The sequence below is a fragment of the Mercenaria mercenaria genome, unplaced genomic scaffold (genome assembly GCF_021730395.1).
Source record: "Mercenaria mercenaria strain notata unplaced genomic scaffold, MADL_Memer_1 contig_4794, whole genome shotgun sequence".
Taxonomy (NCBI): Eukaryota; Metazoa; Mollusca; class Bivalvia; order Venerida; family Veneridae; genus Mercenaria; species Mercenaria mercenaria.
In genome coordinates, this window is record NW_026463050.1 from 12604 (window position 1) to 84692 (window position 72089).

Here is a 72089-nt window from a genome sequence, read left to right on the forward strand (position 1 = left end):
ATGTTCCTTCAGTCATTTTATAACAAAGAGCGACCAGACATTCAAGTGGCATTAAGATTCCTAAAACATCCTACTTTTTTAGGTCTCTCAGACTCCTGAAAAATTCACTCAGAAAAGGCCAAATTTTCAAGAAAAGCCCTTATTTTTAAAAATTGTCCCTAATTATTTGTAATTTCTGTCTGAACTTAAAGAAAAAAAAAATGCACAAAATCATGAATATAATGAACCAGTCCAATTTGTTGAAGTGAATATTCTTTCAGATTCATTTACAGAGGATAATTCTATCGCTTTCCATGAGTTCCTGTTAAATTAAAGCCTCATAATAGCTGGGCAGATTACTGTAACAATACTGCATTTGGTGATGCAAGCATAAAATTTGGCATGTGTACTCGTCAGAGCCTACCTTTTTCTAAAAGCCCGTTAGCCACTTGGAAATTCATAATGGCGGCCATTTTTCAAGATGGCCGCCACAGGATGTTGAGTTTTGACTTGAACAGACCTAATCCGAGTTGTTGTTTTTTTCTTGTCAATTTTGAGGAAACGATATCTTTTAAGATGTTTTGCGTGTGCGAAACATATTTTTGATACACAAAAGACTGGTTTCAAAATCCAATATGGCGTCTTTTCCCAAGATGGCCGCCGATTCATGTAAAACGTACTTATTTGCTATTAATACTGACGTTCATAGTTAAATTAATTTTAATGTTATGGACAAATAACATATATTGAGTGTTGAAAGAAAGTGTTTGTCTCGCCTGCGACTTTTAGAACTGAAGGCAGACCAAGGCGTAGCTTTTTCGACGGCGACGGTGATGATGACGGCGGCGGTGGAATCAACATTAAAGTTATTTGTTAAATCTTTTTCTCCGAAACTACTTTGTTTATTGGATTGAAACTTCACACATGACTTTGTAATAGTTTGGCGCTGTACCAAGACAAGTTCCATAACTCTGACCTACATTTTAACAAAATTATCTTCCTTTTTAACTTAGAATTTTCAACGTAATGTCTTCGTATTAACTCTTTTTCTCAGAAACTTCTAAGTTGTTTTGGTTTGAAACTTAACACATGCCTTTATGGTCATAAGGCACTGTACAAAAGTCAAGTTCAATAACTCTGACACTTTTAAAATTAGAACTTTCAACGTTCAGTTTTCGTGTCTCTACATGAAATGTTTCTCGATTATGTCCCTTTATGGCCGTCACTGCTTGATTAGAACTTGTGGTCAAACTTTATTTAAGGTAGACATTTTTTGAATTAAAGTGTATACAGCAATCATCGTAGACACACCAATTTTGATAAACAAAAGACCTGTTTTGTGTTATAGGTGAAACAATACAGATCTACTGTACTTGTCTTTTCTGGAAGGCATGTCTGAAGTCTTTATATTTTGGGCCATTAGTTGTCACATTTGCAGCTGTATAGATCTGTACACTGGTGTCTAAAGCGATTGCATTTACACCTATCACAACATTCTGTTTTACATGCATTTGGTCAGTACTTTACAGCTATTTGCAACCGGTGGAATGTTGTCCAGTGAATCTGCCAAAGGTTACCATGTTTTCCCCTATCCCAATTCAGCAGAATTATAGACTTCCATTTGGCAAAACAGTGCCTGTCCCCATATGCAATCAGCTTGGTATGCAGCACGCTTTGTGTGTTCGGCAAGGGCTGCTTGAGTTGTTTGAAAAGCATCATATGGCCTCTGTTTTGGGCAAACATGTCAAGTCTGACACCATAAACATCTGTTATAGAACTTGACCTGTCATACATAAAGATGACAAACTTTTCAAGAACCTTCTTGTCCTCATTAGTTATCACTTGCCGATATACACCTAGGTTCTTAAAGACATCTGTCACTTCCAGGCTAACATTCCAAGTTTAACAAAGAGCCTTTTTACCCTTCCCCGGAAATCTGACACTACCAATTGACATGGCCGATTGATTGAATGACATCATGTATGGAAATCCATCTCAAGTTTGTTCCCTGTCCGAAGGCTACCCACAGATGTTCAAGACCAAGATCTTTTAGCTCAGAAAATTCAGCGTAGCTTTTCCGGCGGCGACGACAATGACGACGGCGGTGGTGGCGTCAACGTTTTGTTTATATGTCAAGTCTTTTTCTCAGAAACTACTCTGTTTATTTGATTGAAACTTCGCACATACCTTTGTGGTCATTAGGCGCTGTACCAGGCCAAGTTTTGTAACTCTGACTTACATTTTAACAAAATTATCTCCCTTTTTAACTTAAAATTTTCAACGTTAATTCTTCGTATAAAGTCTTTTTCTCAGAAACTACTAGATTTAATTGGTTGAAAATTCACACATGCCTTTATGGTCAGTAGGCACCGTACAAAGCCAAGTTCCTCTGACATGAATGTTAACAAAATTATCGCCCTTTTAAAATTAGAAATTGTAACCTTCAGGTTTTGTGTCTCTACATGGAATATTATTTAATTATGTTGCTTTATGGCCGTTACTGCTTGATTATAACTTGTGGTCAAACTTTATATAATTCGGACATTTTTTAAATTAAAGTGTATATAGCAATCCATGTAGACACATCAATTTTGATAAAAAAAGACCTGCTTTGTGTCATAGGTGAAACAATGCAGATCTACTGTACTTGTTTCCTCTGAAAGGCATGTCTCAAGACTTTATATTTTAGTCAATTAGTTGTCACATTTGCCGCTGTATAGATCTGTACACTGGAGTCCAAATAACATTTACACCTACCACAACATTCTGTTTTACATGCACATTTGGTCAGTTTTTTACAGCTATCTGCAACTGGTGGAATCGTTGTCCAGTGTATCTGCTAAAGGTCACCTTGTTCCGCCTATCTCCATTCAGCAGGGTTCTTGGCTTCCGTTTGGCAAAACAATGCATGTCCCCATATGCAATCAGCTTGGTATGCCTCATGCTTTGTGTGTTCGGCAAGGGCTGCTTGATTTGTGGGAATATCATCATATGACCTCTGTTTTCGGGCAAACATGTCCAGTCTGACGCCATAAATAGAGAGTTTGAGATTTCAACCTTCGCCTTCCCCTTCAACGTCTCTTGCGAAGTAAACGTATGAAGTTGAAGTTCGATTAAAATTCCTTGATATTTTTCAAACTTTAAAATGAACCTTACTTCTTTTAATCAGCCCATTCAAGTTATCCGTAATTATGATCGTTTTTATTTTTTTCGTGCATTTTGATATCAATTGTCCGAAAGGGCAGGACTTTTACAAGAGGTTTTAAAAATGAAAATTGAATAAAAACATTTCAATTAATATAATCATCGAATTAGCGCGATTACGATAAAAAAAGAAAAAAGAAAAAAGGAACAATGTGAACAATGTAAAAACTCGTTGGTGTTGCTCCGAACATTTAGGTTTTATATAACCCATTAAAGCTACAGACACAGATTTAGTTGCCATCGCTGTTCATGGCTATTCATGTATTGTCTGAGCTGAAAGATATTGGCCTTGAACAACTGTGGGTAGCCTTCGGACATGGAACAAATTTGAGATGGATACCCATTCATGATGTCATTTAATCATGAGAAAGCAAAAGGTATTGGTTTCTTTCATACGTTTACAGGCTGTGATGTTGTGTTAGATTTCTGGGGAAAACGTAAAAAGACAGCTTGGCAAACTTGGAATGTTTGTCCGGAAGTGAAAGATGTCTTTAAGAACCTAGATATATATCGGCCAGTGATATCTAACGAGGACAAGGGAGTTCGGGAAAAGTTTGTCATCTTTATGTATGATAGGTCAAGTTCTATAGCAGATATTAGAGAGTTTGAGATTTCAGCCTTCGCCTTCCCCTTCAACGTCTCTCATATATATTTGGGGTAAAACGTCTCCGATATGCGTGTATTTTATATATATCAGACGTTACTACTGAAGTTTTCCATGTCATATCAAGTAAGCCTAATACTTCTCTTTATTACTATGTGAAATAAAAAGCTTAGTTTCAGGATTTTTGCTTATTAAGTTATTTTATTATCCATATGTATAATTAGACTAAATTTGATGCGAAACACTATCAATAAGTTTAAGAATAATGAAATTTTGTATGGCTAATAATTTTAACTAAATACATCGAATTTAACCTGGAAGTATGAAGTTATCAACTGATTTTGAGAAACTTTGAGATTTTGTTCAAACTTTAACTTCTACGGCATATTTGTGTCCCCAGGCGGTATCGATTATACCAGATGGGCCTCTTTGTCGTATGAAGTGAAGTTTTGAACGTCCGATGATGTGATAACACGGAAGTCAAAACTTCAGTCTTTTTACATCTACTATGTTCTAATACTCGGCATCAAAGACTGAAATCTGGATGGAGGCACATGGCATGACAGTCATTTTATTTAAAAAATGAATAATAACGGGCGATTATCATTTGGTGGAACATTTTGTTCTCACTTCCAGATAAAATCAATCCGTTTCTGTCGGACACTTAATACGACAATTGCGTTTTAATTATAAACATAAAATGGTACTAGTAAGAAAATTCTTCTAAGTATAAGACAATTTCAGATCTATGATATCATGATGCGAGAAGTTTCCTGTTAGCCGTATGGGATAACTCCATTCTTTACATGCACGGACCCAGAGCCTGGCAGAGGGGCGTTGCGGGTCAATCCCCCCTTTTGACTCTTACAAAGAAAATCGGTCTTGAAACTCGGTGTGACCCCGAAATGGGTGACCCCTCTTTAAAGTTGGTGTCCCTCTAACCAAAATTCCTTGATCTGCACATGCTTTACTTATGAAATAGTATATTCAAACAAATGCGTGTATATGGCCACATGTTATTTTGTGCGACAATTTTCGTCTCCACCTAACATTTCTTGACTGTTTCGCTAGACAACTGGTGACTTTGCACGATTACATTGTGCTGCCTGATAATTTGGAATGATACAGAGTCATACAGAGTGTCATGGTATCTTGAGAGTATCGTACATTTGTTTCAAATCGCCTGTTAAATGTATTCATAAATTGTGTATATTGGCTCATGCTATCAACATATCTTTTAAATGGTAAGATTTTCATCAGTTACATTGTTTATGAGAGTCTACAAGTAAAACGAGTCTTTTAAGGAGTTCGATGTACAAAGTACCAATTCAAAGTAAAAAAAAAACTTTAAGAAAAACTATGACATACTAGTCAACAGCATGACGGATGAATGTGTCTTTTATATTTAATGGTCATACCTTTTGTATCTGCTTTATCGCATATATTTAACTTAACTTCAAAGTATATCGAGAAATGCATTTGTAATAGTTGGTGTCTCATGTTTTGTTTAAAAAATATTAACTGTATTATCTTTCAAAAACACGTTGATATGATTATCATTTTTATTTCCTCTCATGTATGATTTACAATCGTGCATTGTATACTGACATCATTCTATATAAAACCTAAATGTTCGGAGCAACACCAACGAGTTTTTACATTGTTCACATTGTTCCTTTTTTCTTTTTTCTTTTTTCATCGTAATCGCGCTAATTCGATGATTATATTAATTGAAATGTTTTTATTCAATTTTCATTTTTAAAACCTCTTGTAAAAGTCCTGCCCTTTCGGACAATTGATATCAAAATGCACGAAAAAAATAAAAACGATCATAATTACGAATAACTTGAATGGGCTGATTAAAAGAAGTAAGGTTCATTTTAAAGTTTGAAAAATATCAAGGAATTTTAATCGAACTTCAACTTCATACGTTTACTTCGCAAGAGACGTTGAAGGGGAAGGCGAAGGTTGAAATCTCAAACTCTCTATTTATGGCGTCAGACTGGACATGTTTGCCCGAAAACAGAGGTCATATGATGATATTCCCACAAATCAAGCAGCCCTTGCCGAACACACAAAGCATAAGGCATACCAAGCTGATTGCATATGGGGACATGCATTGTTTTGCCAAACGGAAGCCAAGAACCCTGCTGAATGGAGATAGGCGGAACAAGGTGACCTTTAGCAGATACACTGGACAACGATTCCACCAGTTGCAGATAGCTGTAAAAAACTGACCAAATGTGCATGTAAAACAGAATGTTGTGGTAGGTGTAAATGTTATTTGGACTCCAGTGTACAGATCTATACAGCGGCAAATGTGACAACTAATTGACTAAAATATAAAGTCTTGAGACATGCCTTTCAGAGGAAACAAGTACAGTAGATCTGCATTGTTTCACCTATGACACAAAGCAGGTCTTTTTTTATCAAAATTGATGTGTCTACATGGATTGCTATATACACTTTAATTTAAAAAATGTCCGAATTATATAAAGTTTGACCACAAGTTATAATCAAGCAGTAACGGCCATAAAGCAACATAATTAAATAATATTCCATGTAGAGACACAAAACCTGAAGGTTACAATTTCTAATTTTAAAAGGGCGATAATTTTGTTAACATTCATGTCAGAGGAACTTGGCTTTGTACGGTGCCTACTGACCATAAAGGCATGTGTGAATTTTCAACCAATTAAATCTAGTAGTTTCTGAGAAAAAGACTTTATACGAAGAATTAACGTTGAAAATTTTAAGTTAAAAAGGGAGATAATTTTGTTAAAATGTAAGTCAGAGTTACAAAACTTGGCCTGGTACAGCGCCTAATGACCACAAAGGTATGTGCGAAGTTTCAATCAAATAAACAGAGTAGTTTCTGAGAAAAAGACTTGACATATAAACAAAACGTTGACGCCACCACCGCCGTCGTCATTGTCGTCGCCGCCGGAAAAGCTACGCCTTAGTCCGCCGTCAGTTCCTAAAGTCGCAGGCGAGACAAAAACTGTCCTTCAACTCACTAAATATGTTTTTCGTCTATAACATTAAAATTAATTTAACCAGGAATGTCAGTATTAATTGCAAATTAGTTCTTTTACATGAATCAGCGGCCATCTTGAAAAAAGACGCCATATTGGATTCTGAAACCAGTATTTTGTGTATCAAAAATAGGTTTTGCACACTTAAAACATCTTAAATGATATCGTTTCCTCAAAATTGACAAACAAAAATAATAACTCTATTTAGGTCTGTTCATGTCAAAACTCAACTTCCTGTGGCGGTCATCTTGAAAAATGGCCGACATTTTAAATTTTCAAGTGGCTAACGGGCTTTTTGAAAGAAGGAGGCTCAGATGAGTACACATGCCAAATTTCATGCTTGCATCACCAAATGTAGTATTTTCCCGAATAAATGACTTAATCTGCCTAGCTATAAAACATAAACTTTATGCTCATATTTCACTTAAACGAGCATAAACTATTTATAAATTTCAAGCATACACCTTTAAACAAACAACAAAATATATTTAGGCCACTCGGGAGCCATTATTTTCGGCAAAATAGCCCTAGTGTTCACCCTATTTTTTGCCAAATAGTGCTTTAAAGCCTGAGATTGTCTTATTTTAAAGCATAACAGTCGGAACATACAATGTATATAGGAAGTAGGTATGATTTGCGATAAATTTGCTGTAAATGCCAGTAATGATATATGAAGTATCATTGCAAGGTTCTTGTATGAAATGAAGTGATCCTTCTTCTATTTTCATATTACGTATGATACACTGTTATCCATATAAGATATATTTTGTTTGACTTAGGGCTATTGAACGATTTGCATGTATATATTTGTAAAGTTTACATATTCTCGTCATAATGACTAGAATCATCATCTGCATTACTGAGTAGTTCATCTATAAAACCTAGTTTCCAATCTGACCACTCGATAGTTATAATGAAATTAAAATTAAATGACTTGAAACCAAGAAAAGGGCCCATGAAGCATAATAATTCAATTCTAAATGATAAAATCAACATTAATAAAATCAATAGAAAGATCAACGAAGTGAAAGAACAATATATCTTGCCTGTATATAGTTTCAAAAATATAGCGAATTTAAATTTAATATAAATAAACAATTACTATCATAAATTTTGTAAATGGATAACAGATATGTGTGATTGATTTTGAGAGATATTGTGATGTCTCGCTTTACGTAGCAGTAATGGGGACTTACAATTTTTGTCTCTAGTGATGATTATGTTAGCTGTGATAGAAATTGATTTAAATTCAATTTCTTTGTAGGCTGCAAGTTACACACGTTTTGATAAAGATAATACAAAAAAAAAGATAATTCAGCAAAATGATATTTTAGAGGTCAGACTAATAGGAGTGTCCAAGTTGAACCGGCTCCAGTACAGGTGTTTGAATAGCAAATATTATATATTGCTAAATAAACATTTATTTAAACTTAAGTGAAATAGAGATTTGAATAAAATATATTAGAAAATGCTTGTTGTGATCTGAGTTACGTCATTTAATTACAATTACTTGAAATGCTGCACTTGATTTTCAAACCGCTGTAGATAAGAAACCAGTAACGATAAAGATAGAGTTGTGTGATACGCTTCTTTGAGTCCTATCATTAAAATTCGTTTCAATAGCCTACCAAGTGACAGTTCCTGAGAATCGATCTAGCTTAATAAGATAACGGGTCTGGTAACAAATTCTGTTGAAATAAATCTTATCTCGTCGAACGTTTCCAGTTTTAGAATCAAATAACAGTAAAAGTTCAGACTATTGTTAATTTATTTTTCAAGCAAGTCTGACAAGACCATTCTTTATTTTCAATTCTAAATGAATGTCGCTGTTGAATATGTTGAACAAATTTACAATTTCTCATAAGGTAATAAACATGAAAATACATTGTATATTCTTTCTTAGTAAATATTTCTTTCATTACATACTTTCACGAAATTTATTTCATTATACGTACGCAGCAGAGCTTACAGTATTTGAAGGTTGCATGCAAAACTAGATAATTATCAAAAGAGTTTACTGAAAATGATAAGGAAATGTATTTGTTTACAAAAACTTGAAGACTCCCTACGCTGGTAAATTTATAAGGAAATGAATTATACAGTTAATGCATGCACCATTTCGCATCTGACTGTTAGTCTTTACTATTGCAATATTTTTTCTTCTTGTTGAAATTTGTTCACTCCCGATGGTTAAGGAGAACACAGTATTTTTAGAACACGGTATGCGAGTCAGCGTTATTCTAAATTGGGTTAGTGTGATTCTTAACCCCCAAAAACTGACCAGATTCAACATTGGTTTGCAAAATGGCATACTCGTATTGCGCGATTTGAGACATTTTAATTTCTGAGCAAGGATGGAAAGGCGTAAGTTTGTGAATCTAGTCAAATAGCTAAAGCTAACAGGAAGAGACAGGAAGAAGCGAGAAGAGAATGAAAAAGTACGTCCTGTAAATCAACTTGCATACATTAATACTCGTATAATGTTACAATATATTATTTTGATTGCAATGCAGAAGCTTAATTGTCTTAACTTCAGGGTATATGACTTGTTGGGTTATAATTTTCGTAACTCCTGTTCGTAGATTGTGTCGCATCAAAACACTTGCAATAATGAAATTACAGATAAAAGACAAAATTTCAACATTAATCCTAAAATACTCAGATTTCACAAATATATTGATCTCCTTTGGGACAAAATTTGAATGGAACTTTCACGAAGAATGATTTTGAAATCATTTCTACGCTTGAATTCAGGGTTATTTATACTATATTCATTGCCACTTAAAGAAACCTTTTCCCTCTGTATTTAAGTTATGAATTTTATTTTACAAGTGTAAAAGTGTAAAAAAATGACAGCAAAATCTTTCAGAACGGAAGAAAATATAAATGCCAGCATATTAATTTAGCATAAAATTTGTTAAAACGGTTTTAGTAAGTGCATAAATAGTGTCTAAAAGCTGGGCTATCCATTAGAAGAACCTGATTTTCTCAGAAAAATGTTATAATAAAAAAAACAACATTTTTTACATTTAAATCCTATTTTCGAAATAATTTAGGATTGGTACTTGAATGTTGTATGTAAACCAAATGAAGCTAACTTGATTTTAACGTTCCCAATTGTTACTTGAATATTTTCTTCTGTATGCCAATCTAAATACAATCTTTACAAACGAAGAAAATATGTAGCATCTAGTACCAAAAATGTTTCATGTGATAAACCAGTGATAACCTTGGTACTAAGCGAGTTCAAATCATTTATCTGACAGATTTATCAAATAAACGAATCATATGAAAGGAAGAACATCAATGCTAATATGTTAATTCTAAATAAAATTCAGTTTCAAAATTTCGTTTCATTTTGCCTGCCGTAGTTATCAAAACTATGTCAAAACTATGTCGTCAGATTTAAGATAATGATAGAAAAGGCCATTTTCACTGAGTAGCCCAAATATTTGAGATTAAAATAGATGCAGTTCCTTATCAGGATATATCGTATCTTAGAACGAAGAATAGGTGAATGTGTATGGCAATCTCAACTTCTGAAGAGTCATAGTGTTTATTTGTTACAAGCTCCACTTTTTCTGTTACCGAATTACATAATTACAATAATTACATGACTATATGACTTAACTAAAAAGTACAATTGTTATCGTACAATATGCAATAAAGGAGCGACGAAACAGCACACATGTTTATTTTTATACACAGTCGTAATCAACGAAATTAAACTTCATAAACATGTTACAATGTAAACACACATATGAACGATATAATTAATAAATGAAATTAATATATGAATAAGAAGTCGCAAATAATACCATACCAAGATCGATTTTAAATATATTATTCAATGAAGGTAAATGTCTTTTTATGTTTTTGTGAAGCACGCGCGGTTGTCTTTAAAAAAATCATACCAAATATCAAGTTGATATAATAATACAAGGCTAATAATACAAGGCTATCTTAAGCACAGTGCAGAAATTTATTAAGACAGATACTACAGAGGGTGATATTGAAGCGTAGGCAAATGATCGTTAGGACAAATATTGCGGAAGAATAGGCAGTAATTCAAATATTGCAGACATAGACGCTATTTGTTTGTTTCACTGTAAGGTTGAAATATCTTTCATGTAAGAACACCAAGTACAATATTTTCATGAGTGGTATAGTCACGAATGAAAATGTAAGATATTGTGTTCATGAGTGAAAAATATTGATACCCCCACTAAACGAAGTTTTGGAGTGTGGGTGGATATGTAGGAGTAAGCTTGTCTGTCGGTCAGTCGGTCGGTCTGTCGATCGGTTCGTTTTCATTGTTTCCGGACAATAACTCATGAAAGGCTTGACATAATTAAAATATTTTAGTACAAAGGTGTAACATTATAAAATACAGGTCAAGTTCGACTTTGGGGTCAGTAGGTCATGGGTAAAGGTCACAATGACCCGGAACATTTAAACGGTTTCCGGGTGATAACTTGATAACGCTTGGGCCTAAAACCATGAAAGTTGAAAGGGAGGTTGGTCATGACCAGCAGATGAACCCCATTGATTTTGAGGTCAGTAGGTCAAAGGTCAAGGGCACAGTGTCCCGGAACAGTTAAACACGAAACTTAATAGAGAGGTTGATAATGACCAGCAGATGACCCCTATACACTTTTGGTTTCGACTTTGACATTGGCTTACTTCTGTGACAAGGCCGTATAATACGTCATTCATGTGACAGCTCTAGTTTGATCTTACGTGTAAAGCAAATAAATTGTCCTTTTATTTCATGTTTTGACTAAATTTTCTAATTTATAGTATATATATTTGATATTTAAATGTGAAAATATATCAGCTATATTTCACAAAATATTACAATAATTCACTGAAAAACAGGTAATAAAGTTGGTAATTACAACGAAATTATAGAAAGATAGTCATTGAGATGAAAAAGAGCGGAAGAGTATTCTGTATAGAAGAAACTACTCGTAACTGGACTCTTAAAAGAATGCACGAGACCCGAAGGGTCAGGTGTATCATTTTCCTCGAATCCGCAGTTACGAGTAGTTTCTGTGACTAAAGCCATTTATGAAATTCTGATTTGCTTCATAATTAAAAGTAACTTTAATAAAACAACATGAATATATTTTAAGGACTAAACTGAATCACCCATTCATATCATAAACACAGTCTATGGAATTTAATAACCACTAATTAATATTGAATTTGTAATATGTAATTCGGTCTTTCACGTGCAAAGGTGGTGTTACATCTATGTGGTATGAGTTTGATATTGAACTTATTTTACCGTGATGAGGCGATTTGCGAAGTCGGTAAGGAGGTTGTCTCATGAAAGCGACTACTACATGCGGCGTCTATATTTATCGATTTTTTCTTACACATTTCCGGTATATTTTACTTATTTGATACTGTTCATTTGTGATAAATTATTTTTGTATATTCTGTATGCCGCTGCTTTCAATACACAACAGGTTACATTCATAGTAAATGTAATGAAGGAATAATGAAACAGTAATAATTTTAATATCAAGACAAATTAATTAGAAAAGTAAGAACTATTTAGATGGCGATTACAAGCCCAGAGTACGTTCGATCGCGAAATTTTACTATATCTAAAATTGTTTGTTACATTATCAAGTTCACTTAAACGTCATTTTAACGTTTCATTTGTTAAATATTGCGAACGATATCAAACTATCCGTGGTAACAGATCAAAAATATTCAGCAGGTAAAAAAACTGTAAAGTCGGTCTATATATATAAAACAAGAGGGCCATGATGGCCCTATATCGCTCACCTGTTATCATTGCACTTAAGGACAAGTCTTCAAGGTCAAAAGATTATAATAGAAATCAATCAAAAGAATTATGAGAAAATATAGTTGAAATTTTCTTTAAGTAACTTTAGAAACAAGATTTGAAAACTTTTTGTAGAGGTCCACTAGGCAATGCTACATGTCAAATATGTAAGCTCTTCTGGTTTATTTTTAGAAAATTTTGAAGATTTTTCTATGTTCAATCAAGTAACCCCATGGGGCAGGGTCAATTTGACCCCAGGGGTCATGATTTGAATAAATTTTGTAAAAGTCTAATAGGCAATGCTACAGGTCAAATATCTAAGATCTAGGCCTTCTGGTTTATTTTTAGATTTTCTTTCTAAGATTTTCCTATGTAAAATCAAGTGACTCCTAGGGCGGAGTCAATTTTGACCCCGGGGGACAAGGTTTGAACAAATTTTGTAGAGGTCCACTAGGCAATGCCACATGTCAAATATCTAGTCTCTAGGCCTTCTAGTTTATTTTTAGAAAATTTTTGAAGATTTTCCTATGTAAAATCAAATGACCCCTGGGGCGGGGTCAATTTTGACCCAGGGGGTCATGATATGAACAAATTTTGTAGAGGTCCACAAGGTAATGCTACATGTGAAATATCTAAGCTCTAGGCCTTCTGGTTTATTTTTAGAAAACTTTTGAAGATTTTCCTATGTAAAATCAAGTGACTCCTAGGGCGGAGTCAATTTTGACCCCGGGGGACAAGGTTTGAACAAATTTTGTAGAGGTCCACTAGGCAATGCTACATGTCAAATATCTAAGCTCTAGGGCTTCTGGTTTTTGAGAAGAAGATTTTTTAAATATTTTCCTATGTAAAATCAAGTGACCCCTGGGGCGGGGTCAATTTTGACCCAGGGGGCCATGATTTGAACAAATTTTGTAGAGGTCCATTAGGCAATGCTACATGTGAAATATCTAAGCTCTAGACCTTCTGGTTTATTTTTAGAAATTTTTTGAAGATTTTCCTATGTAAAATCAAGTGACCCCTGGGGCGGGGTCAACTTTGACCCCGGGGTCATGATTTGAATAATTTTAGTAGAGGTCCACTAGGCAATGCTACATGTCAAATATCTAAGCTCTAAGGCTTCTGGTTTTTGAGAAGAAGATTTTTTAAGATTTTCTTATGTAAAATCAAGTGACCCCTGGGGCGGGGTCAATTTTGACCCCGGGGGCCATGATTTTGAACAAATTTTGTAGAGATCTATTAGGCAATGCTACATGTGAAATATCTAAGCTCTAGGCCTTCTGGTTTATTTTTAGAATTTTTTTGAAGATTTTCCTATGTAAAATAAAGTGACCCCTGGGGCGGGGTCAACTTTGACCCCGGGGTCATGATTTGAATAATTTTAGTTAAGGTCCACTAGGCAATGCCACATGTCAAATATCTAAGCTCTAAGGCTTCTGGTTTTTGAGAAGAAGATTTTTTAAGATTTCCTTATGTAAAATCAAGTGACCCCTGGGGCGGGGTCAATTTTGACCCTGGGGGCCATGATTTGAACAAATTTTGTAGAGGTCCATTAGGCAATGCTACATGTGAAATATCTAAGCTCTAGGCCTTCTGATTTATTTTTAGAAATTTTTTGAAGATTTTCCTATGTAAAATCAAGTGACCCCTGGGGCGGGGTCAACTTTGACCCCGGGGTCATGATTTGAACAATTTTAGTAGAGGTCCACTAGGCAATGCTACGTGTCAAATATCTAAGCTCTAAGGCTTCTGGTTTTTGAGAAGAAGATTTTTTAAGATTTTCTTATGTAAAATCAAGTGACCCCTGGGGCGGGGTCAGTTTTGACCTCGGGGTCATGATTTGAACAAACTTGGTAGAGGTCCACTAGGCAATGCTTTACACCAAATATCTAAGCTCTAGGGCTTCTGGTTTTTGAGAAGAAGATTTTTAAAGTTTTTCCTTTCGGTTGCCATGGAAACCAGTGTTCTGCATGGAATTCAATTCTTTGAACTATTTTGAAAGGGGGCCATCCAAGAAATATCCCTGTGAAGTTTCATCAAAATTGGCCTGTTGGTTTAGGAGGAGATGTTGTTTAAAGGAAAGTGTGGACGGACGTACAACGGACGGACGGACGGACGCCGGACGGTGAGCGATCACAATACCTCACCCTGAGCACTTTGTGCTCAGGTGAGCTAAAAAGCAAATGAAAAACAGAGATGCCCGGTTACAAGTAAGAAGACGGGAAAGTAATGAAAATGCAATATATGGTTGGTACTGTTAATATTTAGCAAGATTTATGTATGTAAATGATAATTCATATATATACTTTTAATATATGTGAGGAAATCATTAAATATTCAAGTCCTGCAGAAATAGGCAAAAGGGAAATATTTGTTAGAATTTAGTTATCTTTTGTAAAAATGTGTCTAAATCCGTGTATTTTCTCTGAATAACTCCGAAAAAAGCATGGATATCCATGGGTTTTATGTGTTCGTTTCCTTGTATATGAGGACAGCCACTCACACTGTGCATGTATAGATAAACACAGCATAACTGTATACAACCACTATAAGAACTGGCTGTTTTAAACAATCAGCTGTTACTGTATGACATCTAGTTATGTATGTATCTCTGTATGCAAACTAATTAATATATTTAGTCAAGTTAAATACATTTGATGAGGGTTTTATAGATTTGAAGGAAATATCTTAAGATAAGATATTTTAGTGAAAGATGACCATTACCTATCTTTTAAACTTTCAAGTTTATTTCATCTCATTATATTTATATACTAGCTTAGATTTTAGTTTAAAACAGTTATTTGGTTGATAAAAGTAACATTTTGTAATCGTCTTGGGTTGTTTTTGCCCATTTTTTAAAAATAAATTTAATTGTTTTATATATGCCCCCTTAAGGTTAATCTTCCATTACACATATTGACTTATAAATGCAATTTCATATGATTTTGAATCTTGGTTATATGTTTTCGCTTTAATTGATCTTTGGAGATAAAAAGACATTTTTGTAAAATCTGGCGGTACACCATTTATTAGCAATTGCAATCACTAGAACAAGAACTACACATGCTTTGTTGAATAATTATAACACTATTATATATTTCAAGGCTCGAAACCAAATAAAATAAAGCTAAGTTAAACACAAGTTCAAACTGAGGTAAACATATTTTAAATTGATAATGTTAAGACAAAACAGACAGGCAGCTTAATTTACAATAATAATAATTGTTGTAATAATTATTATTTTAAGGAAGTCAACTGAGATTAAAAAATATGTAAAATAACAAGTTACGTTTTACGATAACCAAACAAATCGTCTCACCATTGAACATCGCCAATTATATGTATACAAACCGCATTAGAAAATTATATATATTATGAACTATTTTTATACGTTTTATAGAGGTGAGCTATTGAGGTAGAGGACGTCGGATTTTAAGGATATTATAGAACACTATGTAACAGAATGGGAGTTGTGTTATTTTGCTTTACATTTTTATCATTTCAACAATGAAAACAATACCAAATATTTCGAATTATTATTCTTTAATTTTTGTATGTGTCGTTATGATGACAGTACACCGTATTGAAGCGCATCTTACTGAACGAGTTGACAGGTTTTATGACTATGTTTTAAACAAAGGAATACCCATACAGCATATATATGGAAAGGTATATCGTGTATCGTACTTGAAGTGGTCATGTATAATAGACACATCAATTGCAAAAAAATTTAGAAAGGCAAACATTTCATGGAAGGACATGTTTGAAACGGATATAGATGTATTGAGCAAAAAAACTGTGTTATCACCCGATATATTACGTAAAAAAATTGGTACTTTGCCAGAAGACGGAACACCTGTTACCTTAGTTGCCAGACAGGGCAATGTTAGCATACCAAAAGAAAACGTAATTATCCGTCTAAACAACCACGGAACATTAGATGCAAGAACGACGATGGTTATGACATGGCCTAATCATGTGAAGACTATTGCCATGTCTGCACAAAAACAGCCAACTAACGAAATAATTAACTGGACGCATTATAATGCGGCTGGTAAAAAAATGGATTATGGATTATGGAATACATCACAACCATTGGTAATACCACAAAAAATTTGGGGTTTTAAAAAATTAATATATTACAGAGGTCCGTTTTTTTTCATGAAAGGAAGTTATATTTTTGGACAATTGGCCAATTGCACACCAAAAGATGGCATTGGTTTGGGTGCATTAAATCGAGTTGTCGATTTGAAAGGATATATTTCAACACTTGGATTCAGTACAGGTTTAGATAAATACAATACAAAATTCTTCAATAGATTTACATTACTAGCACACAAGCTGGCTTGGTCGTATTATGTTGTACCTGAGTTAACGGACACAGGTGTATTTTTTCAAGATATTGTGAACCTATCCCAATCCCATAAAGTTTGGAATTTCAGTGGCATTTTACCTAAATTCGAATCTGTTTTTGTTTATTTAAATCTGATGATAGTAGTCATGTTTATATTAAAATGGGCAGTTAGATGTAGAAAAAGAGCTAGGACGAATAACTTGTTGCTGAAGTAAAATGTTAAAACTAAACGTGATATTTGAATGTTTCGAAGGTTCAAGGTAAATCAACAATTAGAAAAATGCTTGAATATGACCAATAATATGCTAAAAATGTCCAGGTTGTCATCTTATTTTACAAATGAAAAATCTATTGTACCTAGGAGGGAATTCATATTTTATAACGTATTATAAGTTTCATGTTATTTGATGAGACAAAAAGCTCGTTGACTTAAAATTGACACACAATATATTATCTCTGACTTTCTGCGATTGATTTTTTTAAGTTTGCTTGAAATGCTTTTTTTAAATTCATAATATATCTAATAATTATTACTACAATCAAATTACAAATACTATTATAATTACTTTTATAAAATGATATATGGGACTCATTTTCAAGACATTTATTTTTCTATTCCGCCCGACAATAAAAAAAACAAAAAAAAAACAGAGTAACGTACCACCCTCATATTCGTGGACCAGTCACAATTGAGCGCCATTACTTAACTTGACATGTATCTATGTATCGAAATAGCTGGTAATTATGGTGGCTTATTTCTGCCAACCATATATAAACATATTTACCATGAATATTTTTCGTTAAAATATCACTTATTCAGTTATTATCTGCCAAGTGACAAAACTGCCTGTTTGCCACTTAAGTATCTTAACAGTACAAAACTGCCTGTTAGTTTCCACATATTCACTTACGTTAACTAGGTATCACGATTTTTGTCAATTAGTCAGCTATCTAAAAATAAACGCTATTGGGTCCTCCTCTACATCAGAACACTCAAAACACTGATGGTGGCTGCGATTGATTCTTCGATGAATAAAAGAAGAAACATTTCTGAACATGACATTTTTATAGTTTTTTAACAAACTTACTGAAATGGCAACTATGTATTTTATCGTTAAACGCTACACACGTTACACAAGACACCAAAAAGGAGAAGAAAAATAATGGTTAAAAATGGTGATAATTTCTGCCGTGTATTTATGTTAAATATCACTGCCATGCTTAATTGATCTCAATTGCCTTTCAATCCTTCTGCAAAGAAATAAAGTGCTGCAGAAAACAGAAAAAATATGTTAAATGTATAAAATCCAAATCAAATATATTTAACTTGACTAAATATATAAGTAAAGAGTGCATACAGAGCTACTTTTATACTTAACGTAGTTCGGTACATTTTGTGCACATGCGCGAATGATCACGGTTTACTTAAAATCGAAACATTTAAGTGTGTCGAATTTTCCTTTTTTCTTGCTTGCTTTCCAAGAGAATCTTCAGTAATCGGCGTCTTAATGGAAAAGCTAAAAGGAACCTATTCGTTAATGCTTTAAATCTAAGTTTATGATTTTTAACAACATTCACCGGTTTCGTAAAGCGGTCGTTTATTTTGGCGCAATGCGGAAGTGTCGTCTTGATGCAGTCTTTTGGCTGAAAAATTGACGAATTTTTCGTCTCACTACGCCTGTCATTTGTTTTACGTTTGCCATCAGTTTTAGGCAGTAACTGTTAGCTGTGGAGAGTACTGGAACAGACTATGAAGTATTTCTATAGATCTAAATATGGTTCGTAAAAAAGAACAGTTTGTCTGGCATTCGGAATTCCTACGCTAGTGATCCACGAGGACTTTGTCCAGTTTCCAGAATGGCAGGATGGAAGGACTTATTGAATGAAACCACTTGTCAAGGCAGCTTAAACGTTGCAATAAATGTAATCAGCAGCTGCATCTTTAGTCTAACTAATCCGACGTATACAGTTTGTTTTATATTGTGACGGTCAAACTGTGGCTGTAAAAGTCAGAACTTTAAAAGCAGCCACTCAGCGACAGTAAGCTTGTCTACATTTTCCATAAAATTTCCAAAAAAAATACTGGAAAAAAAAACATGGTTATACATACGACATCAACACAAAATAGCACAGCACCAGAATGAGTGCGGAAGTTGTCCAGAGTGGTGTGGCATTGTTCCTGTTCATTTATGGTATTAAGTTTCCAAAAGTCTGGTGAGTCATTTAAAATATATTGTATTGTCATTTGATAGTACATCATACTGTACTATAATTGTTTATTAATTATTTTAGTTTGTTCTAAAGCCCTCAACAGACGGTAGGTTTCTGTTGGACAACACCAATTAAATTTAAGATGTACAGCCAAATGTTATCGTGTGTACGATGCTATACCTTGCTTTCGTAAATTTTTCTTGACCTACAGGTTAGGACATGTTCTATTTCGTAAGTTTTGCCTTACGTACCACCCAATTTGACAAGCAACAAATGAGTATAATTAGTTGATAAGAGGCAAGTGAATGAAATTCCAGAAACAATTGCTCAAAAAATAAACACAAATCTGAATATAAAATAGCTTCCAATACATGGAAAAAGGATGACACTGATTTGAGCCGCGTCATGAGAAAACCAACATAGTGCCTTTCCGACCAGCATCTGCGCAGTCTTGTCCATGCTGTTCGCTATAAAACGGTTTCTCTAATTGCAATAGGCTTTGAAAGCAAACGTCATTGATCCTGACCAGACTGCGTGGATGCACAGGCTGGTCTTGATCCATGCTTGTCGCAAAGCCACTATGTTAGTTTTCTCATGGCGTGGCTCATTTGTGTTATGATAATCAAATTCATGCTATTGGATATTAGTTTTTATTAAGAATGGTTGCATTATTTTCAGTACCTGATGTTTCTGTTATTTATATGGGAGTGGAATACTGCCTGAATGTGAAAGATGTACAGTTTTAAAATTGTACATCTTTGAGATAATTAGTGTTGTACAACTAGAACTTAACGTCTGTTGAGGCCTTAAGGTTCTATTATCTTTTCTGGAGTAATGGACCATTGTGCTTAACTCCCTGAGGCCGATATCATAATATACATGCTGCGGCGAAATAAGAATTACCATCTAACGTCGAAGATCATTATCTGATCTTATCATAAGCACACTCGCATGCAGTCAATTGAAATCATGCATGGAAAAATTATTAACATGGGTGTACATCAAACTATACTTATAAAACCTTCCAAGTTTGAAAACATATTTATATATATCCACTTTCGTCCGTAACTTATATCCAAATAGAACAATAATTTCACTTCGAAACATTCGCCATTTTTACACACCAATTGCGTTGAATAGATATTTAAAAATTTCCAGTTTTATTACTTTTTTTCACATGTAAAACACATTAAATTCTAATAAATAAAATACATTATTAACACAGTGTATTAGCATCAGCATTACTCAAAATTAACACCCATTTTTGAGTGAATATCGATGGTTTATTTTGATGTATAATTAATTTCTAAACATGTACTCTAACGTTGTGTGACACGCACTGAGACAGTTAAGTTGTAATATTTACACCCATCTTTGAAGAATTATTAAATTTACAAAAAGCGTTTATTTACAAACATTTTTATATATGAAACATGTTTTGCTCGTTTTATTTTTATCCATTTGAATTTAATGCGATGTAAGTGTACGAATATTTCAGCCATCTAAAACTTTACATTTTCCGACCATCAATTTCTTTGATAATGAAATTTCATCGTCGGAATCATCATCCGACGGAACTGATACGTCAAAATCAGCATGATAATGAATATTTTCTTAAATGTAAGAAACATCTCTGGCAGCCGACATTATTTTAATCTTTTGAAAGTACGAACGAAAGACAGCGGAATTCGTCCTTTTTATTTCCTTTACCGCATATTTACGAACATTTATTTCATCAAGGAAACTAATTTATGGCATAGTTAATAATTATAACATCTAAGAAATAATAGCCGGTATGCAAAATAATTTTGCTTTTATCAGGATAATCAAAATTTAACATGTACGTGACGCAATCAGCATGATCTCGGTGCCGCGACTATACTCGTCAATCGCCGTCCTAGGGAGTCCTGATAACGCGCGTATAGTCAAATATCGACGCTACAGGGGTAGAAAATATAGCGCCTTTAGTCGTATTTCGGCCCCAAGGAATTAAATATGTTTTATCATGAAGGTTTATGAATAAATTAATAAAGACCTAGTATACATAATTTTAAAATATTTAATAAGTAATCAAGTTAGTATTCTGTAACAATGCGAATTGTATTGATTGTCAATTTTCAAAACCAGATATGATTATGTCTATTTTCAGAACAAGATATGAGTAGAGTACAGTTTGAGAACTATCTTGGTAGAACGGATACTAAGGATATAGTAAAGAGCAGAACAGACCACACTTCTCCTTGTTATAACTGGTAAAGTCCCAAGTAAGAGCAAGTACAACAATGCAGCCCCAGTGAGAGTTCGTGATGAGGTGTCAACTGTAAATGTGTGGTCATTAAATGATTGACAAGTAACAATGGCAGATGTACTCCAGACTTCACACATATGTTGATGTTTATACATATGTGGTCATTAATTTGTCAAGTGAAGAAATTTTTGGAATAATGTTAGTGGGTGACAGAACAGAAGTACAAAGTCAAGTACAGAGGTCGACAACACTGACTGAGTTTAGGATACAGAAAAAAATCCGGTGATTCTGACGAAATAACATACAAAGAAAGATTATACTAGTAAAATGAAAACTTTTAGTGTATGGAAAGTTTGGAAACAGGTTTACCATTGACAAAAGAGACAGTATTTACAGACTGGTCTACACTTATTTTGATTTGACTTTTACACAGTGATTCCTTCAGTAAACAGCTAGTGATCTGAGAGAATTGTATTCATTATATCATACAGGTTTTGAGTGAATGTAAAATTAATGTTTATTTAAATCAATCATTTTTTTTCAAAATTGGATGTTTAAACTTTACACCTGTTTAGTATTTCAGTAATCAGTTAGGATTTTTGAGTGATTTCAATAAAGTACCAATGAAAAAAAAAAGAATCACTATCAGCCAAGATAATGTGCTATTGTAAAAGATAGAAAATAAATTCACAAGTCATATTAACTTGGTAACAGGGATTTTAACAGTGATTGGTGAAGGATTCTGAATATTGTATCAAATAGCTATAATGTATTTTGCAGTTCTTTGGATGTGGCTCCTATCTATCTCTTTTCAAACCAAAATTTATCTCTTAAATCTATTGAAATTGGCATCAAGATAAATATTTCTTTTAAAAACAATATATTTAACAATTAAGACCAGTTCTCTGTAAGAACCAAAAAAAGTTGGAAACTCTTAGTCACAGATTTCCTTTAAACCGATTTTTTCTTGCAGAGGGTGCAAACTTAAGCAAATCCTGTTTTTCATTTTTTCAATATATGTCCCGGTTACCGTGGAAACGAGGATGCAAATCCCCAACTTGCTGAATGTTCAAAAACGTAGGGGTGCATGCCTATTTTGTTATCTGGAAAGTACTAGAAAGTGTCCTTTATTTTCGTTCTTGCAAATTTTAAAGACAAATGAACAAGGTTTCATACCAAACAAATATTTCCAAATATTTATTTGATTCTTGTATGATCTAGACTTTTATCTGCAAGAAAAAATATATTTATGGAGCAAAACACATGTTTATATTATGCTCTACATCTTGAAAAGTGCACAGGTTTCAGCAGAAAAGTATAGTTGTTTGTATAAAGGGAAGATGATATTTCAAAAAGAAACATAAATCGTAGTGGGTCATTCAGACACATTCTTGTAGATTTGGGCCAAATTTTATGATTTGTGGCATTTTTCATATTTTTATAACCTCTCCTTAATGCTCTTTATTTAGGAAATCACAAAGAGCTTATCTAAGTTTACTTCCTGGATCATGCTGAATTCAGATTTCTACTCTGATTTTATAAAATATTTAGTATATAGATATAATGACAGTCAGAGATTTTATGCTAAAGGGCATACATGCTTGAATGTGTCCCTTCATACCAAGTCCACGTTTAAAATTTGCTGAATAGCGACATTGTTTGGGGAAAATACTCTGGCAGAAAAGAGTCTAAACTGTCAGAGTCTGACATCTGTGTGTTTATTTCCATAAGTGAAGTTTGTATCAACTGACTGAAGAATCAGTGTTAAAGGATAACACTACAATGAAACAGGTGAGTCTCGTAATATTTTATGTTTTAATATGACCTGTAAAAATTTCAAGCTATGCAAGATATGTGCTCACTTCTTTCAACAGATTCAAAGACCATACATAGGCTATTTTCTTACATATTGGACAGACATTTCTTATTATTTTACCAAGATAAAACTTACAGGCATTTGTTCCATCATTTTGGGAATACCATGCACCAACACCAGTGGAATTGGGAAAATACATTCAGAAATTGTCTAATGTGGAAATTTCCAAATTACCAAAATCTATGTAAAGATATTTTTTTGTGTAAAATATTAATGGATTACATTTCAGTAATTGAGCAACACTATAAATGTTGTTGTAATAACCTAAATATAGATATATACAAATTTTCAAAACCATTTTAAAACATCAAACACTCATATAAGGTAACACATTTTGGAATTTCATATTCAGACTTGGGAAGAAACATACTGTTTTCTTTGAGATTACCTCCTTTTATTGGAGGTAGATCATAATGGAAAAAGCCCTGATTTTAGTTGTAAATGACCATTAGCATGCTTTTTATGTTATTTGTAAAAATCAGATAAAGACATATTTTCATTTCAAAATGTATATATTTTTGTAAATTTATTTGTTTTGTTTTTCAGCTGTGAGTTGTTTCTTTTGAAAATGACTGCTTGATGATAAAGTTTCAAATAACTATGAAGTGAGTGGATGTTCTATAGAAGTAATCATAATTTAGTCATTTGCAACCGTGTATGTGTTTGCCAAAGTAACTGTAGAAATATAGACTTACTGAAGTAAAAACTCATTGAATGCTGAAAAATGAAAACATTTTATTGCATCCATTGCTACACATAAGTCAGCATGTTTTAATCTGCACATGCTTGTTTTACTGTTTTACAAGTACATATTGAATGTAAATGGTTTGTGTCAAAGTTAATATGTTTATATATATATATATATATATATATATATATATATATATATATATATATATATATATATATATATATATATATATTTACACATCAGAGGCCTACATGTATTTAAATAAAGAATAAAGTCCCCCACATGTCCATATTCATACAAGTATGAAATCTTCACCTCTCAATCTATGATACAAGAATAGCTAGTAGGACTTCATATAACTTAAGTTGACATACATTTGTATTGTGACTATAGATATTGATAAGTTTATGAAATTTTAAAATATACCCTTTTTCAGAAAAGGACCCTCTGCACATGTATGAGAAACATATTTTACTTTTAAAGTGTCCATATAATGTTGAAAAAATCCTGTATCTGTCAAAATATAACAACAGTAACAACCATTTTAGTTTGATTTGTGTTTATTCCAGACTAATTCTTCAAAGAATGAATGATCATCATCATCCTCATATTGGAATAAAAGGAAGGAAGGTATCTACATTTTATTTATAGTTTGTCTTAGTGTCTGGTCAGGTCTGATTTCAGATCTTTATAAATGCTTGATTGAATGTTATTTTTTGACAGAATGTTTATGAACTTTGTTTAGAATTTCATGTATCTTAAATTTAATCAAAGTGTAGCAAAGTCAAAAGTATTTAATGTATTTCATACAATTGTTCCTTTTAAAATCATTTCAAGGAGGGGAAGGTCTATGTGATAAATTATTTTCATTAAAAGAATAAAGGAAAGATGTATATATTATACATTTACTTATACAAAATTTATTAAATGATTGAAATAGTGTATGTAATTTTTATTCATTTACAAATTTGTGAAAGGAAACCCTCCAGCTGGCCTGTAGAAGATCAGTAGCTACCCAGTAACATGATGTCACAAATATTTTAACTGGAGATCCCATCCCCATCCCACCACAACCCATAGTCAAATGAAAGACATTCAGATTGTTATTCTCTCACATCTCTATTTTTCAGTGACAGCTACAGACATGGTGAAAGTAAATGCAGTCAGAAGACCTCTGATATGTCCTGAAGAGCCAGCCTTCTCAATATTCTGTATCAAATAAAAATAACAAGGACTGCTAAAAATATTTTTATAACTTGCAAATGTGCAGTCTGTGAGATAACTGTCTGATCCAGGTAGTTTAGTGTTGACAAGATGACATTTCATCTCTATAGTAGAGGACACAAGTTTGAAATGCAGTATGCCATTGTGAAGGCAAAATGTTTATGAAAATAGTGTGTGTGTTTTTCAAATAGAGAGGCTGAAAGTGAGGAATCATCAATTAGTGTTTTTGAAATAAGTTATGGACATCTGAATAGTGAAGATCTGTCCCATTTTTGGATTAACACAGACCAGAATAATGATTGGTGCCTTTGACATAAATAGAAGATCTCACACTGGACACCCTGAAGATGGAATTATGTTGTTTGCATTAATGTTTCTTTTTCAGATTTATGGAAAAAATTAGAATGTCATTTCTTAAAAATGTTGATAGTTGTTTAACCAAAGGCCCTGTCATTGAAAAATATCTTTATTCTTGAGTTTATATTAAAATTCAAAAAATCTGATACTGTTTGATTACTTTTGCATGTATAAAATTAAATTTGTTATATTTAAATTTGATAAAATTTAATGTATTTTGAAAAAAGATGCACTTGAACATATCTAAATGGAATAAACACATGACAGTCTTTGAATATCTGTAAAAAAACACATGTTTTGCAGTTCTCATCAGATTTGGTTACCAATTTACAGCACAATTATACTTGAAGGCTTATTACTCAGACATATGCAGATCTAATTTTATATTTTCTACCATAGATAATTTTATTTCATATAGATTTTTTAAATCTTTAAAAAATACTGAGAAAATATAGCAAAACAATGGTTGAATTAGTATACTTGATTTGATGAGACTGTTGAAATATTACAGTTATTTTTCCCTCTTAAGCCTGTATCATAAAATCATATTTTCTGATGAAATTTATTTCTTAAGAATGTTGCAATGCAGATTTTAATGAAAATTCACACATTTGTAAAGTGACCTATATTGTGTTAGGTAATAACTTAAGCCCATATATACTAATTGGCCAATAATTAAAGAGAACATCTGAGTTTCTAGTTGACTTTCTGACTAACTTAAGACCTCATTCATGTAACAAAATCTATTAATCTTCAGAAATCCAGTAAAATTGTCATCTGTAAAACAGGTTTGATTCTAAGATATACAAGGCATATAACATCCTATTTTACCAGCATATATTTACTTTAATAAATAAAGTGGATTTAGTTGTGTATTTTGATAAATTTTGGAAAAAGCATTAGGAGATATGTCTGCAACTGCAGTTTGTATTAACTGGGTATTTACTGGCACTTGAATGTGCATGATCAGGGTTTTTCTGAATAAACTTAGTAAAGTCTTAAATCTACATTTTCTATAGCTATCCGTAAAAAGTCTAGCCATTGTCTTGATAGTTTGAAAGAATTAAATACATTTGAGCCACGCCATGAGAAAACCAAGATAGTGACTTTGCGACCAGCATATATCCAGAGTAGCCCGCGCAGTCTGGTCAGGATCCATCCTGTTCGCTTTCAAAGCATATTGCAATAAGAGAAACTGTTAGTGAACAGCGTGGATCCTGACCAGACTGCGCTGATGCACAGGCTGGTATGGATCCATGCTGGTCGCAAACGCACTATGTTGGTTTTCTCATGGCGCGGTTCATTTAAAGTTGTATCGAGCAAAATATTGACTAAATTGTTCTGTAGATTATTTGATTTAATTTGATTGTTGTAGGAAGAATGTGCTTCATGACTGTTATTACATGAACATACTATATTATTTTTAGATATCATGATATGTTTCAGTCTTGGATTACACTGTTATTTGTTCATAATTTTGAATTGTATTTAAAAAGTTTATATTAAATTAAATGGCGAAGTAGACATGATTTTGCTTTTACTACTATTTGTTTCCATAGCAACAAAATGATTTCCAAAGGTGAAAGGACACTGTCTTTACACAAACACACATAGATATTTTTATGCTGAATCTTTTTAAATTCCTCGATTTCTCCCTAAATTCTGTGGAGGGAGGGAGTCACTCCCTCCCTAAAATTTTGACGTTGGATGATCCCTGTTTTGTAATGCAAAATGAATGTTGTAACCATGGCAACTTGGAACAAAATTGGACAGTCATGATAAGTAACCATACAATACCTTAAAGGCCAGTATCAGTTGGTTATGAATATTTTCAACTGCTTTGAAACTCAAAATTAGTTTAACCAAAAGAAAGAAAAGTGCATACAAGGTTGTTGAGAACTGACCTTGTGACAATGCTTTAAGTTTCATAGATCATTATTATGGTTGTATCCTTCTTAATTCTGCACAGAATGTGCTTCAGGTGCGTTAGATGCACTGACAGTTTGCAGATGAACCTTTCTTGTTTCATAGAATACAAAATTTATACAGAAAGTGCTTTAAAAAGGTCTAAATTATAAATTTCTTGTACGTTGTCATGGTAACGGAACATTCTCCTTAATTTCTAGACAATGTGTTGGACAGTATAACTTTGTAAAATGATTTTACATGAAATATTTATGTTTTGCTATAATTCTGTATCTGGCAATGTAATATTATTACAGGTTATTCTGTAATTTAGGCATAAATGAGTTTGCTGAAAACTCATCTTTTGTCAATTTTAGATTTCTGTCAAAAGCTAAAATATGAATGACCCACTAAAATTCCTCCTTAAATTGAAATGGGTATCATAGCTCTGCTGAATCCTTACAAGTATTATATTCAGATGCGTGCACTTTTGTTTTCTGTTAGAAGTTGAAAAATATACATGCAGACCAATTTTTAAAGATAATGTAAAATCTTAAAAGGGGGTATTTATAAAATTGTTGCTTCTAAAACTGTGAAAATGTTGAAAGACAATATTTGTTCTAAATAATTACGTGAGGTATGTATTTCAGGCAAATATGAAAATTAATGCTCTATTTCAGACACAGAGACCACTATGTGTGAAGAAAATTGTAACGTTTTAGTAAAATTTGACACACAGAAATTGCCATTTTTCGCAAAAAGTATAATGTTCCGTTTCCATGGTAACCAGAGCTGATTCATATCTTTTCACCCTTGATTCTTCATATATGGCTTGAATACTAAAAAGGGTGCAAATATGAAGTAACTCTGAGACTATGAGTTTCCGACCCCTTCTTTATTTTTTTGGTTCTTACAGAGAATTGGTCTTAAAAGGTATATTCAACAAGCCAGTACTTTGATACTATTCTTAGTCGGTGGAATTTATTTTTAGACTTGTCCTATTTTTTATTCAGTTTCTGGATCCCCATTTATTAATTACAGTACACATTTTGCGATTCCAGCAATTTTCCACATCCTCATTACAAGATAGTATTGATTTTTTATTGGTCCAGGGGTTAACTAACTTTAGCATAAAATAAAACTGTTCTATTAATAGATTTTCAGAAAATTTGTTTGAGTATTATTACATTAATATTGGATACCCATGATACACATTTATGTACTTTTATTTGATTTGAACATTACTGTTTAATATTATTTTGGTAAATTTCATTAGTAAAAGGTCCAAGGTACTTTTCTAAAATAGTCAATAAATAATAATTTTCAAATATAATATCTTGTGCTGTGAATTGAAAAGAAATTTATTTACTTCAGTACTATTCAGTTCTAAACTTGAAATATACTTTGATAGGTACTTGGTCTATTGCACACTTTATATATTACTGTGGCCTGATTAGAAGTAGCCTGTTGGTGTAATTCAGTATCTTAGTATAGGAAGAATTATTTAAGATAGCTCAACACAACTTCTGGACATTAAGGTGATTTATTATCATATATGATATAAGATAATTTTCATTGAGAGTCCTACATACCAGAACATTTTTGAGTGACAATTAGAAATATTTAAGATTACTTGGGGTGGTTCACTACCTGTTAGAACTATTTAACCATCTGTTAGAAAATGATAATACGGTACGGTACTAGGAATTGTTTTAGTACTCTAAACGCAATCATCACAACAAGAAATTTTATATGTGCTGAATTGAAGGTCATTTCCTGGTTATTGTCGTAGTGTTTATAAATCCCCCGCCACAAGTGGTGGGGGTTATAGGAATGGCCTCTGTCCATCCTTCCGTAATTCCATCCTTCCATCTTCCGTCCTTCCGTAACATTCTGTGTCCACTCTGTATCTCATTAACCCCTTGAACATGTTGAAGGATTTTTATGAAACTTGGTTCAAATGATCACCTCATCAAGACGATGTGCAGAACCCATGAGTCAGCCATGTCGGTTCAAGGTAAAGGTCACAACTCAAAGTCAAAAGTTTGAACCTTCAATTTTGTGCTATATAATTCATACTTAACTTAAAAAAAAGTGGGTGGGTTAATATTACATCTGTTTTTTATGATGAAATGTCAATGTAAATGGCTTGGAACTATTTTGTTATTTAAAATTATGTTTTGCACACATGTTCATATTGTTTAGGCGTTTATTTTCATTAAAATATTTGTTGTTATGGCTTATTTGCCAGCCATCCCCAATATTATAAAATATTCTAAAATTTTGGTACTTTTATGATTAAATACAGAATATCTCTCTTATATGTTCGGTGACCCCCCCCCCCCCCACCCCCCCCCCCCCCCCCCCCCCAATTGTTTTCCCCTTATTTTGAAGCAATTTTGAGACACAATAAATACAAAAAGAATTTCAAAAATCTTAATTGTAGAAATAAAGTTATGCTGTCTTTAGACTGATACAAGTACTGGTCTCATTGGAAAAAAGTGGGTGGGGTAATTATATTGCCTTGTGAAAATGAGTCACAGTATTATGTGAAAATCATTAAAATTTCATACTGACTTCATAGCATATTCAAACTGAATTGTTAGAAATACAATTATTTTACAACTGATAAAGATAGTTTGTGTTTTGAAATGTACCCCCATTTTTTCCAGGTTTTTCAAATTTCACCTTTGTCTTGACTGTGTGTGTAGAAATGGCCGATATAATGAAAAGGAGTTCGTTGACCTACCCCCCTTTTTTGCTGTTATATGCAATAGATACTAAAGATCTTCAAACATGCAAAGTATGAAAAAAATCTTAATTGTAGAACAAATTGGCCCGAAACTTATCCAACATCCTTAAATGTCATGTAGTTACAGTTGAGTGTTAAAATTACTTTTTTTGCCTATACATGTATACAGTGTGTACTGTTATTAACCTAATGCATAGTACTGTTATCACATAAATTTGTTAATTCCATGTTTACATAAACCTTATAAAGTAACTGTTTATGTTTTTAAACATGAACTTTGGATCTTTAATACCTTTGAATACCTAATAAAAATGACTCAAAAATGCATAATGTCAATGTTACCAGTCACAATAGGGATGACCACAATTTTGTAACTTCACAATTACAAATTGATTCCTCGGATATAACGAGGCAAAAATACTTCAATATCTGATATACACCTAAGTAATTTAAATGATGCAGTATTTACTATTGTATTTGTATCTACAATGTTCGCGGAGGGCGGAATCTCTCCACGCCGAAATATGTGCATCTAAGAAGTTTCGAACCAAATGCTGCTGTATCGAGATAGGTGATTGTGGTTTTCTCCTTTCATGTATGTTTTTTTTTTTTCGAATGTCGTATGTCTATCTTAGCGAGCTGACTGACATTCATTTATTATTGTCAACGTTAGAATTGCGTATGTCTAATATCATTGTTACACTACATTCAATTTTTTTCTCATAATGTCCCATGTCGTATGTCTCGTACTGAATGGGATTTAATTTTTTCTGTCAAAGTTCGAATGTCGTATTTCCTATATCATTTTTTTTGCAGGAAAATTGAATATTTTAAATATCGTACATCGAATGTCGCGTACTTCACGACGTCATTTTTCCTAAGTTCGAATGTCGTATGTCCAATGTCGTTTTTTTTTGCACGACATGATCTTTTCTTTTAAATGTCGTATTTTTATTGTCGCGTATTGAATGATATTCATTATTTCTGTCAAAGCTCGAATGTCGTATGTCCAATCTCTTTTTTTTTTTGCACGACATTCAGTTTTATCCGAATATGGTATGTCTATTGTCGCGCGCGGAACAACAAGTTTTTCTGTTGAAGTTCGAATGTCGTATACCCAATGTCGATTTAGCATTACATACAACTTTTATTCGAAAGTCGTATGTTTGAATATCGCGTTATGAACAATATTCTATTTTCTTTTGATTATCGTTTATCATATGGCGTTTGTTTGACCAGCTTCAAACAGCTGAAAGAAAATAGCTGGGAGAAGCAAAGAACGATATTGGAAATTTTTGACTAACAAAACTTAAATGTCGTGCATAAAACGACTTTGGACAAACGACTTTCGATTTTGACAAACAAACCTTTAATGTCGTTTAGAACACGGCATACGATATACGACATGTTGAATGTTGTGATAAAAACGACATTGGACATATGACATTAAAACTTTGACGGAAAATATTTAAATGTTGTTCAGTGCAAACATTCAACATACGGCCTTCGAAAAAAAGAATGAATGTCGTGCATAAAATGACTTTGGACATATGACATTTGAACTTGGACAGAAACATTTGAATGCCGTTCAGTTCTCGACATTGGACGTATGAAATTTACACAAAAGTGGACAAACGACATTCGATTTTGACAAACAAAATTTCAATGTCGCTCACAGCACGACATAGAATATACGACATGCTAAAAAACTGAAAGTTTTGGAAAAAAACGACATTCGAACAATCACAGAAAAAATTGAATTACGTTCAAAACACGACGAAGGACATACGACATCCGAGAAAAAGTTGAATGTGGTTAAAAAGCGACATAGGACATACGACATTCGATTTTTGGCAGAAAAAAATGAATGTCGTTCAGTGCGCTAAATTCAACATCCGACATTCGTAAAAAAATGTTGTTCAAAACACGTCGTAAGATGAACAGTGTAGCTTCCGATAAATTTCCGCGCTTTCAAGAAACGAGCCGTTATTCGTTTGCGAACCGTTCAAGAAACCGTGTAATACTGCATAAACGTTTATTGCGCCTGAGCAGCGAGAAAACAACGATAAACGTGAAAAATCGAATCATTTTATTCGGTAATGAAAATATGTCATTTTTTTTTTAATTAACGTATACAAATATAAATTCAAGTTTAATTTTGCAATACACTTTGGACTACATGCTTTTTGCTAACAATTTTGGGGAAGCAGATTGCATTTAAATGATCTAATTTATACGAATACTTAAAGCATTGGTTTTCTTTGCCTTTCGCGAAAAATGTCTTATCATAAATATTTTGTGCAGCGCGAGTTAAATTAACGGTATTTTATACATTTTGTGAACGGGAGCATGCTGATATAACGTTGTTTTTTAAGTGATACTGGTACAAGTTATTATATTAATCTACAGTGGGGAGAAAGTGTTAATTAAATCAGTATTTATTTTGTTATCTAAGTCTCGTTCACATGCAGTAGGTTGCTTACTATCCACCAGGGGCTTAAAGGGTCATAGTGAAAAATTGTTAACGTATAAAATTAAGGCAACATATCATTATATACAATTCACGAATGACATTTGAATTTAAATTTAAATTAAGTCAGCTCTGTTATTAATAATGCATGTAATAAGACAACGATAATATTTAGATCCTCTTTTTTCAGTCTCTTTTATAGTATTGATATAAATGTACTCAAGTCAACAGTTCCATATATTTTTTTATTAACGTGCTTTATATTTACTATTTTCTTGTTATGTAGAAACATATATTACAATACAAGAATCAAAACTCATCGTTCTAAATGATCCCGCCGAAAATCCAATGGAAAACGCCCCTGTCCACGGCCCCCAACTACTCCATCCTTCAAACCGACAAAATCCCCTCACCCACCCCAGGTTAGCAAATTTAGTACTTTCTGTCATAAGACATTTCTAATAATTTTGAATTTACTCTATTTAATCATCATCTTAAAAAAATGAACATTTATAACTTTGCTGATATTTTCTAAATCTAATCTTTTTCTTACAAATCAATGAGGACCGGGAGATGAGTTGCAACAGATGTTAACTTCTGGAGAGGGGTCGCCTTCAGTTTTAACAACCGGCTCATCCTTCTATACAGTTGGAAATAAAGGGGTAAGACAGGAACGAAGTCACAAATATAAAGAAATAACGAGTAAATAGTAATTAAGTGTAGTGCACTAAAGAAAAAATCAAAAAGAAAGACACGAAGAACAGAAACAAATCATAGAACGAACTTATCACTCCTTCGTTATTTTGTAAGATGTTAAATTTTGAACATGTGCCAAAGCAATAAAGTACACTGGTTGACAAGTGATCAATATCTGGTCAAAAAGAACTTCAAAGTTCAATACCGCATTTGCGTTGCGTTGGTGCGTTATGCGGTGTTCGTGATGTATATATAATCAGAATCGAGGGTCCCTTGATTAGCGGACAATACGCACAAGAAGCTTAAAATTATTTTCTATACCGATATCGATGTTGATCCGAAAGTATTTATACATGTTATGTGCCTTTCATTTCTTTAAATGAAATTCCAGTATATGATATCGATTTCATCAATTGACCTCAAAACTATGGATATTCTTAGATCTATCTATGCATACAATTGTAAATAATCTGAATTTAAAATAACCATTTGTTTTTCTTTCTGTGGAGAGGGCTGGACGGGAGGTTTGCGCGGACAAACACCCCCACCCCCTTTTCAATTTGACCAAGGATGAAACGATACCTCGTTTTATCTTTACCATGTACGTAGTAGTAGAACGTGAAGACACTTATGCTATGTCTCTGCTACACTTTCGTCTATAGCGCCATTTATACAATTTTTCCTTTCATGAATTAGTCAATAAGGGCACTAGGATATGTGTATGTCCTAACTGTTTTCAGCTCGTCTGTTATTTCTATAAAGATCTTGGAGGTTTTCTTGCCTCCCAATTGTTGGTATCGGCTGAGGTGGGGATGAGGGACATTGGTAAAGTTTTTTGTATAGTTCCACTTAAAACAAATATCAGAGCTATAATAATTTTGACGATTTTTACACATCCTTGCAAAGAAAGTAGGTCAGAAATCAAACCTCTCTTGCATTTCTGCATAGCATGACCATTTGTACTTTGGTGTTATAATTTGACTTTAGGTTCAATTTCTACAACAAAAGTTCTAGACTTTGTACTTTGTACACATGATTATTATACTTACTTAAGTAAGCCGATCAAAAGTCTAGTCACTTGTTGTAGATCTACCCTTTGTAACTTATGAAAATTGTTTAAATAAAATGATAATTTATGTCCATTTTTTTTCTTCACAACATTAAGGGCTGTAGCTTGTAAATGTAATTCACTTGTAGATCATCAACAGATGTGAAAGTAAATTGAGAACCTTAATTTGTGCTATCAATTTATCAAAAGTAAATCCCTATCTCCACTTCAAAATGTGTACTCCTTGGTGTGATTATTTGTTAATGTCTCATTTTCTTTACTACTAGTAGAAAAAGTAAAACAATTTTCATCGTTGCAGTAAAGTAAGTAAATCAAAACAATAACCCTGCCTTTCATATTGCAAATGAAGAATGTCCACAATCTAGTAATTTACTGGAAGTTTGCATGCCCCTATTTTCAACATGCTAATTCTCACAAAAATGTCTCTATAGAGGTTCATAAGCAATGTCCCCACTACCACAATGCTAGCTCTCACTAGAATGTCCCAAAAAATTTTTCTCACCATGCTCTCTGCCTATCAACAGTTTACCTCTTTACCTGGATGTTCCCACAGTGTTTTCTTTTTATGTCCCCATAACCACCACATTAGGTCTCACAGGAATCTAAACTACTAAAGTATTAGCTTTAATTATGAAGGCATTCGAAACATTTTAAAAAATCCACATCTTTTATATTTACCCTGCTATATTTCTCAAATTGACTTGCCCATCATTCAAATTTGGGAGTACCACTTACTAATCAAATAGGTGTTCACTGAAATTTACTGACAGCAGACCATGATCAGACTGCACAGATGTGCAGGTGACCTTGGTCTGCACTGGTCGCAAAAGTAAAGTAAGGCTTAAGGTTAAATTTACAATTGACATGCTAACTGTCACATATATGCCTCTATCAGAAGTTTCTCATAAAACAGGTAAGCACTCAGTGGATCTCCTTACAAGACATTTCTCAAGATGTCTCCACCACCATCACAATACCTCTCATAAATTCAAAATTATAATTTCGTGAATTACTTTCATGCGCACTAGAAGAAGAATCCCGTCATTTTGACGGTGTTTTTTGTAAAAAAATCTGAGTTATTGTAAAATCACTGCCAAACACATGCCAAATTTGACAAGATTTTCAGTTGTTGCAGGTTTTGAATGTTCCGGACAAACGATAATCTTGATTTTAAGAGATAAAGTGTTTAATCGATTGTGTTATAAAATGGCGAGATTATCTATAATGTTACAATGATAACTTGCCAAACACTATGACGATTATTTTAACAAAATTATAAAAAAACTTTCTTTCTCTGAAAAAGTGTATCTTTTCCCAAAAGGACTGAATCTGCCATTATACAACCACCATTTTTGTGGTATCATTTTCTTATTTAGTGTCTCACTCTGTATACCTATGTAGTGAACTAACATACCGAATGCGTTACCTCGCTAAAATCTGGTGCCTATAAGCCATTCTTTTCAAAGTAACAAGAGCTGTCTATTGACAGTGCGCTTGACTATTTGAAGAATTGAGTATGTGGTCAAAATATTACCAGAGATTTTCAGACAAAAGAAAAATAACAGATATGACAAACAACGTGCCTGCAATTGCGGATTTGGATAAGTCCTGCACTATATGGCAATGTGTGTCCAACATGGTAAACAACACTGTTCAAAGTTTCAAAGCCATATGTCAAAAAGATAAGACAAAATATGGAATGGTATGCGGCACATAACTAATTTCTATGTCCAAAAAAGGACCATAAATAAACTTAAGTCTTTGTCCTAGTTATGTAATCGTGCCTACATATGTAGACTATGATGGTAAACAAGTGGTTAAAGTTTGAAAGCCATATGACGAACAGGTTAGACAAAATACGGACTCATATGAAAAACTTAACTGATCTCCAAGTCTTAAAAGGGCCACTATTCAGCCAAAAAAGTTAATAGAGGTATGTACTCTTGCCTACAAATAGAAACCATGATGATAAACAAAGTTTCAAAACCACAAGTCAAACAGATACAAACATTGTACCAATTTTCATGTCCAAAAAGAGCCATAATGCAGCCAAAATAGTACTTTTGCCTACAGATAGAGACTGTTTGATAAACAAATGATAAAAGTTTCAAAGTCATATGCCAAACACTTAATTCAAAAGTGAACTGGTACGAAAAACTGAACTAAGATTTTTTAAGTTCAAAGGGGCCATAATTCAGCCAAAATTTTTGATGGAGTTATGTACTCTTGCCTTAAACTGGACATGGTGATGGTACACAAGTGATGAAAGTTTCAAGGCTTTATCTCAAAAGACTTTGTCAAAATGTGGACTGGTAGGAAAAACTTCACCAAACGGAAGCCAACACCGACGCCAACGCTGTGCTGAGTAGGATGGCTCTACTTATTCTTCGAATAGTCGAGCTATTAATAAAACTAACACTTCCACCATTTACTGTTTACCCTACCTTTTCAACCAATCACATGCAATACATTCATGATTGTGGGGACTTACCTTTTCAGTGGGGACCTACCTAGATGATAAGGACCGTCCCCACAAAGAAACTGTTCAAAATGTTCTAATAGTTCAAAATAAAGTGCTTCTATCCATAATTTTTGCCATTAAAATACATGTAAAAAAACAAATCTGCTTCCAGGATAGCCAATGAGCGTCTTTTAATAGGGTTGCAATTTAGTTGAGAAATTGAAATTCCTGGTCTTTTCTCTGACTAAACCACACTTTTCACTGACCATTATTACCATATTGTTTTTGGCCTTCTCCTTCCGTGCAGCCGCCCAATCCACCCTTTTATATTTATTTTGCTTCCGATATAAGTTATATTATAACAAACCCTCATTAACAAATACCAAGAAGCTTTTCAGTTTTCAAAATTCCGAAGTTAACATAAAAACGAAAATAATTCAAGCACATTTAAATTATGCTTATATAAAATGTGTTTGGAAAATACTTATAAATACTGCTTGAAGACTGCCATAGCCACTGAACATTTTAAACATTGACCCAGAATTTCATTTTCCCTGACCTTTCTAAATTTTCATATTGCACTGACAATCATCAAGATTTCCCTGACAATTCACTGACCTTGAAAAAAAATCATTTTCCCTTAACTTTTTAAGGTAATTGGCAACCCTGTTTAAATACATAAAATCAGTTTCCGAGAAGGGGCAATTGGCTTGCTGGACACCTCACATCTAATCTGAAACTTGATCCTAACCACCAAAAAAAAAAAAAAAAAAAAACTATTACCCTGAAAAATAGTTCTGAACATGTCACAGGACCAGTAAATGTAAAACTAACTTAAAAAAACAGGGGCCCTTGATCTACCATTTCTGGAGCCAAAATTTAATGTAACAGTGCTGCACGTTATGCTGTATCATAGAGTTTTGCTATCTTGTCGTTTTTTATTGTTTTTGTAAAATACGAATTAACATCTGCAATGCAAGTTGTCTGACGGAAACTTATATTTTGGTGGCTTTCGAGAGGTGTTTGGAGATTATTAGTCTGAGATACTTTGTGAACAGTTCAGTCTTTTTGGCAAAGATCTATTCTAATAAATGTGTAAAAATCATTATGATTAAATTATAAGCTGTATTTTTGTTATCTATTAAATGACCTTAAAAACATTAATTCATCTTATTATTTTTACTATAAAAAATACATTGTAAGAACAAACACATTTCCTAATTTTATCTGTGTTTTCAGGAGTAAACACAATGCCTTGTACTTATTTACAAACGCATCTGTGTCAAGCGGAGCACATTTCATAATTCCGTACATCAAATTGCTCAGTTATGAAATCATTAAAATAAATCAAAAGGAAGAACGATTATTGTAACAAATAAATAAATCCTGTTTGCTTGAAATTGTTCATAAAAGACACAATTTTAATAATAATTATAACATAATTATTGCATGCAGACTTGAAGATACAGTCCTATACATGTTTATAAATGATATTTATATACGTGTGAAAAGTCACTTTAGCCGTCTTAATGTAACCCACTGGATTGCTGCTTCTAGGAGATAAAAATAATGACAGTGACCACTTTTTGACTAACGTTTACCATTGTGGAGAGTAACCACTCATCAGAGGCCAATATGTACTACAAATGTATAGGGGATATAAAACTGTTGCTGTGAGGAGGTAGCCCAAAATCAAACAAGAGCTGTCTTAAGACTCTTAACTCAAACACATATAATCAGAGTTCTGGGGATTGTTTCTAATAGTGTTTTTCAGTGCTAGACTATTCTCAATCTAAAGTCTTAAAAATCTAACACCGGATATCTGTACAGCTAGAACTTGTCACCGGTATAATTTAAAATTTAATTTTTATTACTATCAATTAAATCTAAGTTAAAAAAGGGGCACACTGTCAAAATTCAGATCAGAGATATGGGGATTGTTTCTTCTAATGAAGCCTTTGACAGTAAACAATCATTTTAAACTTCAAGTCAATAGCTTTGATTATAGTAACAGAGATATTTGACTTTATCAAAAACTTTAACTAAACCATAAGTTAAAAAGGGGCAGGACTTTTCATCAGGAAATTGAGAAGAGGCCTAAAACATTTAAATTGGGAAATTTATACGTGATTATTATCCATTTTTGGTAAAAATAATCAACCGGATGTAAATACCGAAACACAAATTAAATTTATCTCCTCTGAAACACAAACCAAAATTAATTAATTTGATTTATTGCATCTTGTTTGCCTAGGATTAGCAATATTTCCCTGTACACCAAATTAATACTAGTCTGAGTTTAAAGCTGTAAACTCAATAGATATTTTTAATTTACTGTTTCTCAACAGGTAAAATCGAATGTGTGACAAATTTAATAATGGCAAAAAAGATTCAATTATAATATAAAAGTAAATTGTATGATGTGCTCGTAAACCAAATGTTTTAACATACAGACATTACATTTACACAAGTTGATAATTAAGTTAGTTTAATAAATATTTGTTGAAACAATACACCATTATTGAATAATATGAATAATATCTACTATAAAAATATTAGCTTGCAGAATATTTAATGACATTTTAATTACTATTTTTGTGATCATATTTAGGCATGCCATAAGCATGCTAAAAGTAAATTTCTATCACTTCTCACTAATTTTAGTGTACCAAATCTTCTATTACAGCACATTGGAATGCTTTAAACAACGGCAGTAATTTTATGAACAGCAGTGTTCTAAACACAAATGCTAATCACATGTACATGTAATTAAAACTAGAAATACATTCTGCATGTTTACGGGAAGAATGTCGAGCCCGCCAGCACCTTTGGTCTCTAAGTGTGACCTTGACCTTACACCTAGGGACCTGGTTCTTCTGCATGACACCCGATCTTCTAATGGTGAACATTCATGCCAAGCTACATCTAAATCCACCATGCATAAAGAATTTATTTTGTTGGGTTTATTGTCGCACCGACACAATTTTAGGTCATATGGCGACTTTCCAGCTTTAATGGTGGAGGAAGACCCCAGGTGCCCCTCCGTGCATATTTCATCACGAGCGGGCACCTGGGTAGAACCACCGACCTTGCATAAAGAAGAAATGTTCCGGAAAATCTTCAATTTGACATTTGACCTCCAACTGCAGGGCCTGCTCTGCCATTTTAGCTACACATTTTCAATTTGGCTACAAATTTGATGGTCCATTTTGCACTTTTAACCATATTTTAGTTTAATTTTAACAACTATTTCTTTATTCGGCTACAGCATATAATTGGCTAAGCCGGGCCCTGCAACTGTGACCTTGACCTTTGAGATGGGAACATGGGGTTTTGTGACAGGAAAGGCCGTACCGGCGACAGTAACCATCAAAACAAATCAACACCCTTTACAATATTTACAAATTTATTTACGTAAGATGATTATTAACAATGAATAGATATGAAAAGAAAAAAAAAAACTGATTATAAGAAAGAAAAAAAAAGAAAGTTCAGTATCTCTAGATACAAAAGTTCTTAAATTCCATTCTAATCTGACGTGACACAGGTCTTTAATGTAATTGTGAACTTTAAGTAGCACAAACAAAACAGATTTCTAAATTCAGTCCCTTTAAACCGTGAATACGTTGATTCCGTGTTGGCTCCCTATGGTGGTAGGTGATTGCATCCCTGAGCTGACTTCAGAGGATAACAAAAATCATCGTCTTTGCGGTTTACGGCACAACCATGGGACGAAAGCTCTGCGCTGGGAATATCACATCCAGGCGAGTGAAGACAAGTGAACCTCGGCATTGTACTTCCGGGTTATGACATCACCAGGAAAAATCGTCTGGCGAAGAAGCTAAAATATATAACATATGGTAAGCACCATAGCAAAACAAAAAAGTCAGGGCATAAAACTGCTCCTTTGGGTACACCAACCTCCGTAGGCTCCCAAAAATAATACGTGCTACTATACAAAACATATGTCTACTAAGTTCAAACGTCACATGATTAAAAAATACGTCACTTATTAACTTCCATTATTACAAAGATTACTTACTTAAAAGACTAAAGTTAAAGTAGAAATGATATGAAAAGTATATGATGAAACATTATAATACGGACATGAAAAAACTGCAGCTATTATTTACAACTACAAATTAACAAAATTCAATGTAAATCAAAACGTTATATGATAGTTGGCATCCAATAATATCTAATGCCAAAACACTAAAACGGACATTGTATGTGTATGCAATAGACTGCACACAATTTCATATTACAATAATTATACATGGTACTAGACTTGCCATAAAAAATTTATACATAACAATACAAGCAGTAATGGCTTTCCCATAATAACGAAATGTTTGACATAAGTTTTTTGAAACAAAGAACTTTATAAATATCATGTTACAATTTCAGTACAATTTTACATCTTATATAAATGAAACATTTTAGTTTCCTCTTTCCAAATAATTTACAAAAGTCTGAAAAATTTAATAAATCATCCTGACATACCGAAACTAGCCAAAATCTAATGCCGAAAAGTAAATGTTACAGAATTCTGTAGAATGAACAAAAATTTACCAAATAAAAATCGAAATGCAAAAATCATACAAAAATCTAACAAAAAAAATTTCTTACCTCGATCGAGCATAAATTTCTAGCAAGAAAAAATTCAGACAAAAGATTCGTCTATAAAGTCGTAAGGGTGGTGTGCGCAAGGCATATCTAGTTCCAGTCTATTTAAAGAAATGTCCCCCAAATACAAAATTTTCATGGGATTCACGGTTAAGGGCCGTGAGCTCCGACTATTGTCATTTTCACGGGATTCACGATATAGCCGGGGAATCTAACTACTTTGGCGCGAATTTAAATTGACAATTTGAGGCCCTTTAAATAGTGGTTTTGGGGATAAAAACATAAATTACTGAAGTTTATAAAATATCAACTTTCTTATTACTGAACCGAATTTAATGAAATTTAAAATGGCCATTTAAGTTATGAAATCCCAGAAAAACATGAGAGGTATTTCATGCGTGGAAATCTGACATTACCTAAATAACTCAAAAATTTACAAAGATGATTGCAATACCTGCATTTACACTACAGATAAAATAAGGCCCGTATGTCAATTTGTGACACACGCCCCCCCTTTAAAAAAGAAAATTTTATAATTTTCTAAATGAAAACTAAATGACATACTGAAAATGGCAAACACAACAAAAAAAAAAAAAAACACACTGTCACTTCTGTACCCCCATATAATATAGCCACCTGTCTACACTCTACTTAAATAATCTGCACCTACATTTTCTCTCCCAGGAATTGCTCTAATACTGATCCAAATAGGGCTGCAATGCCAATGCCCATCTCATCAGCCTGGAATTGCAAGTTTCGCTTATTCAAATAAGTGAGCGGCTGATGATCTGTCTCTAATACAAAGTCTTTACCGAACAAATTTACCGGTGAAACTTAGCTACTGCCCATACTACGCTAAACACTCCTTCTCTATCACTGAGAAACTTTTGCTCCCTAGGTAGCAATTTTCTACTAGCATACGCTACGGGTAATTTCTCTCCACCCACTTTCCTGAAGCAATACTGAGCCTAAACCTAAATCTGAAGCATCAACTCTAAAATATAAAAGTCTGATCTAAATCTGGCAACTTCAAAATAGGCGGACCCATTAAGCTAGCCTTCAAAGTCTGGAAACCCTTTTTCTTGACTTTCACCCCACTCTACAAGATTTGGCTGACCCTTTTTCGTCAAATCTGTGAGTGGAACTGCAATGGCGCCGACTTTTGAGATAAATTTAAAAAAATATCAATAAAAATGCACATACAAAATAAATACCCTGTCAATACAATTGGAACTTGTCTTAACAAGTCTACTACTTCCTGTTTTACATTTCTACTGGTAATTCTGGATTTTACCTTTACATCTTTGTACGTTTCTGTACCCTGCTTTATAGGACACAAAACTATATCCTTTTCTACTTTTACTTGAAAACTCATCACTACTTTCTTTCGGATCTAATCTGTCATAATCTCTCTGATCCTCCCTACAATAGCTGCTCCAACCTTACTTAAAATACCCTTATCTGGTATAGACTTACTATCATCCTTCCTTTCACAGTACGTTTCAGCATGTTTGCATGAAACGTTTTCAACTTTCCGTCTACATCTATCCTGTAATCTAGTCTATTTACTACCTCTACAAATTACTAAGGACCCTTCCAATGTAACAACAACTTATAAGTTTCGTAGGTAACAATACAAGTACCTTACTACCCAGCCTTAAACCTCCAAATCTCTACCTTCCTATTGTAATACTTCTTGTATCTAGCACTACTTTTTTGCTAACTGTTGCTGAGCAATCTTACACGTATCTTCCAACTTTTCTTGCAAATCCATAAAAATACTGGTAAGTGGTTTTAACCTCATCATTCTCCGTCTTACCAGCCCATAACTCTCTTAGCACAGTTATACGGTCCACGGATTGTTCTACCATAAAGTAACTCAAAGGGGGAAAATCCCAAACTTTCTTGCGGAACTTCACGGTAAGCAAACAACATAGCATTCAAATACCTATCCCAATCTCTAGGTCTCTCACTACACAAACGCTTCAACATTTGCTTCAAACTACCGTTTAAAATTCTCTACTAAACCGTTACACATAGGGTAACGGTTGTAGTTAACTGCCTTAATGACAATAACCTACTAACTTCTGCCCTAAGTTTTGACGTAAACTGCGATCCCAATCGGTAAGCATTTCCTCTGGCACTCCTAATCTACTGTACTATCTACTAATGCCTCTGCTACTCTCTCAGTTTCAATACTAGGTAGTGCTATAGCTTCTGGATATCTAGTAGCATAATCTACCATAGTCAAGATGTACCGTTTTTCCTATCGTCATAGGTTGATCGGGCCAACGATATCGACGGCAACTCTCTTAAACGGAGTATCCCAAACAAAGGCATTTTTTCCCAACGGAACTTTACTTAAATTACCCTTAGCTATAGTACGTTGACAAATACTACATGACTGACAGTACCTCCTAACCCCTCCATTACTCCTGGCCAGTAAAATTCGCCTAATACCCTATCACTAGTTTTCCTTATACCTAAATGGCCTACAGTAACGAATCAAGTGCAACTTTCATCACAGTTTCTCTAAGACATTAGGGACAATCAACTGTCTACTTTGTCTAAATTCTGGGCGGTAATACTCTCTATATAACAATCTATTCCCTTTTCTCAAACCTAACTGAACCTTTACTCTACACTGCTTAATCGTACCTTCCTCAGCCTTCTTTCTACACAAATCTAACGTGCTATCTTTCCCGTTGCTTACTAAGAATTCCTCTCTAGATACATCTAAAAACTAGACGGAACTTTAAGCTTTACTTGCTTCTTAACTTTGGGTTGCGCCTAGTTTCTACTGCTGACGCTAAACTACTAAACTGAGTTCTACAGCTCCCTCTACATTACCAATTATAACATCATTGGTAGGATTATCTACAACCAACGCCCCTTACTGTACCCTTGAAATACGGACAATCAATATCTATTCTAGCTACATCTAGCCTAATTTTACTCCCATCTATGTACTTACATCTACGGGTTTTCTCTAAAAACTGACTTGCTTCTACTAAGTCCCGTTTCACTATCACCACCCTGTACAACCTGTATCTCGCATAGCGATTACATCCCTACCATTTCAAGTACCGGGTTTTGTAGGACATGTTTCTTACACTAAGCATACCTAACTCCTCTACATCACTTATTCTATAATACTATTTCCACTCTCTGACCTACTTGATTACTCCTATCTCTATCTCTATTTCTTTCCCCTACCCTACTCCTAGATCGGTCCCCGGCCTCTACCTCTATTTCTACTTTCCTTACTATTTCTATTCTCCCCTTTAAATACTTTCCTGTTCCTTCTCTACTTCTAACTCTGCTGCTGCATTAGCACATTACCGCCGTACTTTCCACTCCTACAGTAATATGAGGGTATGCCCTATTTGACCACACTTATTACACTTCAGTACACCAAAGGGTTGATAACCTCTACCTCTATTAGCAACATTGCTACTACCCTATTACTAGTGCCTACATTTCGTCTACTAGGATACTGTCTCTGAGGTATTTCATATGGTTAAAAGCTCCGGCCTTATTGATTCGATTCACGACATAAATTGGGACCCCCACGAGTCCCTTTTCAAACAAATCTGCATTCTTTTGCTACATCCCTAGCTTTAACAAAACCCCTTACTACTCAAATTCTGGTATAGTTCTCTATTACAGACATCTAAAAATTGGGCCCTAAGAATAAAATCTAACAATCCTTCGACGTTTTCTCTACCTACTCAATCTAAGCCACCCTCTAAATATCTACTTATTCTGGCTAGAAACATCACAAAGGTCTCATTATCACGAGGCCTCTCAGTTCTAAACTTTTCTTATAGCCATCGTCAGTGAGTTCGAACTGACTAGCAAAGCGGCTTTCATTTATCATAATCCTCCTATCTTCCAACGGAAGCCTATCAAAAACCTCTCTTTCCGTACCCTTTAGAAGGAACGGTAAGTTAAGTGACCATATCTCTTTATCCCAATCCTGCGCAACAGCGTACGTTTTGTACACATTCAAGTACGCATCCATGGAATAAATTTTCTCATCAAGGGAGCAATCTTAACCTTTACTTTTTTTTTTACTCATCTTTTCTAAGTCTGTCTTAAACTTATGCTCTGTTTTCTAATTTCCTACTTTCTGCTCCTCCTTCTCTGTTTCTAACTTCCTATAAAATTTAAAATTATCCTTTTCCATTTCTAACTTATCCTGTTCTAACTTACGTTCATATTCTATCTTTTCCTTCTGCAACCTAGCCTCTAACTCTAACCTTTCCCTTCTGCTTTTAAAACTTTCTTTTTGCTTCTAAACTATTTGTTTTTCCCTATTCTATCTTTTCTTTCTCAACCTAGCTTCTAACTCTAAACTATCTTTTTCTGCTTCTAACCTATCTTTCTCTGCCTCTGCTCTTAATTTCTCTGCCTCTAATCTATTTTTCTCTGCCTCTAATCTACTATGTCTTTCCTCACGTTCCCTAGCCTGCTCTTCCTTAACAAATTACGTAACTCATCTCCTTCATAACCTAACTCCTTTCCTACCTTCGTTAACTCTACTACACTATCATGTTTAAATAAATTACACTATGTTAACACTATACAAACACTACGCACGACAGCTACTATAACAACCTGAGACACTAATAAAACAATCGTGAGGGAATACTAGACTACACTATTTACACTAAGGCTATACAGTTACCACTGAAGCCAAAACAAAATACTATACTCTACGTATATACTACACAAAACGTCCTCACTAAAATAATAATACACTAAGTTGCGCAACAGTACTATGTGTCAATCAAGGTTGCATAGGCAACAAGCAACAAAGTACAGTGACAGTAGGCTGCAACAATACCCTAGCCTTATCAAATATCAATCAACTGTAACTAGTGTTAACACTTTAGTGTAACAAATAAAACAAATATAAATCAAAGTGTTTTATCCTAAGATAAAGTATAGGTATAACACAACTGTGTAGCACTAAAATTTAAAAGTAGGTAAAAGTATATGCAAGTAAACAAGCTTGCTAACACACACAAATAAAAGAAAAAAAAAATACTGTATCTGGTATGTATACAGCACACTAATACCTAATAGGATCACTGGGAGAAGTAGGGCGACGCACAATTAAGAGTGAGTAGGATAACTCTCCTTGTCAAGGGCGGTCACTCTCAGCACAAATATATGGTGGCTTAATCATAGAGCGACACAAAATAAACCCAAAAGAAAAATAAAAGGAACGAGCTCACCCCAGAATCCAAGTGTCGTAAGCAACTGTATCAGTCTGTGACCACAAAAGCTGGTTAGCTGAAGTTACGGATCTGTCTTGTCTTGTCTGAGGTAAGCCGTCACTCTGAAAAATGAATAAAATTGTTATATGTGTACCAATAGAACAAAACAAGAGGAATCTTTACAAATTATTGCTGCAGTTAAATGGGTGTTAATAATGTTCGAATAGCTACTGTGTCTGGTCGACCAATCCCACTTCTGACACCATTGTGACAGGAAAGGCCGTACGGCGACAGTAACCATCAAAACAAATCAACACCCTTTACAATATTACAATTTATTTACGTAAGATGATTATTAACAATGAATAGATATGAAAAGAAAAAAAAACTGATTATAAGAAAGAAAAAAAAAGAAAGTTCAGTATCATCTAGATACAAAGTCTTAAATTCCATTCTAATCTGACGTGACACAGGTCTTAAATGTAATTGTGAACTTTAAGTAGCACAAACAAAACAGATTTCTAAATTCAGTCCTTTAAACCGTGAATACGTTGATTCCGTGTTGGCTCCCTATGGTGTAGGTGATTGCATCCCTGAGCTGACTTCAGAGGATAACAAAAATCATCGTCTTTGCGGTTTACGGCACAACCATGGGACGAAAGCTCTGCGCTGGGAATATCACATCCAGGCGAGTGAAGACAAGTGAACCTCGGCATTGTACTTCCGGGTTATGACATCACCAGGAAAAATCGTCTGGCGGAAGAAGCTAAAATATATAACATATGGTAAGCACCATAGCAAAACAAAAAAGTCAGGGCATAAAAACTGCTCCTTTGGGTACACCATACCTCCGTAGGCTCCCATAAATAATACATGCTACTTATACAAAACATATGTGCTACTAAGTTCAAACGTCACATGATTAAAAATACGTCACTATTACTCCATTATTACAAAGATTACTTACTTAAAAGACTAAAGTTAAAGTATGAAATGATATGAAAAGTATATGATGAAACATTATAGATACGGACATGATAAACTGCAGCTATTATTTACAACTACAAATTAACAAAATTCAATGTAAATCAAACGTTATATAGATAGTTGGCATCCATATAATATCTAATGCCATAACACTAAAACGGACATTGTATGTGTATGCAATAGACTGTCACACAATTTCATATTACAATAATATATACATAGTACTAGACTTGCCATATAAATTTATACATAACAATACAATGCAGTAATGGCGTTCCATAATAACGAAATGTTTGACATAAGTTTTTGAAACAAAGTACTTTATAAATATCATGTTACAAATTTCAGTACAAATTTTACATCTTATATAAATGAAACATTTTAGATTCCTCTTTCCAAATAATTTACAAAAGTCTGAAAAATTTAATAAATCATCCTGACATACCGAAACTAGCCAAAATCAATATGCCGAAAAGTAAATGTTACAGAATTCGTAGAATGAACAAAAATTTACCAAATAAAAATCGTAATGCAAAAATCATACAAAAATCTAACAAATAAATTTCTTACCTCGATCGAGCATAAATTTCTAGCAAGAAAATAATTCAGACATAGATTCGTCTATAAAGTCGTAAGGTGGTGTGCGCAAGGCATATCTAGTCCAGTCTATTTAAAGGATAATGTCCCGCCAAATACTAAATTTCATGGATTCACGGTTAAGCCGTGAGCTCCGACTAATTGTCATTTCACGGGATTCACGATATAGCCGGGGAATCTAACTAACTTTGGCGCGAATTTAAATTGACAATTGAGGCCCATTATAGTGGTTTTGGGGATAAAAACATAAATTACTGAAGTTTATAAAATATCAACTTTCTTATTACTGAACCGAATTTAATGAAATTTACATGGACATTTAAGTTATGAAATACAGAAAAACATGAGAGGTATTTCATGCGTGAAATCTGACATTTACCTCAATAACTCAAAAATTTACAAAAAGATGATGCAATACCTGCATTTACACTACAGATAAAATAAGGCCCGTATGTCAATTTGTGACAGGTTTGCACATGACACCTCTTCTTACTGAGGTAAACATTCATGCCAAATATAAACAAGTTTGGTCCATGCCTGTCAAAGATATGGTCTGGACAAAATCGGACGGACACATGCACGGACGGACGGACTCACATACATCGACCCGCCAAAAGTGACAACTATATTGAGCTCACTGCAAGCGGGCTTGACAAAAATTATTATCTAAAATATAATAACTATCCAGTTAAATAGAAAAATACATATTATTCATAAAAAGTAATTAATAATTAAGCGTATGACCAACTACAAGAGTTATCATCAATTATCACGAGCTCGTTCTATCTATAACAACTCCCTGGAGTGATCATGCTGATCGTTTCAATTTAGAATAAAAATGGTTTGTCTAGCCATCCGGTGACCAGATATCTAGTCAGCATCTAGCGCTCAGCTTGTCCTCTAGGGGCTTTCTTCTAGGCATCTGAAGTTCGTAATCAATTATAGTTTTTAACTAACTTTTTTATTAACTTGTTATCTACAACATGTCTGACATCTGCATATAAACGAAATAAGCCAAAGGTTTCACAATGCATGCTGTTTTACCTTCAGAATCCTTTTGGCAGTGGCTAGGTAGCCGGTTCTGGTTGCCTAGACCAAAGGTCTACGTAGCCTGTACCGGCTACCTAGACTAAAGGCCTACGCAGCCGGCCATATACATACATACTGTATATGAACATTTACGTCAGGGTAGCCGGCTCTTCATCCTTTAGCCTGCTGGCATCTAATATTTCTGCCTTTGCAACAAGTGCAGACCAAGGTCAGCCTGCACTTTTAGTTGTTCAGTCTGTAAATTTTCAGCAAACACCCCTTCAACTAATAAATTGTATGCCAAATTGAATGACTGACAAGTTCATTTAGAAATTTAGCAGGTAAAGGTAAAAGGAGTATTATAATATTAGTTAAATAAATTACATTTCTTGTGATTTATTTACTATTTGTGATTTACCCGTTATTTCGCCGTATTTACGCACACAACAAAAGGTCAGAATGTCGTTATCGTCATCGGCGTGTTTTTTTTTTATAATGGCGTGTTTATAGATTCTTAGAATAAATTTTTAATGAATTTTTGTTGTTTGCTATATGTTAAACTTGAAGAACATTATTTATTCTTCATATTTCAGTTTTTTGATATGTAATTATCTTTCACTATAGTATAGGCTGCCTTTAGAATAAAGAGCTCATTCCATATTCATACAAACAATTAGAACCAATCATGGTTTTAACTAATTGATTAATAAACAAACTGGCAGAGGAAGTACGTAAACAATTCAAATTAATTAATTAAAGATGCACACAGAAAAGCATGAGTGATGATCACTTAAAATTAATCGCTCAAAAACAATAGCTCTGGTTTTAATATCCCTTATAAAAGTTCTTAAACACACTTATACCTTCATTAGTAAAATGTTTTTGTTGACAAACAGTCCCGACTTTCACTAGGTTCTCCTACATACAGAAGAAACTACGGCGGTAAGTATTGGCATATAAACACATATATTCTCGAAGTTTTTGTTATATCAAATAAGACGAAATTGTCATTCACCGATACCAAGCAAAACGCCAAACACTGATGCTTGACGAAACTGCATATTCTATTCACGACCGTTTGTTCAATAGGTCATCATTCTGTCAAGATGAGGTATATGCTACGACATCACGATGCGATATTACAACAATACGATTGGATAGCACATGATGCGATTTGTTCTGCTTTCGCATTGTGTTGTTGTGATGTTGCATGACAGTACGACATTAATATCGCGTTATTGCATTGTATATTTGTGGTGTCATAATATCGCTCGACAATTCGACATTAAAATGGTGTTATGACATTCCGATTAAACATGTGCAGTAACACTAACATAGTAGACCAAATGAACACAGTTAGGAAATAATGCGATTTCTATTGCCCCTGGTATCAAGGTAGAATTCATCTGTAAGTAAAAGATAAATAATTCCTAATTTTTATGATCTTGCAAGTGTCAATCTAGCAAATACTGCAAGCCGTTGAAAATTTAAACAGTAAATATCGCACCAATTTATTGCAACTATCGTACATTTAGGAGTTAGGGATATTAATTGTGCTAAGATATTTTCTTCAAAAGCTTGAAACAAACAGTTTCCGCCATAACTTTGTTAAAATATACATCAGAGTGCCTCCGAGTTGATTTAAACGTACATCTCAACAACAATTTTCTCCGCAATAATCTGGCTGTTTGAAAAGACACTAAAATTACAAATAAAATGTTCATGAACTTTCAAAGACCTAGGATAAGGGGTGCTTTCATATAGTAAAGCTCACAAAGTTTTAGTATTCATAGGTTCTCCTACATCAGAAGCAATGTATTTTCCCTATTTTGCAATTAAGAAATATCTGAATTGCCTAATATGTGGAGAGGCTATCTTGTTTAATATATGTAAGAAGGTCTCACACTAGTATGAACTCGTGATAACGTTTGCTTCACATTATTTACAAACGAGCCCGTATTTGCTGTAAACTGCTAAGAATATATATATTAAGGGAGAAAAAAGATAAAGTATAGGTATATACAATATGGAGTATATTGACATGAAAGGCAATTTTTAGCTCCCGTCCTCCCCTACAATTTGTGTTGATCATCAGGCTGGATATTATTTTAAAACAATGCCTCGCGTGTGAATTGGGTTAAACTATAGATATTAAAATACAAATTGAGTACCTCCGTTTCCTGGCCACTATACAATTCTAATATATTAAAAAATAATGCACATATACATTTTAAAGATTGTGTCACACGCTTTAGCAACCTTTAAAACTACGTTATTAATATTACACTAGGACGTCTGCAATAGGCATGTAGCAAAATAACACAATTGGATGAATAGAACATTTTCAAACACTCCATTTACATCTCTGTGTTTACAAATATCAGCTGATCCTGCGCCGTATGTATCTCTGTTACCTGATTGGCTAATAGTCTTTAGGGGGGACAAAGGGATATAATTACGAAGCTACCAGTGGAAATACTATTAAGATAATTGTCCGTAAGTATTGACCTGCTTTGCATCCTTTCTTTAGGTTTTTTTTTTCAACTTTCAGGAATTGTTATTCAACGATAATAGTTTTCATTGGTAATAACTTTCTAAGTCCAATACAGCTCCTTGCTGGGAAAATACATGTGTTTTAAGGCAAAAAAAAAACACGTTTTCTTTCATATTTTCTTCATAATTGGATTTTAAATCACATGTTTTACACATCATTCACCAATAGTAAGCGCTTCCTTTGATATATTGTTAAAAAGGGTATTATCTTTTACAAAATTTTCCGACACCAAATTTTGTAATTGTGTAGTTCCCAAAATCCAATTTTCCCCCAAATTTGAATTATTCATAAAACATCATTATTTCGTCTTTTTAAAATTTTGTGTCTGCTTTTAATTATCTAGTTATTGTTCTGAGAAATCGACACGGGATTTATACTTTTTATATCGAAGAATTGGCTGTGTTCTCGACTCGTTTAACATAAACAAGAGTTACTTTGTTGTCGGTGCTTCCGAGGGATCTAATTTCCAGATTTTATTTACTTCACAACAGCGGGTGTTAAGTGCTGTGTGGCGGCCGTAAAAAGTCGCCCCGACTTCATCTCAGTGTTGTTATATTTTCTGGTCCTTCGGGATCATTGATTTCAACTCATTTAGATTTGAAGATTGAATACTGCTTAAGCCGGTGCTAGGGGGCGTGGGCAGTGTTGCATTTTCCATTACTGCTCATGAACAGACTCAATCAAACCGAGTCTGCAATTTTCACTGTTTGCTTTGTTTTCGGTGCTTCCGAGGGATCTAATTTCCAGATTTTATTTACTTCACAACAGCGGGTGTTAAGTGCTGTGTGGCGGCCGTAAAAAGTCGCCCCGACTTCATCTCAGTGTTGTTATATTTTCTGGTCCTTCGGGATCATTGATTTCAACTCATTTAGATTTGAAGATTGAATACTGCTTAAGCCGGTGCTAGGGGGCGTGGGCAGTGTTGCATTTTCCATTACTGCTCATGAACAGACTCAATCAAACCGAGTCTGCAATTTTCACTGTTTGCTTTGTTTTCGGTGCTTCCGAGGGATCTAATTTCCAGATTTTATTTATGTATCGTCAAAACGAGAACCAGTTTAAACCCAAGAAAAAAAGATCCTTAGCAACGGACACGCTTTATTTCTCGAAGAAATAAACAAAATTATTTTAAACAATAATTCATATTAAGTGAATGATACGAAGATAAGGAAAGAATACTTTTCATGCTGCAAGCCATAACAATAAATAAATTGCCATGTTCAGTTTCTTTTTGATAAAAGGTCTGATAATGCCGATTAAACAAATCAGAAAAAAAAATCTATAAACAGTAACATAACATACCTGTATGTTTAGCCTTTAATGCATATTTCCATACTCCGCCGGAAAATTGTGTTAATTTTACATAACTGATAGAAGCAATATACTATTCCTTAAAATCAAAGTTTTGTCCACAATACTTTATTTCTTATAAGTTATAAGGGTAAACAGCAGGACAAGCATAACATATCATATCTTATACCTCTGGCTCTACATAATTTTGCATAGGTGAATGAGCGGATGCCAAAGGCTTGAACCCTAAATAAACTCAAAAGCATGTACTTTACAAATGTCAGATTGTATTACACAAACACATGTATGTAGTTCCATTGCCCTTACTATATTTGTCCTAAAAATGCACACACATACAATACAACAGACTTGTTAAATTTTTATCACATAACCCATTTTTGGTCTCAAGGTAAGGTATGCACATCATGGAGTCGCGGACTGTGTAGGTAAGAGAACTTTAATCTTCCCATATGTACAAAAAGTATTAAAATTGCCAAAATTGAAATTCACTTGAACCCGGGCAATCTGATCAACATTTTAGAATGGACAAATCATATTCTGAAACTATTTGATACGAGTCTTGTTTCTTTTTAGATTTAGCGAAATTGGCAGTTTGTAAACATACTGCCTTCTTGCTGAAGAGCTAAATCACAACAAACGATGATAGAATCGTTATTATTACTATAGCGGCCTGAAACAGTTACTGTTGTATCACACAATACAGAATTAAATTAAATTAAATTTGTAACACTGGATGTGTAGTCTGAATTAAGTTATACCACCTGTATATCATTTAACTGCTACCCAATTATTGCTGATATATATATATATGTATTTTAAGAATCGAAACAGAACATTTTATCTGTTCTTATCACCAGTTATTATTTGATGGCACTTCTTTAAATAATGAGATGTTAATGTTCATCTTGAAAAGAAAATGACTAGCGAAAACTCTTCCTAATGACCTTTCCGAGATTTTTTAACTCAATCTAACTGTCATATCGGCCGTCAATTTTGCATACTGTTGCAATTGTTGAGACAAATACAGAGGATGAAACATGTTCTCATGGCGTTTTACTGGACACATATGATTTAAAAGTATTAAATTTTATTTAATCCCTGTCGCTATGCAGCGAACATGGCGCGCTTTGAAATTTTGAAATCAGTCTGCAAAAATTGAAACGAGCGGAAGCTGATTTTCCAAAATAAACAAACAAAAAAAAAAAATAAAAAATCTGTAAAAAAATGGAGAGGGAAATCCGCTGACCCAGTAATCAGTTTGGTGTGGCCTAATTGATTTTGAATCGAAGCATAGATAATATATCGATATATCAAATAACTACAGTACTGCAAGTGTTATTGCTGCCACAGATGTAATGTTTTCAGCACAAAAGTTGAAATTCAATGATGAATAGAAAGTTTATACGAAATAAATTATACAAAAAGTATGGACCGATTTAAAATGTGTTAGTTCTCTGTATCTTATTTGATTTGTTTTCTTTGTTGTTTTCTTTTTTTTTTCAATTGTAACAATAAACCTGAAATTCTGAATTATTATATCATTGGCTTGCCAATATAGGTAATACAAGTTTATTGCGATTAAAGATGACTGTCCCGAAGCGGGTTGTTTCTAAATTAATAGATATGTTGTTACGCAATCCTGTGTGAAACACATCTTTATTCTGCTTTTCATTAAAATGTACAAAAGTGGCTATACAGATCCATGCTATTCTATAAATCAATCATCTACGGAAATCTATGCATTTCATCTGGAATAGCTCATGATTTCGTCCTGTAATGAACCAGTCTGAAAGCATTTAAAGTCAAGAGAAATTACACTTTTATTCACAGTTTGGTTGTAGAAATTGCCAGAAAATTTCAAAAGTAAAAATATTTTCAGTAAAAGAATAACAAAACATCAGGAGTATAGGGATAACATTAAGTGCTTTTGCGCTCATTTCTGATTATTTGGACATATACGCCCCCGATGCGGACAGCTTGCGTACATGCAAAATGGGATTAAACCTGACACAAAGGCAAAACTGGGGCTCTTCACATGCAACTGGTGACATAACTGACGCATACTTATCACTGAAAAGACATTTTCCTACATGGTAGTCTCAAACAAGTTTTCATTTCAAGACAGCTACAACACTTCCAATTAAAGCTAATACAGGATCATGTAATGGAATGACTTACCTAAATTCAACATCAATATATGTGTATCATAAATTGCTTTGATAGGTGTATCCGTTTTTGTCATGAGATAGGGCTTTGTCCTTTAAAGGGAGATCGTAAATACTTATCTGAATTGTGACAGAAACATGCAATTTGCATTTAAACATAAACTTTATAAATCCTTAAGTTTCAAATATTTAAAAAACATAACTGTTTGTACAATGACCTTTTTCACCTAACTCATTTAGGCCTTGTTCTCGGTGCTTCCGAGGGATCTACTTTCCAGATTTTATTTTCTAAAAGAAAGTGACAATTTTATTGTATGTTCGTTCTCCATTTCTCGTTATTTTACTAAGATACACTGTATATGTAATATCTATTAGGCATCCATTCTGATACAAATTAATATTACAGTGTAGCTACATTCAGAATTCTTTGAATGAAAATTGAGAGCAAGATGTTTAGTTTGAAAAGAAATAAAATCAGCAATTAAATTATATTATTGTTACGTCTTTTACGGTGTTCATTGAAAATGGAGTCATCGTGATTAAAACAAGACAAGTTGCTCATATTGGTAACGTAGTTTTCAATTGAAATTATTTTAACAAAATCAGATGACTTCTTTAACAGCAATGATTACTTAGATCTTATCCATTTTTATGTTTGCAAACATATTTCTGGTGGCCAGTTTGAATATGACAGGACAGTTTCTTTATTAGATTTATCTGAGTAACTAAACTTCAATCCTTTAAGAACGTAATTGATTTGTTTTATGATACTGAATATTTAAACAGTAGTAGCTCATTAACATTTGTACATGTAACCTGTTTCTGGAGGTCATTTTTGTGAGCGGTAAAATCATCTGTAGCATGTTTAAATCACTATCAGATGATTTCTGTTGGTTTAAACAGTATTTTCACTGCGAAAAAAGAGTTAATATACGGGAGTGTACGGGATCCCGTATATTACCCGTATACGGGAAGAAATACGGGAAAACTAAAATACGGGCGTGTACGGGGCTTGTATATTTAAAAGTCCGTATACTAATAAAATACGGATTTCCGTATACTATGAAATACGGAATTCTTAGTATACGATACCCCGTATATTATTGAAATACGGGAAATTCTAAAAAGGGTTATTCTGATCGTATACAACACCGTATATTCCCGTATATGTCTGGTTTACGGGAATACATAAATCCGTATATTACGAAAATACGGGACGTTTATTTCCCGTATATGTTTCATATACAACCCCGTATATTTCCCGTATATTCTGGATATACGGGATATGTATAGTTTGTATATTTCGAAAATACAGGGATTAAATTTCCCGTATATTCTTTGTATACAACTCCGTATATTTCCCGTATATGCCGGAATTACGGGATTTAAATAATTTGTATATTTCGAAAATACGGGACGTATATGTCCCGAATATGTTTCATATACAACCCCGTATATTTCCCGTATATTCTGGATATACGGGATATGTATAGTTTGTATATTTCGAAAATACAGGGATTAAATTTCCGTATATTCTTTGTATACAACTCCGTATATTTCCCGTATATGCCGGAATTACGGGATTTAAATAATTTGTATATTTCGAAAATACGGGACGTATATGTCCCGTATATGTTTCATATACAACCCCGTATATTTCCCGTATATTCTGGATATACGGGATATGTATAGTTTGTATATTTCGAAAATACAGGGATTAAATTTCCCGTATATTCTTTGTATACAACTCCGTATATTTCCCGTATATGCCGGAAATACGGGATTTAAATAATTTGTATATTTCAAAAATACGGCACGTATATGTCCCGTATATGCTTGGTGTACAACTCCGTATATTTTCCGTATATGCCAGAAATACGGGATTTAAATAATTTGTAAATTTTAAAAATACGGGACAAAAATTAGAACAAATTAATGAAAAACTCAGTTCAGTTCTCACGAAACATGATAGATCGTTCATTAGAGATATTATACAAGAAACTATAGAAGAGATGAAAGATACAATTTTAAGCTCCGTGGTGAAGAGATTAGAAATTCTTGAAAGTGATCTGCACGATAAAGCAATTCAAAATGAGTCTTTAAATGAGAAAATTAAAAGCCAAAAAAGAGAAAATGAAATGCTAGCAAGAAAGAATGAAGAAATTGAGAGACATTTTCAAACAGAAAATCAAGCATTAAGGGAACACTTGAACAATTTAGAGCAATATGGCAGACGAAATAATATCCGTATAACAGGTGTTATTGGCGACTCGGATAAACAGACGCCGGCTCAAACAACAAAACAGGTTTTAGACGTCTTCAATAATCAATTGAAACTAGAGCTATCGGCGTGGGATGTCGATATCGCCCATAGACTTGGCCAGTACAAGGAAATGGAAAACAGGCCAATCATTATCAAATTTGTCCAGAGGCAGTCAAAAATTGAAATTTTAAATAGGCGCGGATTATTGAAAAAATCGAACAGTGGCATATACATAAACGAGGACCTAACACAACTGAACAATACAGTCCTTGCGGCATTGAGACTCAAGGAGCCAGAACTTATAGACAAGTGTTGGTCTTCTGAAGGAAAACTATTTGCCAGATTTATTATTTCAAAAAACAGATACCACACGAAACAAATCCAATACAAAGACTATCAGTCATGGCTTGATAAGCCCTGGCCCAAAAAGAAAGAAATTCATTTGGAAGCAGGGAAAGCAAACAACTAATTTGATAAACGCCAGTAATAAACAGCTGAAACGTGCATGTTCATGATTGTCACCTTATCTTTCAGTCATTGCGAAGACTGTTTTAAAGGATTAAATAATGTTTAAATACATTTAAACTTTGTATATATCAATACATGAGTGAATTTATGAGTTATGCACATTCCAAATAGAATACCAGAAAATGTATAGTATCCTATTATGTTATATTGCAGTCAGTTAATAGTTTTTTTCCTGTTGTGTAGATAAAACCGTTCCATACATCACATAATTTTACCATGAAATGATCTCTGATTTTGAATTGAACTTTACTCAGGTAAACTATTCCTTTATTCTGTTTGACAATATCTTTAACACATTTATAACATCTGCCAGATTGGTTCTAAGCGCTCTTTTTTTTTTATATAAATGTCCTTTTGAAACCGATTTTAAATCAACAGTGAATTGTGTTAGGGTTTTTTGTCTGTCCACCATTATATATACTAGGTGCGTTGTGTACTTCATTATAGTTTCGTTACTGAAAAGTTCATTTTAAAACATGATATACAGGTCTGCAAATGTATAAAAAGCAGGCTAATCTCATAAAAACGGACTTTCTTTGTTGATGAATTATCTAATATCATATAAAACAATTGTTGTGTTCTTTCTGTATACAGGTTGAATTTTTTAGTCTTTCGTTTCGCCTAAAAAGTTCAGACAAAAATAATACAGGGGTTAAATGAAATGTCCTAGTTTCACGGTACGGCACGGCACGAGTTATATTATCGTCTTAAATAAAATTACATTTTCAAGCTTTTGAATAGCAACGTACTACACTTAAACCTCTGGATATATAACTGTATATAGACAATGCAAATATACTAAGACTGTAGACATGTATATTTTAATTATGGTCAAGTGTAAACATGCTTGGTATGGAAATGCCTGTTACTTAAAGTTTCTTCAGTTTAATCGTTTTCGATGTTTTTTTTGTTCATAATTGAAGAACGTTGATTTCGGGCAGATTTTATTGTATTCCGTCTATAATTTGATATATTTGTCGTCTTAAATGTTTTTACAAGTTAATGAAAATTTTCTTCAACCGATAAGTGAGGTGCCAAGCTATTAATATTACGCAGTTGTTGTTTTTTTGTTGTTGTTTTTTTCACAAATAACTAGGTAACTGTAAGTTCAGATACAACAAATGGAAAAGAATATGTAACTTGCTCTTAATCATTTTACTGTAGAAATAGCATTTATAGATATACGTTTAATGCGTACAGATGAAGTCAAAATTTTAACAAAGAGTAAGAATAATTTATAATCAGATTTAAAAGGTTATCTGTTTAAACGGTAAGTTTCCTTCTATTATAGAAGAATACATTTATACAAACATTTTGTGTAAAACAGGACTGTGAACATATAAACGATCTGACTTGATATTGTTTAAACGAAATATTGACTCGACTGTATGGTTTTGATGTGATATGTATGCACATTGCTGTAATCAAAATTAATATGTTTATCGTATAATGGTCAAAGGAAAAAATGGATATTAAAAATATTGTGTTTTTTTCCATACGTTATATCCAAATGCCTTTCTTTTTCTTCATATTAATGAAAGTGACGTTTTTTTTCCTGTATTACGAATGGAGGTTTCATGATAAATGTACTTTATTTGTTTACAAACCGAATTCAGCTCTCAATACATCCCGTAATACTTTGTTGCATTGTGTCTGTTTATTGCCTGATCTTCTATATAATAAGTCATGTTAAACAAAATATGTACTTTTAATGTAAAAGGATTAGGAGATACTAAGAAACGAAAACAAATATTTAACTGGCTTAGAGAAAATAAGTATGATATCTGCTTTTTACAGGAAGTTCATTGTCAGAAAAAATATTTTTGCAACTGGGAAAATGAATGGGGCGGGAAAATATTTTTAAGCGGAAATAGCTCAAACAGTACAGGTGTAGGTATACTAGTGTCAGATAACATTGAAACAAACAGCTACATAGAAATAATAGAAGGTCGTCTTCAATGTATTAGTGTTAAAATAAATGAGTCGGAAATTCTGTTGGTTAATGTATATGCTCCAAACAATGATGACATTATTTTTTTCAATACATTAGAACGTTTTATTGCAAGCAATGACGATAAAACTTTTATTATTGCCGGAGACTTTAATATAGTTCTCAATTTTAGTGAAGATAAAAAGAATGGACGAAATGATACGAAAAAACAGTCAAGAGCTAAGCTAATGAATATTATGGACAGCTATGATTTAAATGATATATGGAGAATAAAAAACGAAAATGTAAAACAATATACTTGGCACTCTAATCACAGAATACCAATATTTTGCCGGTTAGATTTTTTTCTTATATCAGCCAATATTATTAACAAAGTTAAATCGTGTAAAATAACAACTGGAATAAGATCCGACCATTCTTTAGTGTATCTAAAAATAGATCTGTGTGAACAAGAAAGAGGACCAGGGTATTTCAAACTAAATAATTCGATTATTCTAGACGATATTTACCAACAGCAAATAAGAAATAACATCAGCGAAATAAAAGAATATAACAAAAATGCAAACCCGAATGTAATATGGGAATTAATTAAAGGATCTATCAGAAACACTACGATAAAATATTGTTCACATAAAAAGAAACGAGATACTGAAAATGAAAATGAAACTGATTAAAACCATTGATAGATTAGAAAAGGAACTGACAAACGATCCAACAAATAATGATTTAAAAGAGTTAATCAAAAGCAAAAAAAGCGACCTTGAAAAATTTACTTTTTTAAAAGCTCAAGGATACTATGTTAGATTAAAAGCTCAACATATTGAAGGAATGGATAAAAATAGTAAATATTTCTCTAATCTTGAAAAACAGAAAAGCGAAAGTAAGGTCATTTCAAACCTTTGATTAACGGTGCAGAGGTAACTGGATCAAATGAAATAATATTTCCCAAATTAAGGGCTATTATCAAAATCTTTTTCAAACAGAAACAAATTGATATTACAGACTATGACTTTTTTCCTGAGAATAATATTAACTAAACGAAGTACAAAAATTATCATGCGAAGGTAAACTTACAGAGCAAGAATGTGCAAAGGCCCTTTTAGAAATGAAAAATGAAAAAAAGCCCTGGATCTGACGGTTTGACTACAGAGTTTTATAAAATTTTCTGGCCGGACATAAAAAATCATTTTATAAACTCAATCAAATATTCTTATGATAAACGGAAATTTAACAGAATTACAAAAACAAAGTATTATAAACTGATTCCAAAAAAGAATAGTGAGCTAAACCTTTTAACTAACTGGAGACCAATATCACTTTTAAATATAGATTACAAGATAGCCACCAAAGCAATAGCAAATAGAATAAAATCAGTAATTCAATCTGTAATAAGTAACTGCCAAACAGGATTTATCCAAGGTAGGTACATTGGAGAAAATATCAGATTGATATATGATGTAATAGATCATTTAAACGACAACAACAAAGACGGGTTATTATTTTTTGCAGATTTTGAAAAAGCTTTCGATAGTCTTGACCATAGATTCCTTTTGAAAACACTAGAATACTTTAACTTTGGCGATTCAATTAAATGCTGGGTAAAGACATTTTATCACGATATAAAAGGATGTGTCTCAAATAACGGACATCTGTCAGAACTATTTAATATTGAAAGAGGTGTCCGCCAAGGCTGTCCACTTTCTCCTTACTTGTTCATAATTGCAATAGAAATTTTGTCTCTAGCCATTTTAAATGAAAAAAATATTATTGGTATAACAATGGCAGATAAAGAAATAAAAAACTCATTATTTGCAGACGATGCAACATTTATAACAGATGGCTCAAACCAGTCATTCTCTACACTTATCAGCGTCATCGAAAATTTTAGTCTTTATATCAGGGCTAAAACTAAATTTAAAAAATCAACAGTGTTAAGAGCAGGTTCTTTGCGTTACACTGAAAAAATATTCTTTTAAAATGAAACCATTTAAATGGACATCAGACCAAGCTACCACTCTAGGAATTGTTTTTACAAATAAAAAAACTGAACGAATAAAATTAAATTATGATAAAAAATTTGAAGAATTATATGCATGTTTAAATAAATGGAAAAAACATAAACTGAGCTTGTTAGGAAAAATAACAGTAATAAAGACTTTTGCTCTCCCAAAAATTTTTTCCCCTTAACAGTGTTAGAAAATCCACCAGATAATTATTTTTCTGAATTGACTAGACGCCTCTATTCGTTTCTTTGGGATGGAAAGCCAGACAAAATTATCTCGAAAAACAATTATAAAAGATTATAAGGATGGTGGTCTAAAAATGATTGATGTGCAATCATTTGTAAATGCAATAAAAGCTAGCTGGGTGAAACGATTTTAAACACAGACAATAAAGGTGCTTGGAAATCGTCTTATTTAATGGAAATTAATAAACTCGGTGGAAAAATGCTTTTTGAATGCAACTTCATGAACTCCGATATTACTTCTAAAATTAAGAATAAACCCTTTCCTTAAAAAAGTTATTTCAAGCTGGTCAAAAATTAATTTTGAAAAAAAAAATTAAAAACGTATCCACACAAATTATTTGGAATAATTCGTTGATCAAAATATCAGGGAAAACTATTTTCTACAAAACATGGTGGGAGAAAAAGGGGTAAAAAATTAAAGATTTGTATAGCTATGAAAACAAACGATTTTATAAATTTGAGGAATTTCAAACTATTTATGGAATTGGAAATAAATATTATCTTCACTACAATTCCCTTATATTAAGTATACCCTCTGTCTGGAAAGAAAAAATTTAAAAACAGAAAAGGTAAATGAAAACGTGGGAGAAGCACACTGTCTTATTAATAAAATAATGCAGTTGAAAAAACCTAAAAAAAATCTTGTACAATAAATATTTAGAAAATAAATTTAAAAACAATAAAATCGTAACAGCAGAACAAAAATGGAACGAATGTTTTGTAAATTTAATTTGGAAGTAGTATCGATATGATACCCCTTTTAAAACTACTATTGAGGCTAAGTTGAGAGTATTTTAATATAAATATGTTATGCGGATTATTCCTACCAACAATTTTCTTCATAAATGTAATATTTCTCAGTCCAGTCTCTGTGACTTTTGTAACATGCATGTAGAAACAGTTCAACATTTATTTTGGGATTGTACATGTATACAAATTTTTGGTCAAACTTGCTAAATTTTCTTTCACAACATAACTTGAAAATCGATTTAAACTTCCGTAGTATTAGTTTTGGCCTGTTTAACATCCCTCAAACTCAAACACGTTGTTTGGTAAATTATATGATAATTTTATCAAAATACTTTATTTTCAAAAATAAATTAACGTATACTGTCCCCGATTGAGAACTTTTTAATATTCCTTCAAGAAAGAAAAGAGCTAGAAAGACACTTTGCGACTTTAAAAGGAAAACTTGCTTCACATAGAATAAAATGGGATCGTAAGAGCTATGAGAGAATTGTTGGTTTTTTAAAAAAACTTTTTTAAATTCCTCCTTTTCACTTTTACTTGTACTTTTTTTGTTTTAAAATATTAAGTTTTAAAAAAAACAACCACCATAAGAGTACAGGTAAGATTAAGATTTGTATTTTCTACAAATAAATTTTTAAATATTTCTTTTATTTCTCCCCCTTAATTTTCTTCACTCGCAGTTTTGTTTACATATTGTATTGTATAAATTGAGTACTTTTATATGGAAAAAAAATAAAGGGTTTATCATAAAAACCCCCCCCAAAAAAAAAAAAAAAAAAAAAAAAAAAGGACTTAAAAATTTTGCATTTTTCCGAATTCCATACTTTTTTAGTTCGAGCCGCAGAGTTTTCGTGATCCCAAGTGATTTTAAATTAATAAATGGATTTAAAAAAAAAAAAAAAAAAAAAAAAAAAAAAAAAATGGGGTTTATTTTCCCGTATATTCTTTTTTTAAACAACCCCGTATTTTCCCCGTATACTGGATTTTCGGGATTGTTATTTGTTTTTCGAAAAATACAGGTTTAAAAATTTCCCCGTATATTCTTCGTATACAATTCTTATTTCCGTTATGCCGGAAATCGGGTTTAAAAATTTGTTTTTCAAAAATAGGGGAATTTATGCCCGTATATGGGGTTAAACTCCGTATATTTCCCCGTTATGCGGAAATACGGGTTTGAATAATTTATATATTTCAAAAATAGGGATGCAATCAAATGTGTAGGAAAATTTTTTTCTCGGCCATTTCAAAGGTAAAATTTTTGATGTTTTGAACTTGTAGTGTTGTAGAATGAGCCAATTTTAAAAAAGAAAGAAATGTTTAATATAATAACATAAATAAAAAAAGCATTCACGACAAAAACAGGAAAAATTTTAAAATAAACATGAATAAAACCTCATTTCATCTAGCGCTTTCCCGTTTTTATTTTAAATTTTAATTAAATACCGACTGAGAAAAAAAAGGTTTAAATCAATTCTTCCCTTTTTATTTGTATGATATCTTCGCCTTTAAAAAATCTAATGCAAGCAAATTTAATCTTTTCTGAATTTTAAAGCTTGGCATACAATGAAAAATTTATAGAAAAAAATAGGAATAATCCATTTTTTTTGTACTGAAAAAGTATATAAACATGTATTGAACTTTTTATAAAAAATAAATTTTAATTTTACACGAAAAATAACGTATAAGTGTCTGCGCCCAAAAGATTCAAAAAAAACGCCTTCGTTCTTTTAATACAGTTTCTGTACCGCCCGAGTAGGTCGTTGTTTGTGTTTTTGTGGTTTAACTTTTGGCTGACCCCCTTTTTGGTCCTTTAGAACTTTCCTGTTTTTTTGGGGGGAATACCCCGTCCCCTTCCCCGTGCTTTATTATCGTGAGAGCGAGACTGTTAATGTCTTCTCACAGGAGAATTTTCACTCTGAGTGAGGTTTTAAACCCCGCATGGTGATGGGAACGGGTTTTGAAGTATCGATTAAAACTCGACCACGGAAACCCACTCCAGGGGGGTCGAATTTTTAAAAACCAACATGAGATAAATAGCTTTTGGTAAAAAGAAAAAATAATCCCCAAATCATTCATTTTAATTAATTCAAGAGCTTAAAATATGTATTTTATACCTTTTTGTTCATGTTCCTTCAACTGTTATTAATTAAATATTAAAAAAGTATTTTCATATCCTTTTGATTTTGTTTCGAAGAATTCTGCAGATGTTCTTGTATACCGGGGGCTAGCGGGGAATAGGAATATTTTACTTTTTCTGTGCGCAGGGTTTTAGCTCCCACGGATATGTTTTTTTACACGTCCCGGGGGGTGAAACATCATGCGAAAGTAAAAGCACGTTATACTACCATGTGCCCATTGAAACAAAACGTGCGCACGTGTTAGCTGTAATAAAAAGCGTAAAAGATGTGAATTTTTTTCTAAAGGGTGTCTTTCTAAGGAAGTGTTACAAAAGTTAGCTGAAATTTACAAAGTAAGTGTTTTTGGGTTTTTGAAAAAAAGGCTGATATCTCGTTTAGTTTCGTTGGAAAATATTTCACTCCCGTTAGCTAAAATGCGAACGTGATAGTACACTGCGAACGTTTTAGCTAAGTAGTTATTAGTGCGCACGGTTATAAACACATTCGCACGGGGTATCTAACAGTGGAATGTGGTGTTTAACACGTGTCCGTGAAAAAATAAAATGTTTCCTATGTCCCCCTATTCCACGTGTATACATGTGGCGGGACTTTTTTTATTTCTGTGGAGTGGGTCCTTTTTATTGACCTAGCACAGGGAATATTTCGATTTTTCATAAATTCATTTAAATGTCCAAAATAAAAACGATAAAAATATTACATAAAAAATTTTTATTTGATTTTTAACTACGCATGTGCAGTAGTGGGGGGAAAAGCGTTTAGCGCAATATCAGGGAGGGGGTTGAGTTTTGGCCATCCCTTTTTTCCCCTAAATTTATTGAAAAACTTTCCATTTTTTTGTCAAACCACCGTGATTTTATGGTCATTATTAAAATTTTCATTTCCCCCCGTTGAAAAAAGCGTTTTTTTAAAATATTTAGACAAAAAAAAAAGACACATTCCCATCACAAGCGTATAAAAAAAAAATCCTTTAAGAAAAAAAAAAAATTTATAAAGTAAAACAGGTACGAAAAACACATTACTTTACTTTAAAGCAATGATAACCGGGGGTAACCGGGGGAGGGCGGACACTAAATATAAAATACAAATTTTCTTAAAATTAACAAAAAACCCGAAAAATTTTGGAAAAGATTAATGAGTGTCTTTCATTAAAAAAAATGATATAAGATTTACCTATTTTCCCCTTTCCACGAAAATAAACGTACATATAATTTCTCCCAAACATTTTACTCCTTAATTAAATTTGAAATGCATATCAATTTTTGCCCAGTCCCCAAAGCCTGGAAAACCCAGTCGAAAATTTTTTTAACTTTTTTTCTCCCGCAAATTGCAATATCAGAAACTCGTTAACCCGTTAACACAAATTAGCGAAAATTAATTGGATCTTTTTAATGCTGTATTATTTCCCAATCATTTGGGAAACACGCTTCGTCCGCTTCGCGCGTTATCCCCGAAGCGATACATTGGCTCAAGGCCCGCACGCGATAATCTGTTATTGATTTTAAAGGGGGAAAAAGGAAGTCCGAGAAAGTACATTTGTTTTATATGTTTTAATTTTTAAAAATTTTTTTTTTTTGAAAAAACCGACCATGAATTATTTTAGTTAATCAGAAAACGGGTTGTTTTTATGCTTTAACAAATTCAGAAGCGGTAAAAAAGGTCATTTTAATTTTGTATTTTAAATATAAAAAAAAAATTCAGAAAAACCCTTTAAAAAGTTCATTCTTATTTTTCGTTTGATATTTTTCACAACTATCATTTAACTTTTTTTTCTTTCTTTCTTTCTTCGTTCTACAAGGATGTCATCCCAAATGTTGATTTTTCAAGGGTTTGAAATAAAAAAAAGATATCGTGCAAAAATTATTTGATGAAACCCTTTGGGGGTTTTAAACGAGTTTAAAGTTGAAAGGACAAAAACAACCAGATAGAAGTTTTTTGTAGAAGAGGTACCGGGTAGTTTTAAGAATGAATAAGGCGGAGCACTTTATTCATTCGATTAAAACGGAATTGGGGAAAAGCATAATAAAGTTAATAATTAAAATTTTTTTAAATTTTTTAGAAAATGGGTCCCGGGAAAATTTGACAAAAAAACGCTTTTTTCTAGAGGGCCCTTTTTGGGAAAAAAAAATTCAACATTCTTACCTCGTTAGAGAGAAAATGTTTTTTCGCGAAAAAATCAGTGTCAGATGAAAAATTTTAATACATTAAGTTATTTATCTCTACAGACTTGTAAGCTATTGAAGCGGTTGTCATGCGTTTTTTTTTTTAAAGTATTATTAAAAAAAGGTTGGTATAATAAAAATTTTATTATGTGAATTTGATTATTCATCTGAAAGTTAAAGAATTTTATAGTGACCTAAAATAATAAATATAAATTTTTTTTGCATTCCCAAAATTTTTTAGAAAACTTTTTAAAACCAAAAAAAGGGGCCCGGGAAAACAAAAAATCCTTTGCCGTTTCCGTACGTGTTGTTGTTGTAACAGGGGGGTGGGGGGGGGGTGTGAATCGAAAACAAAATAGCTTTGGTCATTAAAATTTTTTATCTGATCATTTACAGGCAAAGGGGTTTACTAACGATGTACTTGAATGAATTTTAAATTAATATTAAAGTGAAATGGGGAACAAGTCAAATTTTAAAAATACTTTTTTTATTGTCAATAAAAGAAAATATTTGTAATATGAAAATGGTATCTAACATATTTAAAAAATCGTTACATATTATACATCTAAAAAAAACATTTATTTTCGGGCCCCATACTGTACAAACAATAAGAAATTTTCCCCTTAGTCTGTTTTTTTTAAATCGATTTTCAACGGACCATTTTGACATTTAAAAAAATTAAAGTTGACGATTTTTTCGATTACTGGTATTTTTTCAGTTCTCAGTTTTACCCATTTTTAAATGTAAATCTTTAAATTTGACCCCAAAAGTTTTTTTTTTCGCAGGGCCAAAAAAATGTACTAACAGGTTAACCCTTTAAAACATAAAATTTAAAGTACCTATATTGAGTAAGTGGGTTAACATATTTTTATGACCATTGAAAAACACTGCCGGATATTTCTTTCCCCCCGGCTATTGAATCACAATGAAAATTTAAAGGTATTAAACTTTTTACACAAATTTAAATTTTTCTTATTTTTTGTGTAACGTTGCAATCTTGGGGTTTAAAAAAAATTTAAGAATAACGCAATGTTTAAACGAAAATAAAAAAAGGGACTCCCCCCAGTCGCCGACAAGAACAGAAAAAAATATTAAATTTACCGTGCCTGAGAAAACCAAAAAGGCTTAGTTTTCGACCACATGGATCGAGACCAACTGGCATCCCCCCGCAGTTTCAGGGCACTGTTCGCCCAACAGTTTTTTTTTAATTCCAAAAGGGTTTGAAAAGGAAAAGAAGGTTTGACCCGATGCCGGAAATGGACTTTTGGGATATGGGTCCAAACCACATGGGTTTTGGTTTTCTCATGGCACGGGATTATATTTTTTTAGTTTGGTATTTAAAGGTTATAATTATGCACGATACTGCAACTTTAATTTTGGAAAAACATGAGAATTTGATGTTTTAACTAATTTTAAATAAAAATTGTATATTTTTCACCATTAAACACTAAAAACCCCCCATCGTTATAAGGAAAACATGAAAATTCTTTTTGCGCTGCGGTCAGGGTCGTTTCCCCGGGGCGAACATCTTTTTTTTTTATATATGATATTTTTTTAAAAGTTTATAAAAACAAAATTATTCCTATTTTAAGTTTATAATGTGACAAATTTAGCTTTTAAAAAGGGATCCCTTTTAACTGAAATTGTGCTTTTTTAAACGAACCCCCTTTCAAAATTTTATCGTAGTTTATTTTAGAAATTTTTCGAAAAAATTCCTGTGCATTTAAGGAAATTGATTAAGGGTATTAAGCTGTTTGCTGGGTCTTTTTTCGAAAAAAAAAACTGGAGAACAATAAAAATCTCGCGGGAAGGTCTATTTTGATGTTACCCTTTTTTTGTTACTTAGCCGGCCTGTTCCGTGCACGAATAGAAGCGTCGTGCAAAACCCAAACATTTGAAAACAAAGTGGTATTTATTAGGAAAGAAAATGAGATGTCGTAATTCGATCTTTAAACTTCAATCAACTAGTACCCTTTCTTTCATTTTACCACGAAAAAGAATGTATACACTGTAATAATTATTTCGAAAATTCGGGAACTCTAATTGAAATAAGTAAATTATATTGATACCCTGATTTATTTTTTAATTTTTTTTAGGTTAATTTGAGATTTGAAATTTTTAAAACCGATTTACGTCATTTTTTATTTGAAAAGATAAAAAGTGGGGCTTTATGTGAATTTTTTCTTTTTCTAAAATTTTTACGACGTGAGATTTGGAAAACTGGAACTCTTTAATTGTTAGCCCAAAAATTAAAAACGTTTAGAGGGAAAAAATCGTTCAGAAATTTTCAGTCCAAAATTTAAAGGGATGTTTAAATATTTAATTTAAAAAAAAAAAAGCTTAACGACGCGACTGTTATGCTTTCATCATCAGATGTTCTCAAATCCCCGGGGGGAAAAAGGAGACCTTTGGTATGCGGAATGTGTTTGTCCTCTTATAATTTTTTCCAAATGTACAAAAATTTATGTGCATTTGAATAAGTTTTAAACCGGAGGATTTTCGTAAAAGGCGGACAGGTTGGGAAAACCTATTTTTGTAGTTTAGTTAACACTAAATTGGTTTAAAAATACCCTGGCGTTGTTTTAAAATTTGGTAGGAATAAAATGAGGAAGTGTTTTTTTGATCCCATACCGCATTTATTTGGGTTTTTTAAATTTTTTTGACAGGGAAAATCTCTTTGAAAAAATTTTCTCCCCCTATTTATTTATTACTCTTTGCGTTTGAGACAATCCCTCAAAATGAGGGGAGGAATTTACGGGCAAAGTGTGCGGCATTGAACACCAGCATTTATTTAAAAAAATTTGGGGGGATAGATTTTAAGTATTTTTAACCTAAAATGAAAAAAACAACGTAGAAATTGTTTAAAATTCAACAGGCACTTTAATGTATCTAAATTTTTTTCGCGAGAATGAGTATGGGGGGTTCTGCCTTTTAAAGTGTCGTCACCCCCGCCCAATGTTTTTTTGTCTATTTTGATATAAATTCAGATTTGAAATTTAAGGCCTTTTTTTTTTAAATTTTAATGGTGCTTTTTTTTTATTCCGGTTGACGCAAAAAGTTTTTACTGGAATCAAAAAACGGGACGACTATTTTTTTCCGGAGAGAATATCTAGGTGAAGTTTTACTAGTTTGATCAAAAGATGCGACGACAGCCCCGGGTGACCATTTTTTCTCAGTGAATTCGTAACAACGATAAAAGTTATCTTTTTTGAATCGGGAAAATGAATATTTTCATGTGGTTCATATTTGTAACCTGTTAATATCGTGTTCCAGTACAGAACCAACATGCGTCTTTTTAAAGCATCTTCGGGCTTTTGGAGGGGGGTTTCTGCTCTTTTTTGAAGCGGCAAAACGAAAAAACCCATAGCGGTAACAGCAATTGGGAATAACGAAAAAAATGTACAGAAATAGAAAAGAAGTGATATCAAGTTTGTTGAGTCAACCGGCAGAATTAATGTGCGAATTCTATTTTTCAATTAGAAATGACGTAATAAAATTAAGAAATTGTGTTATTATTTCTCACTTTTTAATTCTGTTATTTTTTTTGGACAAGAAATGAAAATGATTTTAACGTTGAAAAAAAATGATTTAAAAGTATTTAAGTTGAATAAAATGTTATTTAAACTGACAGTCTCCAATTTTAAAAACAAAATGATTTTTTTTCTCATACCCTGTCTTTGTTTGCTTTTTTTAAATACCCTTTTTGTGTAGGTATACGAATTATTTTGTCTCTTTCATGTGTGCCCCTATAAAAATCAGTTCAAATAAAAAAAATCGGGTTTGTATACTACAATTCATATACGGGAAAGTCTGGTAAATGTATTTTTAGAAAAACTGGTCCTGAATTCCCGAAAAACAAAACCAAAACATCTAATGTCACAAAAAATGGAATCTGAATACCTGTATTTGGGATAAACGCGAAAGTCTTGGCCCGTATATCAAAAAACTACAGGTTGTATTTCCCCGTTTATATGCAAAAACATTCCGTATTACACAAGTTGGGTCCGTATATTGGTTTTTACCCTGCATTAAGGGTAGTCCGTGCCGTTAGTAAAAAAACGTTTCGTATTTTCCCTATTTTTCAAAGTAGGGATCCATATTTGCGTAACCTGCATATCGGGGTAGTCCCTAGCCGAAAACAAAAAGTCAGTTTCGTATATGCCCCCTATAGACAAAAGTACGGGATCGTATACTTAGTTATCATGCGTAACGGAAAAAATCCGAAGCCCATATAAGAAAAAACAAGTCCGTAAGCCCCTTATTGATGCAATCACATCCTTATGACAAAAAAAACGGGTCCGTATACTACGTACATCATGCGTTAACGGAAAAAACCAAAAACCCCTATATTAGAAAAAACAAATCCCTAATCCCCCTTTTTTAGATGCAAACACATCCGTAATGCAAAAATAGGATCCGTATACTCGTAAATCGGAATTAAGGGTCGTATACTGTTCCGTATATTCAAAATACGGGGGTTACGGAAAAAAAGTTAAGACCCCCCGAAAAAATGAAAATGAACTTATGTTAAAGCAGGAACGAAAAAACCCATTTCTGGGTTTTGTTTTAAGTTCATATTCTTATTCGGGAAATATACATTTATGTATATTCGGCGTATACGGATC

At 33.0% G+C, this 72089-nt stretch overlaps 1 protein-coding gene across 1 annotated transcript; it reads left to right on the plus strand.

The window, feature by feature from the left end:
• The first annotated feature begins 15747 nt into the window (after positions 1-15747).
• On the plus strand, positions 15748-29797 carry LOC123523227 (uncharacterized). Its single transcript, XM_045300946.2, has 4 exons — positions 15748-19187; positions 21334-23934; positions 24569-24629; positions 25130-29797. The coding sequence occupies exon 1, from the start codon at positions 16127-16129 to the stop codon at positions 17186-17188; it is 1062 nt and encodes a 353-aa protein (XP_045156881.1). The 5' UTR covers positions 15748-16126; the 3' UTR covers positions 17189-19187; positions 21334-23934; positions 24569-24629; positions 25130-29797.
• Positions 29798-72089: the final 42292 nt, after the last annotated feature.

Excerpts from the sequence above, each read along its gene's own strand:
- LOC123523227 (XM_045300946.2), top strand. The coding sequence starts at position 16,127 with ATGAAAACAATACCAAATATTTCGAATTATTATTCTTTAATTTTTGTA.